This window comes from Pleuronectes platessa, chromosome 21, assembly GCF_947347685.1.
Source record: "Pleuronectes platessa chromosome 21, fPlePla1.1, whole genome shotgun sequence".
In the NCBI taxonomy this organism is placed as follows: domain Eukaryota; kingdom Metazoa; phylum Chordata; class Actinopteri; order Pleuronectiformes; family Pleuronectidae; genus Pleuronectes; species Pleuronectes platessa.
In genome coordinates this window covers 7,314,594-7,385,538 of record NC_070646.1, presented here as the reverse complement: position 1 = coordinate 7,385,538, position 70,945 = coordinate 7,314,594, and the positions used below count along the sequence as shown (strand labels likewise).

Sequence of the window (70,945 nt, the reverse complement as noted above, 5' to 3'; positions counted from 1 at the left end):
TTTACAATTGTAATCATTTAGAGGGTTAAAGGGGGTATTATCATCTCGGCACAGCCCATCTGAGCGGTGATGAGGTGAACACAAATAGCACGCGTCCCCTACAGAGGGAAGATGGGTGGCTGCAGCCGCTGGGGGTTGGAGACAATCCCACAGTGACCTGACCTTGACATGTCTGAGTGAAATGGTGGCGGAGGCTAATACCTCATCATATTGAGTTTGACTTTGAGCGCGCTGCGGTGGGCGCCATAAAACAAAGGATAACAGTGTGGACAAACAGTCGTAAACTAGGGACAATTAACACTACTATCAAATGAAGTATTTAGTTTACCTTGTTATCCGACTAATAAATCCTTTCTGCCTTTGTCCGTCTTCTCGTCCTTCGATTTTTTCTCGACAGCTGCTCGTCCAATCAACTTCAAACTTGGTGGATGCATTGCTAAGGACCACAGGAAGTGCAATGTGGACTGTGAGGGGTTTTGGATCAGCGGTTCTTAAGACCCCAACCCTGGACCTAACCACCCAATGTATTTTTTACTTCACTTGCTGTGATGTCACTGTCGGATAACGAACTAACCGACGACAACATCTGGTCAAGACTGACATTGATCCTATGAGCGGTTGTAGGACAGAGGTATCTGGATTTTTTTAGTAGAACATATAAAGAAAAACTCTTAAAATCCTTAACTTAAGAATAATAGAGGACAGAATAAAGGATATTCAGCAGAGAGGGTTTTCTATGCCAAAGCTAATAATGTGAATAGGACACTGTTCTTATCCGACAATAAAACCTTAAAGCCAATGGGATGGAATCGTACATGACCGCATCATAAAATGTCTACATTACAAATAAATGAAATGTCCACTCCTCTGAAATCGGGACATAACTCATCGTATCAAGTCAAGAGTGACGCGGCAGACATTATTCAGTCCAGGAGGACAAGTGGAGGCGAGGGAGACACCTCGTGTGAGCACAGCCCTTTATATATTACCTCCTGCTCCAAAGTAAGGACAAAGGGAATGAAGATGACTATCCCGTCACAGGGAGAAACAGATGAACCAGACAGACCTGACTGAACTGTTCACTAACCGCAGCCTGGGCCTCGCACAACCCAACGTACATGTTTTTAGATTTATTTTTTGATCAATGGCCGTTCTGGTGGAGCATGTTCCACCAAACCGTATCTCTGTTTATAAAATAGATTGTCAGTCTTTTGTTTTTTTTCCAGGTTGTTGACATAGTGTTGAATTCTTCTCTTGTATATGGGTTCTTTTTTTACTCATTTAAGACAATTTGGAGATCGTGCTTGGTTATGATGAATCCCTCATACAGGCCCTTTTCACAGAAAGTATTTTGAAATGAAACATAAGGACAAACATGTGTAAATAACAGAATATATGGTTTAATTCCATTTATCTGCTTTGGTTTCAGGGTCCTTGCATTGAACATGGTGGCGTACTGTGACTCTGTAATGGCTTAATGGGAACAATGGCTCTGTTGATGCTATTGACACCTGCATCTTTTTACAAGTCAAGCCCATGTGAGAAAACTGTAGAAAAACTGAATGTACTGTTATACTGACCAAATCTGTGTGGAGCATTTACGGTTGGTCCCAATTATTTGCTCAACTTAATCTTTATACATTCGCATGAAGCAAACAAACAACATCATCAGACATTATTTGTTGGACGATTAACCAGAGAGTGGATTGTTGTGTCCACATTTAAGCTCTTCAGGTCTATATTCTTGCATGTATATACTATATATGTGATCTGACAGGTAAAGTAAATAATCTATGACTTACACTGAGTTAATATTCACGTTTAATGGATATTAGATGAATGCATTATGTACTGCAGGTTTCTGCATTCCTCTAACAGTAACTAACACTCTTAATCTTCATGTCAACAATGAAGATGTGTGCGGTATCAACTAGTCAGAGTAATTAATAGGAATGTCAGTGACATTGTATTAATAGCATCACGCATTGCATCAATTTAGCGTAAATCGCCGTTTTGACAAGCGGCTTTAATTAAAACTATCACACAAGAATTAAAGGACCGTGGTCGTCATTTTGGGAGACGATCAAATAATGTTACCATCTGGTATTTTTTTGCACGTCTTATCCCGGCTAATTATAAGTGATACTCGAAAGGTTAGAGGCACTTTGGCACATGCACTCTGATCACCGCCATACTGTCCGTGCAATCACCCACAGGTCGTTACACTATGCATGGTGACGACATGATGGCCGGCCGTAATGAAACACAACAATAACAAATGACCAGAGAAGGCCATTTTACATTTTTCTATTTTTAACGTGATTTTCAAGATGATATTTCTGGTTCTGTTTCCTCACCCAACCTACAAGGTCACGTGATGCACAGGCTCGAACCACAGTGCACCTCAGTCTTCGGTGAGTGGTGATCCAGCCCGTGAATCAATCTTCCTGACCACTCTCAGAGCCCGGGAGTGAGCTCAATATGGGCTCAATTCCTGTGGGCTGCTGGGGGGGGATGAATTGAAATAGCACTCCCGAGTAGTCGTCTCGCAGACAGTCGTTACAGGAAGTGTTGCTTTTTATTCACCCGCACGCAGCGGCCGGGCTCCTCCAGAGAGGAGAGCTCTCTGTAGGTCGCCGGGTTTCACCGTCCTGCAGGAGTCCAACACGCGGCTGAAGAATATAAACCCCCGGTCGACATTAAGGTTCATTGAAAGCACTGTGCAGGTGTTAGATAGAGTGACTCCCTTCCATTCAATGATGCACTTGTCCTGGTGAGTGATGGAGCTTACTGTAACTCACCGACTAGTAACAAATACTGTAACATGGATATGTGTGTTGAATTCCCAGATATTTATCAGCAAACTGGCACAACTTAATTTTATGTACTGGGATATAATTCTAACATATTTGTAATATCCTCTGATGCTCTTCCTGGTGTTCTTCTGTTTTTTTCAATTAAAGCTAAAAGACTTTTTGGATAACTTTTGTCATATGTACAGATTGTTTAATTTATATCTTTAGGCAAATTTGAGATTTGTTTATCATATATTTATATATTGGGAAAAAGGAAACTGGCTAAACGTGACAATATTTCTGCAAAGATGATGTTAAGTGGTTTGATCTGGAAGGTTTAGAGCAACCATCAACTATTTTTCTTTAGCAGGCAATAGTCATGTATGAAGTTAATTAGTTTTAATGATGACTGAAGAAAAGTGAAGTTTGATTGGGTCCAGACAAAAATTGGAAAAAGAAGTAGCTAAAAAAATAAGATGTATGGTAAACGGATATAAACTTAAACAGATATAACCTTTCTTAGTGGAAATGTTCTAACTCCATCCACTGAAAAGGAGTGACAGCAGTTGTTTGATGTGAACTATTTAACTCTTTTATGGGGGATTCGTCAAATTGTCTAATGGAAATCAAAACCACTGAGTGAGCGAGCGAGCAGCTGATCAGTCAGGTGAGAGAGTGATGGAACGAGCAAATGAGCGAGTGCAGCGGGTGATTGCGGCAAATGAGAGAGTGAACAGCCTGACCTCTTTGCTGACTTGTGTTTTCAGTCAGTCCTCCTGGTTACTATGCGTCATGCTTTGTTTCATCTGACGTGCAATTATTTTTCTCATTAAATACACAACATGTATTTCCCCTTCGTTTTTCTGAATGAAATTTCAATCAGAGGCCATTACACTCTTCAGACAGAGAAAGTTTGGAAAAAATAACAAGACGCAACCGAAAAGAAAATAATGCTCTGTCAACGGAGATGGAAAACACAAAAATAATCATTTGCAAGAAGCAGGTGATGCATATGTTAAAGTGTCAAGAAGCAGAGGGGAAATTAATAGCTTTCTGCCATAAGCATTCTCTGATAAATATGATTACATTTGCATACTTCATTTTACTCTTGATCTGCTGTCTCTGTGATTCTTTTGCGGTTCTCGTGTGCCGGTTCCAAAAGGAAGCATAATTTCTATTACTGCTCGAACAATGAAACAAGTATTCCGGGGTCTCATTAGCTCCATTGACAAAGCAAAACGTCAGAATGCAACAAACATATGTCTACAAGACCATGTTGGGAAAAGTGTGGATCAACGGTAAAGGAAATGGTTACCTGCTCACGTGGATGTTGTTTAATTACCCGGAGTATTTCTGCAAAACAACAAGTGACCACTGCAGATCAACGGTTTGAGGAGATGTTTGTGGGGTGGGTGGTGAATGGGTCTACTCTACTGCATCATTAACTTATCAATAAGGCCATCTGACATTGTCTTCTATTCGCTCTGATGAGGAGCGTCGGCCATTCCAGTGCAGTGACCCTGTGTTTGTCCAACACCTTGACATGTGGCTAAAGCATCAAGTCCTGCAGGATTAAAAGATAAACTTGATAAATGGTCTTTGACATTAAGTAAGAGAAAAGGCGTTCACACAAATTATGGTTAAAGGGACAAGATCTCTATCGATCTCATGGCGCTTTGGTGTTTTTACCACCACTACTATACCTATTGTTGTTTTCATATGAAGAAAGAGCTTTTTTCCCCCATGTATTTAAAAAGTCAGAGAATTTCTTGGAGTTCAGTGACATTCAGTGTGTCTGGTATTATGTGATAATAATTAAAAGCCAAATTAAAAAAGCTCAAATATTAAGAAATTCATAAAAACATGATCAACCTTTCTACAAACCGCACGTCAATACAGTTAACATTTCATGTCTTTGTCGAGGATTGGAATCGACACACACACATATTCATCTGGCTGTTACGGCGAGTCTCTGGGCGACGATATTTGCACTTTTCCCCCCCCGCTGTTTTCCAGTTCAGGATTCCAATTAACCTGTGCAAAGCGTGACGCCAATCACAGGACGCCGTATCGACAACGGGCATGAAAAGAATAATGCTGTTAGGATGATGTAGCTTACTGTGGGGGACTCCTCCCTCACTGGTGACAGAGAAGTTGGCTCCAGTCATTTATCAAGTCCTCTCTGGCCACCGAGGGGCTGGCGAGTCCCAGGGCCGCCTGCTGCTTGGGGGGCCAGCATGCAATATGTGCATTTTAGGCCTCTAGTGGGCTGGCAAAAACTGCTGATGTGCTCACTGCTGCTAAGTTTGATGGATTTGTTGTTGTCATTTGCTTTGGTTCTGTTCCCCGCGACAAAACAAAGGGAATCATTAACTCTTTTGTGCTGCATGGGACTTTTATGGGTTCGGGATAATGCAAAACGAGATGGGGTACAGATGGGGTCAGCTGGAGCGTTCTGTCGCCGGAGCTCTCCAGAATGGGGCGTTGAACATGCATGGATGATCCTGCATAGAGAGCTGATTACAGAATGATTTAGTGACCACTGATATCCCCTTTTCTTCTCAAGCTCCCATCATCAGGCTCATTTCAGCCGCAAGAGTGCAACTGGCAGTGGTCGCCACTTATATTTATAGCCGGTCGCTGTTTAGCACCTCATGCGATGTTCTGGCCGGACTCAAGACCAGGCCATTACAGTGCATCACCGTTAGAGGCTTGCAGTGTTTACTGATGTGGGCTTGGCAGAGGGTTGCTCTCATTTAGGGCTGCTGATATGATTTGGATACGCTGGAAAGCAAAGTGCATTCAACTTGAAAAGTCAACACTGGTTTAACTGATATGGAAATAACCAGTTTCAGGAGAATTATTGAGAAAATATCTGCAAATATTTAGCTAATCGAATAATCTTTTCATGCAAAATGTCAAATATTGTGTCTTGCTCTGCCATATTATAAAATACACTGTGATAAGTTAGATTTCAAATCAAAACTTATTTATTTCTAGCTATGTATACATGAATTTCCTTATAAAACGTTCTGGGGAGGCTGTAGTGAAGACATGTATAAATAATGCATTTTGAATAATGTATACATTACAAAAATTGTACTGTAAGATAGGCAAATTATTAAGCTTAAATTTTTACGAAAATCTGTATAATCAAAGGAAATACTGTGTAAATTATAGATGGAAAAGTTTGAATTATACAGAGTGCAATCATCCCACTGTATTCCTGATGATTTTACTGGAAAACAGATATAAATAGTTGTGGATAACTGCGATAGTTCAGGCCGAATGCATTTTGTTTGTGAAATAACAGGGACCATGACAGATGAGGGCCCATGTCTGGTCGACAGCGGGCGGCCGTGCAGTTGCTAAACTTCAAGGTGAGGACTTACTTCCTCAAGGGAGAGTCGAAGATCAAGACAAATCCTCTTATTTCTCTCTGTCAAGTCATCACAGTCTGAGACGAAATACAAATTGAGATTGCAGCGACGGGGCGGCGGCGGTCCGCTGTTGACTGCAAGGGTTACAGGGGTGATTGAGTGTGTGTTTGACTGCCCGAGGCCGGGGGCTAACAGTACTGTTACACAGACAAGGTCGTCTCGGAGAGAGAGAGAGTAGCCTCAGCACATAATCCCAGTGTTCCTGACTGCTACGAACACAGGTCGACCACAAAATTGATTAAGCTGGAAGAACATTACTTGGGGAATAAGATCATCAAGACAGATTGAAGTTGGTTTGGGCCCGAGCAATGATCTACAGTTTTGTTCAGCCACCTCCTGCGTTCAAATGTTTTCACTTTAGATAATCGTGTTGATTGTCGCTGAAACCCGGCGTCGCACTTTGAACCGGTGTCGACTCGTGTCGCCTGTCGAGGGGTCAGCCGTCGGGAAAATAATACAATTAAGCTTAATGTCACATGAGCGTCCAAGAAAAACGGCTACAACATACAGTAGCCATATTTTATCGATATTGACCAGAGGCTCAAGCCAACCTTGATATGCCCCCCCCCCAGCCCCCCTCCCCCACACTCGCTTTCATCAATAACGCAAAAGAGGAAAAGTTATTTCCCACATAAACCTAATCTTTCCCTTTTATTGTATTTTAATGAAACAGACTTGGTACTAAGGCAGTAATTCATTCCATTTGTTATGTTTGGACAACTCATTAACATTGTCATCTATTTTCATTAGACGGAAAATTTTAAGCTTCTTCTCCCTTGAGATGCAGTGCGTTTCTCCTCTTCAGTTTGCATTAAAACAAATGTGGACCTGCTGATGCATTAGATTAATGTGCTCACTCACTGCCTGCTACCGAGCCCCGGTCCAGCTCAGAAAACTAGACCAAGTTTGTATCTCCGATCATCCACAAAGGAAACATGGATTGTGTGTGTTTATTAAAGATATTGCGATAATGCTTTTCCTTTTCCGATACCTGGACTTCGACTTATTGGCAGATATCGAGAATCGATGTGATATCAGTACATTTTGCAAAAGAAATTTCAACTTATATAATATTAACAATAATATGAAACAAACCTTGTATGTAAGTGATGCTTGCTATTATTGTTGTAGGGCCTGGCTCAGGTTAAACCCTTTGAAAAGCAAATACATACAGAGAAAGAATGTCCTATGACAGTCATAACTTAAAGGACACAAGCAAATAAATCTACTACCCTCCTTTGCCACTAACAATCTAGTAGCACTTAAATGGCACTTACTTATAGCACTTTGTAGTTTGGCTTTCTTGAAGAAATTATACTTTCTTGATTCTTGCTGTTCTGGGTTTGTACCCTCATGGTTGAATGCACTTATTGTAAGTCACTTTGGATAAAAACGTCAGCTAAATGAAATGTAATGTAATGTAAATCTGGGAATGCACAACAATGATTGCCTTTTAAATAGGAAAGTCTTTGCATAGAACTTTCCAGAGGGAAATATATCCAAACTACTGACATTTAAACTTGCTCTGGCCAATGCCAACCCCACCAGAAATCACTTCTTCAATGCCAATATAAAAAAATAGTACTTCTCTGTGCACTGAAGAAGAAGAAGTGATTTCCGAGAAAAGAAAACTGCAGTTTTATCCGGGGTAAACTACTTTAAAGATGTGGAATCAGATCGATACATGGATTTGCGTACTTAGTGATGCAAAAACACAGAAAACACAGAAATAAAGTACAAGTTTCTTTTGCATTGAGTGTAATGTCACCAAACTGGACCACAGGGGTGCAGTTTACTTGTGCTGCAGTAACGGCTGCATCTAAATAAAGATCTAAAAAATCTGCATCTGAAAAAGCAGTGTTCCGACATACCACACCATAGAATTATTAGTTTGTCTGTTCATTTAGTGGCTCATATAATCCTCCACGTGCTCCCGTCCTGCCTGACTTTATGTAAGTCCTACTGTATCATAATGCTAATGAGTTATTCAGATTCCCCAGATCACATTTTTCGGGCTCCTAATTCTCGCTGAGTGTGCTGCAACAAATCAAGACATTTGCTAATGACAAAGTTTGCTCCTTTTTCGGAATAAATAATGTTGATTAATTAGCGAGTCAAAAGAAGTGAAGATGATCTATGCAGTATACATCACTGTCACCAAACTTACTGAAACGTTTCATTTACATTGCCCGACTCACTAATTAGATGCATCCAAACTTTGCACATTTGATGGAGAATTAATAACGTGTAAGGTGAAAGGTTTGGTGGGAAACTTGCCATCTACGAATAATCAAGATGTTGGAGTAATTAAAGGATCCCAACAAAACGGTAAAGCCATTAAAGGTATTATTTATCGAAAAATGTCCACCTCATCTCTCAGGTAAGTCAACCGCTCTGAATATTTACACATCTGCATTCTGCGGATGAATAAATAAGGCCTCCAGTTAATGTTGGGATGTGTTAATATTAATGTCTGTGAAATAGTTTTCACCTCATGCAGGGAAAGTGTTTGCAAAGCAGGTAAACGTGACAGCGGGCGTAGGGTAGATAGATTGTATTCATAATTTAACACCATTACAAACTGATGGCCTCCCTCCACCTCTGCCACACTCTAAAACTGAATATTTTAATAAGCAACACAGAGGTAAGGTTTATAGCAGGGCCGCTGGAAAAAGGTCCTTGTCTGACAAACAAGTTCTGATATCATCCTCATCCGTCATATATCTAGTTTGTTGCTGTCTTTAAACTTCTTCTGGTCCTTTAGTTCATACCTGATGATTAAAAGTAAAGTACATTAACACTTTTCAAGTATTGTTAGTTTGCATACTATTTTCTGCTCCTTCTTTTACTTCACTGCAAAAGCAAATACTGTACTTTTTACCCCAGTACATTAATTCAGCCCAATACCAGCAGCCACTAGCTGATCTACAGACTCTGATTAATAATACACAATATAATGCAATGAGAAATAAACTGTGATGTAGTATTGCAGGTCAAGACTGTATTGATCCCTGGGAGAGTCATTAAATACCCAGCAGTATATAAAGCAATTATGATTCTTCTCACCTTCATAAGCTGTAACATTAGATTCACTAATGAATCAGTAATTTCATGGTAACAATTAAAATCCAGTAATGCAACATGCATCATTCTGAAATGAGTACTTTTACTTATTGTAGTTTATACATAATCTATGTATCCTGCACATTTTGTACAATGTAAATCACAAAAATGGATAAGTACACAATGACAAAAGCATAATCCCAATCTTCATATTGCACATTTTGAAATATTATATTATTCTACTTTATTGTATTTCAATTTGTATTCATAATTGTGTTCTTACTACTTGATGTGACTACTTTTCCTTCAGTAAACATTTGAATCCAAGACTGTTAACTAGAGCAGAGTAGTAACAATAACATGTCTGACTTGCTAACAGCACAATAATACAAACATTAAGCATTTTGTCATATTGGAGACTAATACTACTTCTATCGGTTTGCACCATTGTTATACTTATAAAGCAGCCTATAGCATAGCAAATTTATGCTAACCTTATCTTGTCTTACATTAACTAGTAATAACAGTCTATCGATATGTTATACTTCTGCTGTGACGTATAGATGTTGGTGAGTGGTGAGTTGTGGGAGACCAACAAAAATAGTAAATGATCATAATAACAATAATGTTAATAATAATAATCTTAATAATGATTTATATTTTAAAGCACTTTTAAAAAGAAAGCTAAAGATGAAATGATTAAAGCAATTTAAAGCAGTTGAAATGTCGAGCAGTCATTACTCAAGTAATAGAAAAGAAAAACGAAAGAGTGAAAGATTGACAGAAAGAAAGATAGAATATAAGTAGATAAAATGATGAAATAAACAAATAAATTCCAGGTTAGAATTTATACGCAAATACACAAATATATATATATATGTATATATAACATAATATGGGATGTACTGTGATGGTGCTCACCAGCCTAAATCCACAACAGATCTGTATATACTCATTTAATATTGATAATATAAATTGAATGATCTTCATTACACGATTGTCCTGATATATACACATCATACATCCACCTCTGATTCTACAATCCATGATGAATCATTTGGGGACGAACCCGGAGGAATGTAAATCTTCCAAATGTTTTAACATCAGAAAGGTGAGAGTGACACAGAGACAGCTCATTATCTTCACGTTGTACCCGTGGCTTACAATCACTACATCACCGTCAGTGACACCTCCTCCAAGACACCTTCTTCCTATTCAGCACCATTACATTGCAATTGATATTTGGGTAATTGATAATCCCTGAGTGAGTAATGTTGTCAATTTGGCACCTAAATCCTATTTTGGTGGCCATCTGGGCTCCTGGAATTGCTCCCTGGAGAGCAGAGGTTCTAGGTGGTAATTATTCAGAAGTCATTTACTTTTAGAGGTGTTTAGTACTTAAATGCCTCGCAGTTAAAACGCTGACATAAAGCCCAAAGACTGTGAGGTGTGTTCTTATTCCCCCCAAAATATAGTTTTGGCCCTGAAGCGTACAGCACAGAGAAGTCAAATTGATCCACTTTATTTGGATGTTTAAGTGTAATTTAATCGGAGGAACAACAGTGGGATCTTCTCTCCGCATTTAGTTTCATTTCCGAGATGAACAATCGCTGCGACGAATGGAAATCACAACTTTCCAGGCTCTTCCTCCACGCAGATTACATGTGTGATCCCAGTGACAAATGTTAGCCTCACACACAATGCTTATCCGCTGTCTGTGCATTTCACTCACTTATTGCCTAGGCACTCCGTCAAATTGATTATCCAGTCAACTAATTCCCAGTCTATGTTTAGCTAAAGTATGATAGAATCATTGGGTCCCGCGGGTGCAATTCTCATTTGTGTGTCTGTCTGTGTGAGTGAGAGTTTATGCGAAAGAGGCTAACTAAACCGGGCCAGAAGCTGAATATTGAGCAGTCGTGGTTGTATTCGCTTTCAGGCTCATCACGGCCAAAATCCTGGGATGTTGACGGACAATAGCTATAAAGCACAATGGTCATAGAGATGTTGTTTGGCTGTTTCGTCCAAATCTGACCATCACGTAATGTGGGACTTTCACACTACATGAAGACTGTGGAATAAAAGAACTTCCAGAGGGGTTCATGATAATGGAGCAAATTTTTATTTTATGCATTCATGACGTGTTTTAAACACTCCTCGCTCTATTTATGATTCAAAATGAGGTTTGTTATTCCCTCTTGTTGGATGTTACTGATACAATGACGTTATGTTTTAGGCCCCATTTGGTTCCTTTTCCTGTTTTTTGGCAGAATGTCTCAAAAACCACAAATGTTGGTTTTATTTTCTTCTCTTTTTTTGTTCATGATGCCTGAAACGTGGGAGGAGAGGCAAATATATCCTTCACTGGAAACTGAGGTTGAATTTTCCCACTGATTTATGTCAATCCTCATTAAATTTCATACATTCATTCATACATATTGACCCAGAAAGAAAATACTTTAATATCTCCAGGTCAGCTTTTCCACATTGACATAAATAAAAAATTATCAAAATTTTGACATAAAATCACATTTACGTGGTATCTACCAATTGTTAGTCTTTAAATTGTACAACAGGGTGAAAAAACACACAATATACGTGATTTACCTATTTCCAATTTGTGAGGAGAAGAGGAACAAGTCTGAAGAATGAAAAAACTAAGATTTTCTCTTTTACTTTTCCATATTTTTGTTACCATTTCCATTTAAACAGCTTACAGATTGTCATTGACTTTTAATGACTCTTGCTCATTAACTCTTGTACCAGAAAATCAAATAACATTCACAAATCTTTCCTTGTATCTGTAATATTGACTTTAAAGGAGATTTCAATGTTTGCACATCATACTGTACCTAACTAACCAGTCGTGCTGTAGCCTGTAGCGTGAACCACAGCTTCCTTGCAGGTCCACATAAGAGCACAGTTCAATACCGGCCGGTCACACAAGGACACCTTCTTTTATTTCCTATTGGAGCAGAAATATCTTTATTACATTTTCCCGGTGCGTCTGGCCGAGCCGAGTCCGTGGAGGGGAGAGCGCAGGGTGAGAGAGGTCAAGTAGAACCAGACAGAGACACTGGCATGACACTGTGACATGTTAAGATCCCCTCCACTGAGCTGTGCCGTGCACAACAACATGAAACAAGGAAATGAACCACAAACATTTTCCTGACCCCTCCTCTCCGCTCCCCTCCACTCCAGCCGCTCAAACACATGCACACACACACGTACACATGCACAGCCACCATGCAAACACACAAATGGGAACATGAAATAACTGTAAATATGAATTGTTTGTATTCTAAAAGTCTCAATATAAAGTCATTTGGATACTAGGTAAGAATATGATGCCATGTCTTCTGCAGAGTTGTTCAACGAGGCAGCAGCTCCACAGCCATGTGCTCATCTTGTTTAGTGCACAGAGCTGACAAGACGCCGCTGAAAGGGGAATTATATGTCCTCCACTGGGTCTTCTCTCTAAATGAGAGCCATTGCCCCTATTAGATAAAGGTTAATAGTCATTTGGTGGAGAAAACAGCAGATTTTTATGTCGGATCCGGCACACAAACACAACCAAGTAATGGCAACATTTGTCGTCCACCTCATGAGACCCATCTCGCTCTTGAAAAGGCCCTAAATATTTTAATTTTGACCATAGTGAAAAGATTTTATGTTCATTTGTCTTTGCCCCGCAGGCAGGAATCAATGACATTTGAAATAATTGTTGTTACAGGGGAAATCTCTGGAGGGGGAACGGGGCAAAACTGTAGAGAAGATTTGAGTAAATTACTGTGTCAGCTTCTATTTATTTGCGACCGGATTGCCAGAGGCAGCACTTCAAGATAGCCATTAGGAGTCGTGGGGCAATAAAGACAGAGCGTGTAGCCATTGTCGAAAAGTTAGCGTGTAATGCAGCAAGTTATCATCAAAGTGCTCCCCGTGGAGCGAGCAGGGCGCACACTGGGGAGACTACATGTGAGGAGAACCAATTATGGCTCCTCAAATCTCTCTTTCACAGAGGGAGAGGTCATAAATAGGTTGCTATAGTTGTGTACGCTGACTGTATATCACTCCATATGGGGATTTGTGGGTCTGTATCATTATAGGTAGCAGCGATCCTTGCACAGAGCACACATGCTGTACCGCAGGAGAGAACAGTAAAACACTACGAGCAAGAGAAAAACCATCAGAGTTCCGAACAGGGGGGGGGGCGATGCGATGGAAAAAACGTTCCCATGGATGCGTTTGAAAAGTATATCTGTGTCATGTGTGATGAAGAGATATCCTGAAATAATTATGAGAAGTGGAGTAAAGCTCAGGATGCGGATGTTTAAACTAACTTGAATGTATTTAAGCAATAATATGGTTTATAAATAGCCTGCATACGTGTGGGAAAGGTAGAGAAAGTAAAAGTACTCATCATGGAGATTGGCCCATTTTAGAAGAATACATATGATAGAATTGTCATTATTATTTCCTTAGTATGTACATTGCTTGAATGTAGAATAGTTGGTAAAGACGGATTTCATGTAGTTTATATAGTGATTGACAGTGTGTGAACCACCTTAAGAGATAAAAAGGTTTTTTCTTAACCTATACGAACAAATCATAGTTCAGATCGAAGTTACATCTTGATTACAGTTTGTAATATTATCTGAATCTACAGAGTAACTAGTAACTCAAGTTAAAAAGTACATCACCTCTTAAATGTAATGGACAGGATGTGTTTTGTGGCAGAAAAGTAAAGTGAGATGCAGTACTCGGATTCATTTGCCCTGCATCACTGTAATTAGTCTGCTTCTAATTGAACTGGATTTGAAGAAAAAACTAACAAACAAAACTCATCGTTCTTGTAACTATTTAGAAAAACAAGGAAGTAATTATTTATTTGTGTTAAATTGCTGTTTTTTTCAATGTGAACCTTGCTAAGTTAACACAGGACTGTTTCATAAACCATTTATATGCCACAGTGCGTAAAGGCTTTTCATAGATGATTTCTTCCTCCTCATGTTATTTACTTGCCTCACAACTTTTTATTTTTCATCCTAAGAAGAACCATATCGATACCTGGGTTTACGGCACATGAAGCTAACTGAGTTGGACTGTCTTGTAGGCCCTAAAACATAAATAATAGAAGTAGAAATATATATTCAATACAATAAATGACCATAGAAATGTTGAAAATTGAGAAAAACTAAAGTTGCAATCTCAAGACTCATGACCCCAAATCCTTGCTGCAGCCCCTTCCCTCTTAGAAACACTCTTCTTTTAATGTGTCTCTTTTTATTTGCTTATTCTTTTGGTGATCTGTCTGAATGTGTCATTATGTAACAGATATCTACTCTGTTTCAGGCACAACGTCTCAGAATATAACTGCGTCTCTTGGGACTTCCTAATTAAAATGCTAATGTCATGAACAATGTGAAAACACAAAATTAGCTGCAAATTAAATCACACGAAGCCGCTTCAAATAACAGACTGAACTGGTTAATCCTTTTCCAGCTCTGTTTAAAACGAGTCCCGGCCTCTTTAGCTGCATTTCTGGCGATATTAATGGAAGTAATGGTAAAACAATGAATATGTAAGAAAGTCATAATCCACAGACAAGACACCTTTTTAATCCTCAGCCACTCAAATGCTATGGTATCATAACCGGCGGGGGCATTGACTTTTAAATCTGGGACTTAAGAGAGGAGAGGAGGGGAGGGGAGGGGGGGGGGGATCAAACAATAAACAGGAAGTGGAGATGAAAAGGGAGGCTGCATTAATTAGATGACGACGACGGGCTACAGCGGCGGAGACAAGGCCGGGGAGAGGGAGAAAGGATTGAAACTGTTTGTAGGGTCTGCCAAACAAATGGTGCAGGTCCCTGCGGGAAAGAGATTATTATGGGCTCTGTGTCTGTCAAACATGTGAACACAATACAAAAAAGGGAAAGGGGGTGGGCGGGTGAGGGGCTGGAGGGGCTGGAGGGGGCCTGCTGCCCGAGGCTTGAGGGCCCGCAAAGGACCCGGGCTCTCCGCAGCAACACTGGCCCTGCCAAAGAATGTCTGTAATCCGCGGGCTGACTGAGGGTGATCCCGTGGCTCTCCCCGGCAGTGCAGCAGGCTTCCCTATTGTCAGCGGCGCTCAAAGAGGAGAGGGAGGAGGCCGGGGAGAGGGCCAGGGTGGGGGAGGCAGCGGTGGCGGGGGCGCTGGTGCTGGGGGGGAGTGCTGTCCTTTTCTCAGCCAGGCCTTATGAGAGCTCCACCGCCATTGTCCGAAAATTACAATTGCACTTTTCTGATCCTTTGTGCACTCCTGTTGACAGTGGTTATTGACTAAGCAGTTGGACATGGAAAGGATATGACCCCCCACCCTTACCCTTCCTCCATCCCTACCAGCCTCCTCCTGTGTTTTTTTTTTGCTTCTTTTGGGGGGCCTCCGTGAACAAGAGAGGAAGCAGGTCCGAGGTTTACATGTAGCATTAGACTTAAAAAGGGGTTTGGGGAGGCTTATGCGAAAAGGAGAGACAGAGAGGGGGCGGAGGCCTTTGGCTCGGACAAAGGCGGCGGAAGGCAGAATGAGCGAGAGAGAAGTTAGACGAAGAAGAGGAGGAGGAGGAAGAAGAAGAAGAAGAAGAAGAAGAAGAAGAAGAAGAAGAAGAAGAAGAAGAAGAAGAAGAAGAGCAGACTATTTCCCCTCAGTGGGAAGATTTCCCCCCCTGTCTCTCCTCTCAAACAGATGCCAAGGCAGATGGCGGTGAATTAGCAGAAAATGGGCAAAGAAGAAATGAGACAGTATATTAGAGGTCCGGGGAGGACGGACATGACGAAATAAAGATTAAATCGCCGCTGCAGAGGGGAGGAAATCTCACCCAGGGGTTGTGGGAGGTCCGAGGTGTCATCTCAGACACATAATGTATAACGGCTGCGGTGATGAGCGATATGCTCTGGGCCTCGCGTCGCAAAAGACTCATCATACAGTAGCAGCAGGACCCCGCGTCTCTCAGTGTGGGGCTCACAGGGTGAAAAACATCTTATTAATGTAATGATGGGGTTAAATTAGATTGGGTTCACGAGGGAGACACAGACTCAGCAGATGGATGTGGAAGGAAATTCTACTTTTAAGTGATAAAATTACTTTTTTTTTTATATAAAAGGTAAGAAATGATTGTTTTGCACTGAAAATGGAAAAAGACGAGAACCTTTAGTCAGTTTTAGAAAATGTAAGCACTTTAAACTTAATTTAGAAAAAAGTAACATTTTGTATTCACATTGATGAGGTACAGTGTATTTTTACACTGTTAAAAAAAACGTCCGTACAACCTGCTTTTAGTCTTACACTACATTATATAAATCTATAAATAGATATTTTGCCCCCTTCTATTCCTGCAGAGCGTCTATTAGTTTGAGAGACGGACAGAAATAGTGAAAGAGCCGACTAGGTTAAGACTACACAACATTACAACCAGTAATTCGTGCTGCCTATTAGATTTATCTGTTGCAGGCTGAGGGGAAAAACATGCACTTTGTCTTCTCACATGAAAACAGCATCTCAAGTGTTACGATTCCAGAGGGGGCAAAGTGGAATTGCTGTTTTTACATTTCTATATCATTTTTTTTATTTTGTTGCCCATAAGGAACAAATGAAATATTCAGCCCCAATGTCTGATTTATTTCTTTTATTATCTGCAAATATCACCCCGGCAATTTAGAGGATAGCTCGCTCCATTCTGGGCCTCTTCGCTGGGGGCCTGACAGCCTATCAACTTTATACTGCATAAACAGGTCAGGACTGTGTGAGTGTTCTTATGTGTTGTACTTTAAGGTTTGGAGCTCGCAGAATTCCTAAATAGAAATAGAAAAAAAAGGATCCTTGAGGGGATGCTACAGAGCCCCTTAGCCAAGAAATGATCAATTTGCACCACGTCCGTTTTTGAACCGGGGGAACAAAATGTTATTAATTTCAAACCAACTGGAGACCCTTCATATCACAGTTTCTCAGACTGTAAGTAATATAGGACTCTCCTGGAGAGGATGATTGACTGACAGCCGCTCCAGCTCGGCTCTTTGTGCGGGCTGAGTGTTCTGGAGCATCCCTGCACTCCAGTTTGTCTTGAAGCAGTCAAACGATATAATAAGCCTCGGTTCTTGTCCTCTGAAGGGCCACAGGAACTATTAGAGCTCCTTATCTGACCAGAGATGCACAATTAAGAGGCTCCATCCAGGCTGAGGAGCTCTGCATTCGAAGAAATGAAGGATGTCATTGGAAGGCCTGGGGAAACCAACCCGACATATTGGAATTGAAAGCTGGTTTGATGTCGATATTCAGCACAGTTGTTATTAAATGAATTGATTATGCAACAACTTCGGGGAATCATTGTCCGGCTGCTCATCTGTTGCTAAAAAATATTTGAACTATAGAGATTCATGAAAATGTATTATTATCTTTTTTAAATGTTGTCTGGAGCTTTAATCCCCAAATGTATAAAAACTATATACAGGACTTTGCGTCTCAGAGAAATCATATTTTCCCTTTAGTCAGATAGCATAATATCCACGAATGTCTTTTTGATACAAAGTGGTATTGAGTATACATTTGATGGATATGGATACATATACATATTGTGTTTTAATAAGTAAAAATAAAAGAAATGAAAAAACTAGAATAGCACTCAGTATAGAACATTCCTCAACCAAGGCCCAACAGTCCTCTTACATTGAACCAGGCTCCACCAAATTTCAGACACTCATTGATATCAGTTCTCTTAATGTGGAAGATAAAGATGCATCCTTCTACCAACTTTCATGATAATCCGTCCTATAATTTTTGCCTAATCTTACAAACAAACAAACCAACAAACAGACAGGGGAGATAACATAACCTTGGTGAAGGTAATTCGATTTTGCAGTTATTTGTATTTTTAAACTTACAACAGCAGGTAAAGCCGATACCAACTGCAACACAAGGGTTTCCCAAATTTGCCATATCTGTAGCCATGAAATGTTGTTTCAACAATAACTGAGTCAACAAATCTATGACCTGCGTCCTGACAAATACATAGAAGCTGTTCTGTGAAATATGTATCATAAACTTGGTTGAGCAGAGGCTGGCTTTGCCCTACGACCTTGAGAGAACGTCTCTGCTGCCTCTCTCTGCTCCTTCCAGGTATTCTCTGTCCCTCCTCTCTCTGCATTTCCAAACACGCTGCATGGCTAAAGATAGTTATTCCACCTTGAACCGATCTACATCACCTCCCCAGAGAGTACGAGCACGAGTCCCTCTTGTGAAACCTTATACAGCAGAGCATTTCTCAGCCTCCTAAAAGGGGGAATCGAGTGGCAGGAGGGAGAATATTCAGCAAGCCTCACTTTAAGTCAAGATAAAAGACTGAAATGGAAAATAATATGAGGAACAAACCCCTGGATGGCCCGGGGCCTCTAATGGAAACACATGGCTGACGGCTGAGGTGTCGTCAGCCGCTCACACTGGGACGTTCCCTTCTGATAATCTGGCCTGCCATGAAATTAGAATCGCAAATACCTCCTGACAAAGATGCATGTTCCCTCTCTATCGATGCATTATAAAAAAGAAAGACTCCAGTGGCGACTCCGAACACCGCAAACTTCAATTTAAATTTACAGCGCTGCGAAAAGAGAAGTGATATGCACTCAAACATTTTAATAACCTATTAAGTTATGACTTCAATTTCATTTTATGAATATTTTCCTTGGGGAGGACAGCCATCAGCAGAGAAAAGATAGAAATTTAAAAAAGATAAATAGTGCCATTAATCTACAACATTTCTCTTTCATTATCCCTGAAAATGAGGAGTTATTTTTGCTCAGATCCTCACATAATTAGCTCCTTACACTTGATTCACTAGCCAGAAAATGACCATGTTCAGAAAATTAAAAATTTGTCATTAAGTGGGATTTAACATAATATCATTTATCTTTATATATTCCTCGGCTGACAAGCGGCCGCGCTGGGTGTTGATCGGGCTTTTGTGTGCCAGGAGTTAGCGTTACGAGAGGAGAAGGACTGTTAACGTGCGCTGGGTTAGCAGGTGAACGCCGCCGCTCTCAGCACTCACAGTATTTATCCTACTAATGCTGCTGTCATTTGAAATAGGGAGTTGCCATTCGTGATGAAACGAGGACTCAAACAACACGTTACACTGTTACTCTCGGTTATAAAGACAGATGTAAACATCCAGTTATGTGTCTGCTTTGGTTTGATAAGGAACATTATGTTGTAGGGGATCTGTGCAATTCTTTCATTCACACTTTCTCAGAGTTTAATGGGAAACATTTCAGATTGAATATTGTACATGAAGTAAACAAATGGCAAATGCCAGGATTATTTTAGCTGTGATTTTAAATGCAGTATTAAGCTAGAAAATGCTAAATTAATTTGTGCCAAGACAAGATCCGGGAAACTAGATGAATCCGCGACATCATACTTATTTGTTATTGGCTCTCCTGATTGGTCGGGCCCTGCTCCGATTCACAACAAATGTCCATCCATCTGGAAATAGTTTGAGCCAATCGCAGCTGTTTATCTAAAAAGGGGGTGGGTTTGTTGTGATGACTGGCAGAGAAGCACCCAATGGGAGCGCTGCTAAACGTTCGCCTCAACAACTCCGATGGCTATTGCTAATGTGAAGAATCGTTACTGTGAAGACTGGATCCAGATACACAAGATGACAGAATTTGTATCATGGCGGTTTTGGCTCCTTTTACGGATATGGGCAGAATACACAGATTTAAAAATTAGACAAATCTCTTAAAATTTAGATAACAAGGCTAATCGGAATAAAAAAAATAAAAAAATCCTCGGCTGTGTGCGATATGGAAGCAGTAAGTACGATAGCTGAATGCCAGTTAACTGTTGCAATGGAAAACAGACACCAAGGGACGTCTCTTAGCAACATGCCTCCAAAAACTGGTTATCCATGGGAATCCAAAGATCTTGAGTTTCCTAAAAAAATCCAAAGACTAATATTTGAAATATAGAAAATTAGGCACAATAGCTGCAGCATCGTTATAGTAGAAATAAATCATTTGAAGTAAACAAATCTAATCCAATAACAATACGTTTAAAATGTTGTAATCAATGACTGAAACGCATGAGGACGGATCCGAATGGGAGGTTGAGTTCTGCTGCTGCCGGCTGCTGCGTGTGGTCCTGTCATTTAACAAGTTCAACACAAAAAAACATGTTGGTCATCATCTCAGCGCACAGCAGGCTACCCATTAACATCTAATTGATCATCAGAAGCAATGGAAGGAAGAAATGGAGTTGATAATGGTGAGGGAAACCATTTTGTCTCGCTCCCATTACAGAGTAACAACATTCTTGTTTAGTTATTATTCTCCTGTGAGTATGAAAACAAGAAGTGAGGAGACACACGCTGCCACAAAAAAACAAACTTTGTATAATAACCACGTGCATTATATTATATTACTATCCACGACAGAAGACATTATAGAATTGCATTGAAAGAATTGAAAGAATTCAAAGCGCTTATTGGGAACAAAACTGGTAATTATTCACGACTTCAGCTCATACAGTCGTGCACCACAGCTGAACTGTTTTGCATCGTGCATGATGTCACGGTGCTGAACCAAATTAGGGATACATGTCGTACAATGGAGCCCTCACGTCAAGTGGCTAATGCAGGCTCTCGTCACCCATGCCTGCTCCCCTAAAGCAAAAGCACATTACTGCGAGCTTTAAAACTAATAAACTCATTTCATAATAATATGTGCAGCTGGGCTGGTAATAAATCATTACGGGACTCCTTGTTCCCCTGATACAGTACCGAGGCACTGACCCCGATCAAGTGCCTGCTACAAATATTTGGAATTACAGAGTGGAGCTGATTCATTTTCACCAGATTCTTTGAGGAGATCAGTTAGAAATGCCTCTTCTTTTGGAGGGTATGGAAAGTATAAAAACAAATAGATGAGCACATTCATCACAGGTATGAAGTTGAATGGCACAACGTCTCTCTGGACTTCAACTTGCGTTTACAAAAGATGATTTTACAAACCGGTGAAAATATCAGTTTTACAAGATTCCCTATAACCCAATTGAGGTGTGTTTATAAATTGCAGTTCGGGCTTTGGGAGCCTAGTAGCATAAACTTTACTGCAGTGAAACAAATTATTAACTATTGCTGTTTATGTGGCACAGCTAAAATAGAGGCTCTTAAGGAACTATACAAGTGGACAACAGCCATTATCTCCACTGTTTCACTTGAGCTCTCAAGGGTTGAACTTCGGAAAACAGGAAATGAATTAATATAGTTACCTCAATCAAGGGAGTTATGAATTCACCCCTATGGGTTCATTCAACTTTGGTTTGGATCAAGATTAATGTGCGGATCATAGATAGATAGATAGATAGATAGATAGATAGATAGATAGATAGATAGATAGATAGATAGATAGATAGATAAATAGATAGATAGATAGATGATTTATTTTGTCAATTTTACTCAAAGTTAGGACAGTAAAGATGTAGAAGTGAAACAAGGGGAGAGATATGAGTATATGACATTTGTCTTCGGCTGGGATCGAACCACTATGATATTTTCCCATTATAATCTTCATATGCATGCTTCAGGTTATAAGGTGTAGAACTAAAGCCATTTGTTTCCGAGCAGATGTAAAGTTGTAAATATGAGCGCTGACTCCACGGAGTTAAAAAGCAGGACATCAGAGATGACATCTTAAGTGTGCGATGGGGGGGCTGGTTGACACACGTTGGGGAAAGTGGGAACATGGCAGTCAATCACCTGAAATGGCAAAGGGACAAAAGAGCTTCCCGACGATGTGGCCAACTCCAATACACATTTTTCACCAGCAGCCCCCCCCCCTTCCGAAAGGAAAAACCAAGCAACCTTACATGCGACTCACATCCATCCAGCTCCCAGGGGTTCAAACCAATCTCTCCCGTCTGCAGCCGGTCCCCCTGCTCCAACCTGCAGCAGCCATCAAACCCATTAATCCATCCGCCGAACATGACTATGACTGATTTAGCCGCCAAACAATCAATTTGTATCTCTCTCGCTCTCTCCTCTGGTGCGGATGTACCAAATATCATGAAAAAGCGTCAGTGGTAACAGCACCGGTGAAATAATAGAGTAATAAGGCAATCAGCGTTTGACCTTGGAGGACAGCTAATTCTTCTGCCCATCTGTCTTAATTATTTCCTCCTGAAATGGATACAAAAGGAAAACAACATTTCATTTTTTCCTCTCAGAAGACAATTTCATTTTTTATCTGTCGGTGAAGCCTCAGTTTTTCTTGACATGATGCATCATTTCTTTGTGGAGACTGGTCAACAAGCACACGTGCAGCATCTCAACACCTTAAAGGTTTCAGTTTACACTTATCTGTATAGTAAATGAGCAAATGGTCTTATAGGAGATGTATATCTTTTAATGTAAATGCAATTCCAAAATCCTGTCTATTTTATGCCTTTGTAATATTTCATGGAAGTTATTTCTTACCTTCCAAATGTTATGCAATAAATAGTCCAACTAAATAATCCTGGGTCAATTTTAGGCATCAACAAACTCTAGTTGTCCACATGTTAAACGAAAATCTAGTCTATAACATGATTATCTATATGTAGACATTATAAATTTGTGACTTATCCTTTAAGAAACCTCAAAGAAGTGTAATGCATTAGATTAGATGCTTCATGTTTTCATCCTGTCTGCAGCATTGGGGTAAGATGAAGCTTGAGTCTCCATTCTTGACAAAATTATAACAATATTAACGTAACTTTTAGTCACTCAGACTTGTTGCTTCCTCCCATATGGTTAACTCTTGAGATTTTCTATTATACTAGTTTTTTGCTTGTTTTTTGTGACTGGATTTTAGACCAAGAATCTTCTCAGTAGATCCATTCTGTTAACAAACATGTATCTTCATTGAGTAAATAATTCATTTCGATCCAGCTATCTTCCATCAAACATCTGAGCAGAATATTTATATTCATCAATATATAAGGACAGCAGCTTATAATGACTGCATTTAATGGCTAAATTAATTAGATTTTTGCGGTTTTATGGAGATTGCAGCAAATTTTGGGCCACAAATACAATGAGGAGGGACGATTTTATTTTTTTTAACTTATTTTTCAAGCTGATCATTTTTAGATAACTGAAGTGTCCGTCTTTGAGTTAACTGGGGCAATGACGGCTGTGACTCCGCCCGTCCTTCAGCACTGAGTCACTCAGGACTGAGTCTGTCTCCTGTCGCCTACAAAGAGCTGCTGGTGCTGAGCAGCAGTTGAAAGCAGTCGCAGCCTGTCGGTCTCACCCGGCCTCCGTCGGAGAGACTGTTTGAGAGTCGGACAGATGAGTCAACATGTGGGTGCGGCACAAGCTGTCGGTCAGTGAGTGCAGAGGCAGAGTGTGACTGCCCCGAATGATGTCAGAGAAAGAACAAAGCTTTTAGAAGACGACTGGTTTACTTTCATCTGTTCACCCACATCCTGTTATTTATCCCCTGATTTTCTCTCAGTTATGAGAAAGATGAGAAAGTTGTAATCACATTCTCTTCCTCCCTGTGTTGACTTGTCAGAGGTTTGTAAGATTGTTTTAATCTGTATATGCATTTTATAACTATAAGAGTATATATAATTTACTCTTTAGTGGTTATATATGCGTAGTCATGTTTATCTCAACTCAAAAATATTTCTACATTGGTGAAATAAAGCTAGCTCACCTGGTAGCACGGGCTCCACGTGTATGGAGGGTGTGTTGATATGTATAGCGACCGCGGGTTTGATTCCGATCCAGATAAAGACAACGGCCCTCCACAATATATTTATAAAAATAGAAATACAATTCAGCCAATGGGGAACAGGGATGATACACAATCAAAACCATTTCTTTAAAGAAAAAAAGTTTTTTCTAAGTATCAGTTGACTTAATGTGTGGTTTCCTTGTTTAACAAGTTATGATAACACAATAGCCAACTTTAATTTGAAAGAACTTAATTTATAGTTTGTTGTGTTTTTTTAATTGCTAATGCATTGTCTTTTTTCAGAGTTGCCAATCTAGACAACTCAAATGGATTAGTTTGCTTAATTCTTTGGTTTGACTTTAAATGTCTCAAGATAGATCAGCTTGAATTTACAATTATATAAGAAAGTTGACAGTAACCTCCCCACATCCACCCACATTCACTTTGCATTTAAAAAACCATGGGGCAAAGCCAATGGATATTAAACATTTTTACAGTATATTTTCTCTTCCTTTAATATTTTATATGCTTGGTGACTTCACTGCAAACGTAAAGAGAAGCATCCTCCATTGGTGCCATTTGTAGAAAGTATTTTATTGTTCTAATGGAGGAAACAGTGCACAGGGTTTGTATAACAATCCCAGTTCAAAGCCAGAAAGGGAGAAAAGGCATTTAGAAGTTTGGAATCATCCCATAAGAACAGTGAGTGGGATATAACCCTGTGTGGTGCTGGGCTCCCAGCAGCCGCGGAGATAAAGCAGCTCGTGGCGAGGCCATGCGAGAATGCAAAGCAGGCCATCTGATAGCACGGAGCAGAAGGTAGGAAGGAGGCATGTGTCTGGGAGAGGCAGCCGAGGAGCATTTGTCAGGAGACGGTGACAAAAGGGGGTTGAAGGGGCCTTGCTCGACGCTATTCACAGACAATTTGTAAGCCCGGCTGTTGAAGCCAGGCCAAAGACTCGCGAACAGCTGGAGCCTCGGCATGATTGATAAACGCGGGCCTCCAAGAACTTCATTTTGATATGAATGAAGACAAAGGCGCGACAACATTCTGTGAGTGTTTAATATTACCGTCATTAAGTGGCGACAGTGGACAAACGCCCCGTCCTCAGCTGGGGATACACAATGCCAAAAGGGAGGTCACTACCCCCTGGTAATTAACATTTTTATGACAAAATACCCCTTTTTGAGGGGGCAGATTTGTAATTAATTCAGTTTTGGAGCAGAGCGATTAAAAGAGCATTTAATCTGGATTTAAAGGTTTGGATTACACAGGGGAATAATCCACAAATACTCACTTTTAACCTTTTGATGATGGAATTATTTCGTTTGTCTTTTATAAATATATTTATATAAATATATCCAAATAAACAATATAAACATCTTGCTATATTACATTTTTTTAAATAGTTGGATTTTCTTTCTACACGTGCACAAATAGTGTTTGTATAGTGGCAGCACAACAAACTTAAGAGAAAGGCAAGTCTTCTATCACTGTGACATGTGGGAACGTTAATCTAATTACACTGCAGGCAGTTTGTCATGCTAATCATGCAATAACCAAATCTCAGCACTTATTGACAGCGCGCCGCGACAAGAGTTTCTCAGTCACAGGCCTTTGCAGATGTTTTGACCCATGCTCACATGGGTCAGTGAGAGCCACGCTGACCAGCTATGATCCTTTCACTTAACGGGTTCACTGACTTTTAAACCTGCGGGAAAACGTCTTTATCAGCAGCTTGTTTGTATTTCACCGGGTTATTGATCAAACTTTGCATCCGGAGTCAAGTTTTTAAATAAAAAGAAACGCTACAACGAACCAGGCAAGCACATGAGACTAAATCCTTCTTTTTTTTTTTATTATTGATAATGCTGTTGCCTAAATAAGCAGCTTTATCAACATAACAGGATTTCCCATCTCTTTCATAGAATTGAGAGTAAACTATGCACATTCATCCCTGACCTATTTAATGGCTGGATAGTGCCACAGACCTACACGGGAAAATTGAAAAGTTTTCCATCATTAAGTGATATATATGGCTGTGACCGGAGTCCATAAAAATTGGGAATTGTTCTATACTAATTTAAAATTCTATTTCAGACGCTGCTCGCGGTGACAAAGGGGGAACATCCATCCAGTAATACAGTTGAGAATTTGCTGCCAGGATTCACGATGAATGAGTGAATATTGATGAAGTTGAAAAACTCCACTGGGTCCCCTTTTTCTTTTTTTTTATCTCCTCCACATCACTCCAGTGGAGGATGGAACGCGGGGGGGGGGGGGGGGGGGCTCGTACACTGGGTTTCCATGGCGAGAGGCACCTTTCTCAATATTCAGAATCCCAGTGTTCTGTGCCGAGTCTCAGAAAAAGCAGATCAATCTCACTTTGAAGCGCGGGGGGGGCTTCATTTGTTTGTGAAGGATGTGAGGTGCTGCCTAAAAGACTACGACGATTCTTCAAAAAGACACTTGCAGCTGACACCCGGTGCCTCGGCGCTCATTGTTTTTGGGGCTCGAGTTCACAGACACATGATTGAGCCCGGCCCAGTTTTGCTGGGGATAAAGATTTAGAGGCCCGGCAGTCATATTTGTTACTCAAGCAGAGACCCGATATTTTAAAGATCAGCAATGTGAACCATAAAAGACCCTGAACAGAGTAAGAAAAGGAAGATTTGGTGAAGTGGAGAGAATGAAATGAATCTGTGCTGTTTTAAAAATCTGCAGACGACAGCATCAGTGGAGTTCAGAGAATCTTTTTTTTTTTGTTGAATGAGACAAAGGAAATAACTACAATCAAACAAGTATATAGACTTGAATAGGAGGCAGGAGGTTTGCATGTGTTTTTCCACTGGGTTCATCAGGGAGAGTTTCCTCAAATGGGAAATGAAGAAGAACACGTTCCTCCTTCATTTCTTATGATTAAATGTATATCACCACATTTGGAGATGCATGGTTTTAGCTGGAGAGTGACAGTTGTGAATAACTTTCAATTTGAAAAGTTCTCACTGTGAAGAACAGTCCACAGAATATATTTAACTGTGTCTGAGTTGATATGCTCCTCAATAGCCAGGTTTTTGTTTCACTGATGACATTTTATTTATATTTTAAATGTTGTTATCCCAACACTTACAAAATGTGATCTGTTGTCTCCAATTTAATTTGATAGAGAATGTATTTGGAGTTTATGTCCTATGCACTAAAATGAACTTAAATATATAAAATGTTGTTTTAGTAAATGCTTTTTTTTCACAGAGAAAAACCAGAGAAACCCAAGAAAAACCATCAAGATAGGCTTACTGCATTTATTGTGATTTTCTGAAATCTAGGTTTTATTTTGTTTTAATCTGTTGTGTCCTTGTTTGAAAATGGTCTCTCATAATAAAAGAAACCCTAACCCAAATGGAAAAGTGGTCTGGAAGGTTTACAAGTGAGTCTCAACTCCATCCCCTGCTTAATTACTTGCCACATTTGCAGCACCAATCCAAAAATTTTGCTTCAAGACTGATCACATCCATTACACAACATCATAACGAATCTTCTTTCATTCACGTTTGAGGAAGTGCAAAACCTCCAGGTGCAGAAAAGACAAGGGATATGGGGGGAAAGACTATACCAGGGACAACTACACTGTTAAAAAAAATAATTACTTATACTCCATGTACTCCTAAACTGTTGATGAGATCATGTTTTCTTCCTTTCTGCTTTATTAAAAAAATAAACACATCTAATCACTTATAAGAGGAATGAATTCATCTTTTACATTTTTATTATTTTTCTTCCAGTGGGATGAATCTATCTCATGTGGGGCTTTTTTGTTGGAGTAAAACAAAACCACAGTGTGAGTGTGCCAGTGGAGCCCAACATAAATAAGTCCTCCCCTCAGTCACCGGTGCTTAAGTAGCAGCACGTCAAGCCATTCTTCTCCCAGTTTTAGCAGTGCAATGGCCCATGCGGTTCCCCTCACAGTGTGTTTAGAAGAGGACCCTCCATGTCTGCTCGGCTGTGCCTGGTTTACCAACACTATTGATTGCAGGTGATGTCCTGGATAGAGTCCATCTGACCTCTGGAGGGGCTTAAATACATCATTGTCCGGGCGAGAGACCTCCTGAGACTGTGGTGGTTCTGTGTGTGCAGCCCCGCGCCTCCCTCACTCCCAGACACGCTGATAAAGTGGCGACAAAAACAGTCAACAGGACACATGGATAAGCACTTCTCACCCGTTTTCTGCACTCTGCAAAAAATCTAAAAATACGACTGGAGAACAGATAACCCGTCCTCGATGAAGCACTGAACTCGTCTTCGGTGTTTCAACCTTCGGACGCTGCGATTCCCCCCTCGTCGTAATCACGCTGCTCCTCTCAGTTGCCTCGCCGTGAATTCTAATTGGCGTTATTAATCAGCAATCATGTTAACACTCTCTCTAATCGGTGCGGCGAGCTTTTTTGTTCCATACACACCTCAGAGCCATTGATGGAAATCCAATGAGACATAGGTTTACCTGCCATGAAAGTGCCCCGGCAGCCGCCGTCGACACATTGTGGGGAGTGAGGGGGGGGGGGAAGTACACTTTAGATTAATTAACATCAGACCTCTTGTAGCACTTCATTTCTGTAAACAAACATTCTAATATGGCGGTAATTAATTCAATATGCCAAGGTTCCGTCCTCTTCCTCCTGTGCATCCTTCTTCCTGTGTAGCTCGCTGTTTTTTTCGTTTATCTCTGGTCGGGATGGGAACCTCCAAAGCGTGTCATCCTCAGACAGGTGAGGCAGGACGTGTGCTTGATCTCACTGTTTTAATTTCCAGTTTAACTAATACAGTTTTGACATGATGTTCATTAAAATAATCCACCACATGTCATTTTTAGGAAAATATTTGCAAAAAAAGCTGTAGTTGTTGGTTTTCTTCAAATAATGTAGATGTTGAAGCATTAAGAGAAGATTGTTCTGAAATGTGGAAATTAACATTATTGAATTATTTCAAATCAAACGATAAGGTTGAAATGTTAATATTTAAAATAGATGATTAAAGTTTAGAGACAATACATTTTCTATAAATAAAGTAAACCAGCATCAGGATATACGTTTTTATAAGGTAAAGTGTAAAATCATCAGTAAACAATAATTACCTATAACCTATTACATAGTACAATACAAACTATCAGTGATTAAAGGTTTACAGTAATGGCAGCGTCATGAACTTTGACCCCGTGGCGACCAATTCAGCTTTTCGTTTCTTTGGCCCGACACTTGTTTGTGACTGTCACCCGGTCCCGAAACAGGGCGCGCCATGACTCTGCTTTCCAGATTTCCATTTTCATATCTGCAACACTCACGCGCCCCGGCTCTGCATGAGAGCCGCTCATGGCTGATGATTCTGAATCGATTTGCGATTCTCACAAACGAAGGCCACAAAAGGCTGAGCAATCAGTCCAAGGCTGGCTGCTCTCTGGCCCAGAGAGAGGAGGGATGCTCTGCGTGTGGAGGGCAAGCATGGCTGATCTGAATCATGAAGAATAATGTTTAGCCTGGCAGATGATTAGGGGGATGTTAATTTTTTTTTTCTTAGAGAAGGGGGCTAGGGGGGCGAAAAGGGGGCTGGCACTCCGTGATGTCACTTTGGCTGCCCGAGCGAGCTGGCACGGCCCATCCTGGCAAAAACGCTGCTCAATTTGCCGGGGCTCCTGCTCCATTTGCCTGTTAATGAGCACTGTTGTTGGAGGTACCCATGTGTGCCATGTCACGAGGCGAGCAGGCAGCACCTTCACCTGACGCTCTGACCACAGAGGGAAAATGGCAGCCGCTCTGACAGATGTTTTCACAGTCCTGGGGAGGAAGCCACGGGAGAGCCGGGCAGTCAGAGGGCCCGGGAAATATCGCCGGCAACAACTGCTACAACATGTGTCTGCAGCAGCGTATACGTATGGCGTGCCACGGAGAACAAGGAGTCAGCTCTTTGCTTTCAAACGATATGGAAATTACATGATTGGGTCCATCGGAGACAAACAAAAGCTTTTGTTTTCTCAACAAAATCTTATTCCGACTATGACAGTAACGAGGACAGTATTCTCGCACGTGTAATATATATAAATGTTTCCTGTCTGTGATTAAGGAGATAAAGTGCTGTTTCCTGGTGCGTGGTTCAGTGGGCGGAGCTCTCGGTGTCACAGGATGGATGGTCGGAGTCAACTCATTACGTCACAGCATGACAACAGCGCTTAATTACCAGGGAGGGGGGGGAGCTCTCCACAGTCCACTTTGGTTGTTCAATTAATCCAGGATTAAAGGTCCAAACCTGTTTATTTTTCCATTCTTCTACAAATTACAGTTTAAATCACGGCTGATTACGGAGCTGTAATATTTCACACTTTTTTCCCCCTTTTCGGAATTTGTCATTTTTTAGACAATGTATCTAAAAAGAAAGTAAAGATGGACTCGACATAAATGAGATGACATATAGGTCACTGGCAGAGACTGGGGCTCTTTTAAGTGCTAGATTATAAAAGCACTGATCTGAGATAAGTACAACAATTGGTGTAGTTCAGGTTTTTTCAGCTAAAAGGTCTTAAATAAACAATTTAAATTAATATATTTTATTTTTGTTGAGCATCTCAAGGTTAACTTATCTGTTTTCCTGTTAGTTTTGCGGTGGCCCCTCGTAGGGCCCTGACCCTCAGGTTGAGAACCACAGCAGCCGCTGGTTTCCAGTCATTTCTTGCTTGAGTTGAGAAAATCATCACACGTTTGAACCTTTGCCAAGTCAAATCAAACATTAAGCACTGAAGGGTTCAAATAAAAACCTGCTGATTGAGTTTCATATCATTTGGACATGAATGGAAATCAAATTTAATCTGAAAGGAAGAAGGAAAAAAAGCATTTGGAAGTTTACATTTTGTGATCAGGACAAATCTCTTAATTAAGAGATTTTATAAACAACAAGTGAACATTTTGATAATAATATAAGCATATGACCATTCTGTGTGACTAATTTAACCTTTGATAATATTAATACAGCTTTGCTTATAATCTGACTGCATCTTCACACATTTTAAATTTGGAACATTTAAAGGAAAGAAGAAACGACTGTATTGTATAGAATACAATAGAATACAATACAAAGAAAGCCTCTATTGTCATTGTACAAGAGAAAGTAGTACGATGAAACTGAGGTTCTAATTTTTGTAAAATTTGATAAATGCGTGTCTAATCAATACTTTAAAATAGAGGGGATGTATTTGTTAATGTTGCGTTGACAAGAAATTTAAACATTTCCTATGTATGAATAGTTATAGAGTTTAAAGTTCTGGTGGCCCATGCAAGGAAACTGTTCTTGAATCTGAGAGTTTCAAACTTCGCTCGATCTGTTGGCGGGAAGCTGAAACTCGCGAACACGGGGTCGCCACGTGCTTGAGGCCAACAGACAAAACCAAGAGGATTGTGGGAGAAGAGGAAGCCTCGGGGCTGAGATGAAAGCCGACGGCGGTTTATTTATCGACGCCACTGAGTGAAACGTGCCAATAGCAGGCCCATACATTGCAGCACTATAACACAGTGCATCATTAAACAGATCCATAAAACAGACAAGCAACCAGACTAAATTTTAATGACAAAAGCGCTGATCTGAGATAAGTATAAATACGATGTAATTCAGCGAGGTTTTATGCCTGGTTAAGCATGTACATCTTTCGGCGGCCCGCTAACTGATCCTGCTTGGGTGCAATATTTCAGAGTGCATCAACATCCCGGTGAAATTAACTGTGATGTGCGAGCGGTTCCCGGGTCCAGCTCTCCGAACTGTCTCGTGATTATATCGAGATAGATCGAGCAAGTCGTGCACCAAAAAACTCCTCAAACTGTCCTGACAAATTTAAACGCTCCCCGGGAGAAAGATTGGAGAATCGCTCTCTCTAATGTTTTTCCGCCTCTGTAAAATAGGAAATAGATGCAATGCATCAAGAGTGTGTTTGGATTTTCACTCTGTGTGATTACTAAATCTAGGGTTGATCATATACAGATGTAAATATGCTGCTTAGATGCCCCCTCCGCCTCCACTCCCCTTCCCTTCCCTCCCTCCCTCCCTGCTCTCTTCCATCTGCCAGACAATAGTTTAAAATTCTTAATCCATGAGCAACCATTGAACATTAGTGAATTGCAAATTACAGATGTTTTACTGTCTCTCCCTCTTCTTTTCCCCCCTGTTTTGATCCGTGCATCCCACTGTCACTCAGTGTCGCGCACGCATCCCTCGCTCCCCTGCATTCATTAGACGCCCCGTGCCATCATGGCACCATATGACACTGTCATCATTTGGTAATTAAACCTTTGCTCGTTTAAATATGAAAAGCTGGCAAGGGTGTGATCATAAACAATGTCGCGCAAACCAGATTTTCCAGACTAAATGAGAATTCAAGCAGCATCATGCCAGAGATGAATCTCCCCCCCCCCCCCCCCCCCCCCCCCATCCCCTCTCTCTATCTTCTCTTGCAGCAAAAACAAAACTGGAAAACAAACAGTGGAAAAAAGTTGCTCTGGTGCCAAACACAACACACATTGAAATTCATGTAAACAGATACTTTATTTAAAAGACAAAACAGTAGTTAAGAGAGAAATCCCATCTTTTTGTCTCCGAGAAGATAAGATGAGGTGATGAGAGGAGAGGAGAGAAAATGAGATGAACTGATACCACGGAGATTCACTTCAAATGAGGTCGGCAAGGGAACACGTGAAAGTATCAAATAAAATACAGAGATTATGAATATTATATACACCTTTCCCTACAGATGGAAAATTATGACAAAATGAAGATGTATACTGTATTTCTAAATTATAATTATATATTCAAAATAAACATATGCATACATAGAACTGTTTTGAGTATATATGCAGGTATGGTATACAAAGTAATGCAAGAATAAAATAGTGTCTGTTTTATATATATATATATATGTGTGTGTAATTTCACACTACTATACAGTAGTATAATTATATTAAAAAAATGGTATGTAAATATGTATATAAATAGGTAAATTCCTCAAAAACAAGAGGCATACGTTTGGAATAACACTATTGGTTTGTGTATATATGTCTTATAGTCACATATAGCATCCCTCCTCCTTCAGTCCAGAAGTAAACAATGACAATAGACCAATAGATGAGAGTTTCACACACCAATATGAGCACACGTGATAAGGTGGTGATGGCAGAGGGATTTCTGAATTCTACCCTTAAATGATATAAGCACAGGACATATCATCAGTGTTGCACTCTTCTCTCCCCTGAACACAGTTATGTGCTTGATCTTGTCGGACCACCAGACGATAAAATCTTCCCCCCCGGTGCCTGAGGACAGGCGTCAACATCACCCAGACTCTCATCTATATTCACACAGGCCTCCATCACTGAAGATTTAGCCAAATGGCTGTGGAGAGGAGGCATGCCCGAACCATTACAAGCCAAACTCGTGGCTTTTTTTTTTTATGACCACTAAACAATCTTCCTCAGAGCCGTCCTTTAGCGCACCTCGGAGCCGGGAGCCGGCGAGGAGAGTGCGTGGGAGGAGGCCATTCAGTCACATTATGGCTTTCCATAGATCAAGGTCACAATTTTCATGATCATTACACCACTGAAGGTGACAGGGAGCATTTACAGAAGTGATCAGGAGCTTATGTGGGAGCTGCTCATCCGTAGATTTCCAGGGAGAGGAATATACGTGTGTACACAGCCTCACACACACACACACACATACACACCCACCCACACAGACTCACCCAGACACACAAACTAATCAGCAAATCACACTGTGCAGCTGACGTCCCACATCATCATTACAGTGAGGAGAACTCACAAAGACAAAGAGGGAAAAATGAGAGAAAACAACAAGACAAAGGGGGAAAATTAAAAGAAATCAGCTGATCTGGGGAAACAAAAAACCTTAACATTTGTGGGTTGAAAGGCTGCCACCAGGAGGTGACTGCTACATTATGCATTCACACTGAGGCTAACACATGTCAGCGGCCCACCGGACAGCAGCTCTGTTTCCCATATTGCTGACATGTGAGTGGAAGCTGTTGGCTGTCTGGTTGGGACAGAGGCAGCTGGCGGGACACCACCGGGCCGCCTCAGGCTGATCTCTGCTGCACACACACACACACACACATCCACACACACTAACACACACACAAACACCCACCCAGCTTCTCCCACAGTGATGAGCCCAGGGCCTTATGGGAGGACTGGCTGGTGCCTGGTGCCTGCTGCCTTCACTTCACTGGACGAGGAGCTTCTGTGCAGATCTGGTGGTGGTTGCAAGGGAAAGTGGAGTTGATGATGGTGTTTGTTTCATTTGTAGTTTGTTGACTTGCATAAAATAGTCCCAAACATCAATTAGGGGAATGTCATTAGTTGGATATCAGTGACAATGAGGATGAACATTTGCAGAAAAGCTGCAGAGATACTCCCACAGTATCCTTGACTTTACTTTCCAGTGCCCTCATAATTCCACTGCTCTGTTAAAAAAAAAAAACTGTCTCCAGTCTTTGTTGAGCTCCAACCAGAGGGGCACACATTTAACTATTCATGTGGAAAGTTTGATGGGGAAGAGAAGGGATTTAACCCTCGTTCCCAGTACAATACATGCAACATGGAGAATACTTTTTTTTTGTGAAAATGACAAGATACAGTCCTATTTTTAATCGAGCACTGCGGGGCATATTTAACAATTACTTGCAAATCTGCATAATGAATGAGGAGCGAGAGAGTTTATTTTAAGACTTTGGTGCTTTGGTCCCCAAACTTAACAGTGTGTTAATGCAGGGGAGAGAAAAACGTGTTGGAAAGATCTGGGAGATGGAAATGCTTTTATATGAAACATTTTACATTTAGATATTAATAAGAATAACGTTGTGTTCTTTTTTTGTAATATAGGGTATTTCCTCTTCACGTTTTTATGCAAATGAGATGTTAATTTGTCTTAATGATTTGTTGTACCTGAGGCGTGGAAAAGCTCAGCAACTCAACTGTCTTGGCTGCTTTTGTGCTCAGGGTATGAAAAGTAATTTAACAAAGTGTTTTCTAATCAGAGTAATGTAACCTGATCCCACTTGCATTTTGGATCTTTTAATATAATACAAAAACCCACTGGAACCCACTCAGTGGCTGTGTGTGTGGTGAGATGCTGGTGTGTGTGTGTGTCTGTGTGTTTGTGTGTGTATGTGTGTGTGGAGGGCTAATGAAGGGACACATCACCAGCTGAACAGTCAACCTGAAAACACTGCACATATAAGCAGACTTTAATTGGAGTTTACACCAAACTGGATGAAGCTGCTTCTTTTATTTTCGTGGTGTAGATCTTTTTCTTTTCACAGTAAAAAAGACTCACATGCAGCAGACCAGTGTCCTTCCTGTGTTAGTGTGTGTGTGTGTGTGTGTGTGTGTGTGTGTGTGTGTGTGTGTGTGTGTGACTGCTTTATCATCTGATATATGACTCTGACAGCAGTAAACTTTCGCATTGACTTTTACGCCTATTCTTAATTTTTGATGATTCCCCATCAAAGACAGCAAACGGTTAAATTGTCTGCGTTAAAGTGACGTGTTCATACTTTTCTCAGCTCACTTTGACGTGGATATAAATATTAATATATATTAAAAAATTTATATTAAAAAATGTATATATATAAAAAGATATATTCTAAAAAAATCTAACGAGGAGCTACATTTTATATAAATGCACTGATATATCCTAACTAAATGTAAAACGACCCTTTTTTTGCATTTATTTATTTATATCAACTTATTGATATTGTGCAACATTGACAGTTTGGGTTGTGCATGTTTTTGTATAGATTTATTTATTAATTGAATATCAGGCATAAAGTGTTTGTTTTTTACGTTTTGTTTGGGTGCATTTACAGGAGCCTTACAGCTGACTATTTACAAATTAATAATATTAGAATAAAGCCTATAATAAGCCTGTCATGTATTTCGAAATATAAAATGCAGATACTGTAAATGCAAAAGTACATCAAAGGATTACAAAATATTCAGAATCACAATGTCAATGTGACAAAATACAATTTTATTTTAAGGGGATTTTTCGTTAAGATAATATGAAGAGGATGAGTGTGTGTATTCAAATGAAAAGGCCACAATCCGATTGTTATAATGACTCTTAAAACTCTGCAATATAACAATACAGTTGTATTTTAACAGCATCGAACAGGAAGCAGACGTTCAAATAAGTCTATTTAACAATATTCGATTATAAAACATATTATCGTTGCTCCAAATCGTAAATAAAGGATAAATGCAAACGAGAGGAAGCGTAGATCACGTCCTAATTCAACTTTAGTTTTACATCTAAACGACGGGATCGATGCAAAACCCGCTGTAATGATCCAATTAATTATGGGCAAAATTAAAAGCAAGTGCAAAATCAATCTTTCACGGTGTCGAGGATGGAATCAAATTGATGCTCCATCTGTTCACGCCAGCAGGATTTGTAGCCCGGAGTGGGAGCGTGCGTGGTGGCCTCGATCGCTGCAGGAGCACGCGGGACACTCTGGAAATCCAATGTACAGTATTTTACCAGAGCTTCAGAGTCTGGGAGGTATTTTAGTTTGTGATCGAGCATTGTTTAAAGCGGAGAAAAACTCCTCCTGGTACATACAAACAAACAAAAAGACAAAACTGCATGTTTAAAATTCATTTGAGCCATAAAATTAAGATTATTTATTCATTATTAACCATGCACACAATCTAACACTCTTATTCTCCTGAGTTATTCTCAGGTTAGCAAAAAAGTCCCCAAATCCCACCCCCAAATCCACCTATAAACCTCCACACATGCAGACCCCTCCCTTAAATCAAAAAGGATTAATATTCAACTTACAACCAGTAGTGTCAGCCCCCCCTCCCTCCCTCCTTCCCTCCTTCTCACATCGATTGGTGACGTCGGAGTAACAAGGAGACGAAGCAGCAGAGAGGAAATGACACATCTCCTCCACCATCACCACCATCACAAGCGCCCCGGTTATCCTCCCCACTTGCCCCAAAAGTGTGAGCTGATGTTCGGGCGCGCACGGAGCTGCTGGACCCTCGGTGCTCCCTCCTCCTCCTCCTCCTCCTCCTCCTCCTCCTCCTCCTCCTCCTCCTCCTCCACCTCCTCCTCCTCCTGCTCCTCCTGCTCCATGCCACCTCTCTCCTCTCTCCCCTGCACAGGCCATTAGGAAGCGGGGCAAAAGATGAATTGCTCTCTGTCAATACATTACACCTCTCTTAATGGGTGCACGGAGGCTCCAAAAACATTTTGCAAACTCCTGACATGCAGCTGCGCGTCATCTTAACCACTGCAGGTGCGCGTCAGGAGGGGGGGGGGGGGGGGGAGGAACAATCACTAATCCTGATTTAAATTCATGCATTTTGTTTTTATTATGGGCTCAAATATCACATGCATGGTTTTAATGATTGTCAGAAGTCATATATCCTTCATCCATCCCATCGTTTGATTAGTCCTGAATGGCCTTTTAGGAGCTGTCTGACCCCATGTTGTAGCAGCTGAATAGAGCGGGCCCCTCCCCTGTAAAGGGAGAGGGTGAGAGGGGTCTTAAGGCCCAATGTGAGCACACACAGCACGTGCTGCTCAAACAAAGTGAAAACGGTGCATTCATTTGGATATGTGTTTAACAGAATAAAAAAACAAACAATTTTAAGCATCCTCCCACCCTCTCCCCAACCACATACTGCTTAATTTCTGCATTGGGGAGCAGGAGAGGAAGACAGGGGAGAGGGGGAGAGAACTGGGGAAGGGGTTGATGCTGGTGATGGTGGTGGGGGTCTTATAGGGTGAAAGGGAAAAAAAAGAAATGTAGCTTTAAGGGAAATGTGCAGCCGGCTGTGAAATTACAGCCTATAGTGCTACATATTGTACCAGAAGCTCGCTCCAAAAACAGTAAGAGAAAGAGAAATCATCCCCTAACCTGACCAGGAGGCACACCGCGAGATGTGGCCCTCTGCCCCCGAGAGGTGGCCCCCGCCTCCCCCACACAGCCCACCTGACAAACCCCCAACTCACCAAATGTTTGACAGCGTGCAGGGAAAAAAAACACAAGGAAAGCCACCAAATGCTTTGTATTTTATTTTGAAATTATTTTTATTATAATGCGTTTTTTTTAATTATTATTATTGTTGGTGTTATTATTGTTATGATTGGTGTATTCCTTTTGTATTTATTTTTTATTGTATCAATATTGTTGCATTTTATGTCACTTCAGATATATGGAAATAAACAACTTATTGGGAAATCTCCAGACGTATTTTTTTAAATAATTTCTATTCAATTTGTATTGTTTCTCAAATACACATATACATGTATACACATCTTAGTTATACATATATATGAGTAGGCTATAGAAACAAATAATCGAAAGACAACATTTAGTGTGAAAAAAAGGATGAGAAAAATAAGAAAATAAAAAATATACATGTTTTCCATATTTACATATATGTTTAAAAATGTAATACAGGTAATTTTTACAAACATATATATCACTTATACTTATTTATTCATTTATACCGGTCTATCGTTATTTTTAGATTTTCTTTGAATTCTTTTTTAAATTTTATTAGTATACTGATGAATCCAAGACATATGACTCTATCTTCTTCATTCTATAATATAATTGTTTTATACTGCAGGTGTAGATCATCAGCTGTTTGGTTCTTACACTTCACATGGATCTATAGTTCGTCCATAATTTGCTCCTGACAAATATTATTACTTCCCAGTTTGACCACAGGCTCTCAAGTGCACCCCAACTTTTACTTTTTTGGGGGACTTTAGCAGCACCTTCAAATCTGAGAAACTATACAGCGCCATCTACAGAAGCTCGGCGGCACTGCTACGTGCAGAAGCAGTTTCACCACTGTACTCCCGGTATGGACCATGCACTGCAATCATCACACCATCAGGAGAAGGTAAAAAAAAAGGTCAATACATCTACGTGATATACACACGAGGAACCAGTCAAACACCTTATTCTTAAAGTTAAAGGAATAAATAAAGGAATACAAAATATTCATATGCCTACTTGTAATCCAGTGTGAATATAAAGGCAGGAAAAAAAGAGTAAAAAAGAAGGATTGAGCTCAATCCAGGTGCAGACCTGACCACACTGAGATGTCCTGAATATTCCCAGGGACAGGATGGTCCGAGTAATCAAAGGAGGATCAAAGGAACACAAATTTAAAAAATACTCTCTCTCTCATTGATTCAAAACTTCCAGTAAACGAGAATATAATTCACAGCGGTTATAATGTCTAATAAATTCACAGATTCCTTTCCTTATTTATCTCCCTCCTCTTCCTTCCTGCCGCTGTGGCAGATACCCACAGACCTCCTCATTTGGACCCACGTTTCTTTTTTTTCCTCTCTTTTTTTGGCGTTGGCGAATCACAAAGTGTTGGCATCTATTGCCTTTGTCTGACAAGTCATCCATATAAGCAAAAAAGGGGGGTCTGCAGAGGGGAGGGGGGGGGGGGGGTTGTGAGAGAGAGAGAGGAGGAGAGAGAGGAGGGGAGGGTTGCAGCTTTTAGAAACCACAGACACAGAGCAAGAGGCTTCATTCCCAACCCTAAAGACCCAGCATCACGCATCCAGCGCGCAAGAGAGAGAAACCCCCGAGAGGTGTGTGTGTGTGTGTGTGTCTGTGCGTGCAGTTTTCTTCGCCGGTTTGCACGCGTGAATCGAGGCCACCAGGATTGAGGAGATACCCGGGCCCCCCCCACTGCACACTGGACCTGCACGTTTCCTTCCGCGGTGTGCTCCTCTGTTCGCTGCTGAGAATTACCTCTGGTCACCCCGGGCTTTGCACAGAACACACCGACGAACTGCGGGTCGAATTTCGGTCATGCTGCGCACCTGCCAAGCCTCCGCTCCTCGACCGGACTGTTGAAGAAGACAGGCAACTTTTGTGGGGGAAGAAGTTGCCATCACATCGCAAATCGTTGGGGGGGCAAACCGAGTCCCTCCATCTAGCAGAATCGCCTCTTTTTCTTCTTCACCTTTTCATCCTCGATAGGAAGGCGAAACGGCGACTTCAGTTGATTATCGGTCTTTCCTTTGCTATCCAATGGATATTCACTGCAAAGCAGACCCCTTCACGGCGATGCACTGTAAGTAGCCTAACCTGAGTTTGTCTCCCACTGCAGCTCTCACATGCACGCGGATGAAAAATAGGAATAAGCAGAAGAAACGTGTCGTTTCTTCATAAAAAAAAATACAAAGGCCCGCCGCAGCGGTTCCTGTGCGCAAAACGCGTCTTTGCGCATTAACAGAACGACAAGTTACGAGCTGTAATAAACTGACACGAGGAAAACAGAGAGAAACGTGGAAACATAAAGCTGCTGCTGGAATAATCGTCCACTGATCATTTCACACTTCTTCCTCTGTGCGAGAATTGAAGCCAAAATGGTGCGTAAATGTCTTTAAGAAATACCACAACACTTGAACACAGGGCAGAGCTGTGCAGAAATTAAACTTGTGATAGTAAACAAAGAACATGCGTTGGCAGGTGCTCAGTCATTTACACGTGCATCAGCCTGCAGCTTCCCGCGCACTCTGTGTGTTTAGGCCTAATAAGTCAGGACTCACATTAGTTACACATCTATTATTCACCTTATCCAAATAACAACCAGCCCCAAAAGTCCATTTCAGGTCCACGTGTTCGTGTGGTTTACTTGTAATTCGTTGGATGTGCGTGAATAATTCATGACCTCTTCATTCACCAAAATAATACGTAATATGAGTAATCAAAGCTCGTTCAATTATTTAAAATGACCGTGCGAGGAAAATGAGGGCTCGTAACTTAATACCAAACATGAGGTGCAACATGGGAAAATATGAAGTGTCTGGGTTTTGACTGTGAGGAACCTTCAAGTACTGAAGACTGAATTAAATTCATGTTAACATTTTTATTTATTTAGCAATTAAATATGAGTTTTGTGTCACATGTTCATCACTGGATTTATGGTGCTTATTGTTAAAAATGCATAATAAATAACAATGGACATTTTGAAAATATAAATGCTGCTTAGGTGTTCAGTGTAATGTGTGTTAATATCATTTAATAATATATCTTGACAATTATTTAAATATTCCAACTGTAATAATTATTTGGAAATTTCAAGTTGAAGATAAATGCCAATTGTAGTTTTTTTTAAAACAGGACAAATGTATGGATAAAAATGTGCAAATATATATTTTGACTATAAGCTGGAGTGTCAATTGCATTTATTTAAATAACAATACAAATATTTGCAATAGATATTAATCAATAAAGTAGTTTTGCTGTGATGTTATCATCTGTGGTTTACATTTTCGTAAATTAAATGACATCCTCCTGTATCTATTAATTATTTAGAATAAGTACTAATGACAGATCAAATATGATAACTTGGTCAGTGAAACACAGAAAAGTGACACCTCACAAATATGACAGTAAACATTCACATAGAATAACAAGAAGAAATTAAATATTTCAATAAAAAACATAATTTTTTTAATAATATTTTCAATGTAGCATCATTCGTGCATTTAAAATAATAAATAAATATAAATCCACCTGCTCCATTAGACTAAGTAGGAAAGTGACCTGTGTTTAATATGATATAATAAAATACTATACTCCACATTAAAAACACAGCCTCCACTCACCTGCACCTTCTCCGTTACGACCTTATGTAATGTTACGGTCGCGCGTGTGCTGCTGTTGTGTCCCACGTAGGGCATGGAGGTGTGAACCAGCTCGGCGGGGTGTTTGTGAACGGCAGACCCCTCCCGGACGTGGTGCGACAGCGGATAGTGGAGCTGGCCCACCAAGGGGTTCGGCCCTGCGACATCTCCCGGCAGCTGCGGGTCAGCCACGGCTGCGTCAGCAAGATCCTGGGCAGGTAATGGCGCAAACTCTGCGGCCGAAGCATTACGCACAGATGAGGGTGTAGAGACTGATGGAAAGGGGGAGCTTGAATCTCCAAAACTCAGCTTTTATCTATCGAATAGATTAAAGTCTTTTTAGAATATATGTCTAGTGCAAGCGGATTTATTGTGGATATTTGTCTTTTGGGAAGAAAAAAAAGAAGCAGAGCAGGTTTTAGAGTTAGATGTGTCTTAACGGATGCATGGATGCGTTTACCTTGAATTTTAATTGCTCTTTAAGCATGTTTGTGTTTGTTTTTAACGTTTAAAGTGACGATTCTACTTATAAAACATCCATAATTCATGTTTTGCTAAAGAAAAGTTTGACTTGTGTAGACTCTTTTGTTTAAACACCTCACAAGCTTATCACCCATTTGCGTAATATTGAGTTTGCAAAAATATTTAAGGCATGTGTTGTGGGGAGCTCTCCAAAACATTGTGCGTTAAATATTTCAAACAATTGCAGTCTGGTTGGATATTGCAGATACTATGAGACTGGCAGCATCAAACCAGGGGTGATCGGTGGCTCCAAACCTAAAGTGGCCACGCCGAAGGTGGTGGACAAAATCGCAGACTACAAGAGACAGAATCCCACCATGTTCGCCTGGGAGATCAGAGACCGGCTGCTGGCAGAGGGCGTCTGCGACAACGACACCGTTCCCAGCGTCTCGTCAATTAACAGGTAGGAAATAAAACGTGAAAAATATTTATGCAGAATGTGGATATTCCGATTTCGGTTTCATTTGCAAATGGTGCAGGGTTTTAACGGTCTAATACGGAGCGCGCACTGGTAACCGTGCATCCCAGTGTCACTGTGCAGGGCGCACCACGCACGCCCACCATGCGCACAGCAGAATATTGTTGTTTGACCAACTTTGTGCTGCCCGGCACGTCGAGGCTTCAGCCCCGCTGGTCTCTGAGGTGCAATTCAATCTCTCACACCAAACTCCCTCAACAATCAGCAGTACATCCAGGACTGAGTGAATCTGTCGAGATGAAAACCGATCAATATTCGGTGACCAGATCCCGTGGCGCTATAAAGCAGGCCAGTTTTCTTTAGCACATCTAATGTGTTGGAGAAGGCTGCTGAACACACACACACACACACACACACACACACACACACATAGAAAGATAGAGAGGAGAGAGAAATACATGGCTTTTGTGCAAGATGTAATTTAGAAGAAATGGAGTGAGGAGGATAACTGGAGGGAGATGCCATTTGTTAAATGTTGCATCGTGTGAAAATAAGGTCACGAAGAAGAAAATGTATATTTTCTAATGAGGCCAAAATTGAGCCTTAAAAATCACTTTCTTTCCAAGATGCTAATTTGAAATCCTTGCATTAAAATTGTAAGTGCTGCAGCCTAATTAATACTGATACAACATCATTAAGATGCATGGAGGTGCGATTGCAATTTTGCATTAAGCGTGCCATTAAAACAGTAAAAAAATAATGAAACTAAATCATCTCAGACTAACATCTTTCAGCTTTCTTAAAGAAAGTCCTTGTGGTTTGAGAGTGGATGCTGCAGGAGGACCCAGGACACCCCCTCGCTCACCCTCACCACCACCTCACCCTCCACCCCACCAGCAACCCCCCCCCCCCCCCCCCCACCAGAGATCCCTGGTGATGAACTTTGGTTAAGAGGCACTGTTCCATAGAGCCAGCATCAGCATTACATTTTAATGAGCTGATGGGAGAGAGCGCGGACAGCTCCGCACAAGACATCTTTTAAATAGAGAAAGGCTGAAGAAAATTCATTTCATGCTTCGTGGCTGCTTAAAAAGCCCCATTTAAGGAGGCTCAGACACATGTATGTGATAAATTCAAAATGTACATTAATATCATTAAAAGGGGCCTTAAGATTTTTTTTTTTTTCTTCGATTCCAATTAAAGCTTTCTATTTTGGAGCAGGGAGGGAGGGAGGGCATGGGGGGTGAGAATAAGAAGCCTTGTGTGTCTTTGTTTATGTGGCAAATTAAATTGTGAACACAAAGAGCTGTAATTCTATCAGCCACGTATGAAAGCTACTTTGAATTTCTATTATGGCTTAATGCTGAATTATTTTTCTATTTTTTTTTGAGCAGAGGAAATGTTAATACTTCAATGTGGTGCTGTGCAGTCTGGTGACACACACACACACACACACAGTCAGTGACACATGCACACAAATGAGACGACACAAGCGTTTGTTTTGATTTAGCTGCAGCTAAATATTTCAATGCATGATGGAATTCCTAAAGGAGCAGTCGGTGAAAAATCAATGAAAACATCACAGTGGCAGATTTTGCTCCACATGATCTGAAGTAAAGAGAAAAAGTCATGTTTTGTTTGTGTCCTAAAAATAAACGAGAAGGTTCAGTGGGGCTTTCCAGCTTAAGACAATTCAGAAAAAAGAAAAGAAAGAACCACTGGAGCCAGTCTTTTCCAGTTGGGTGGCTGCGACTGGGGCCAGCCATGGGTTTCTGTGGCAGACGGTCTGACCTCGGGTCTGTTGACAAAAGAGGACGCTCCATTTAAACACCTTTCCCCCTGCATGCATTATTAAATGCTACCGAGATAGTGTTGTACTACATGTCAGGGCCACCACCAACAACCAACAAGTAACGCTACCCTGCTGCCAGAGATGAAAAAAAAAAAAAAAGGTCCTCAATGGTGCTTGATATTATTGATTCAGAAGTAAAGCAATTTTAATATTTCTTCAGGGGATTTTCAGCAAGAGCCAGGCCATTAATTCATTCTCCCAAATTGCTTATTCAATATCACGAACATGGATACCAAATAAAGTCTTTGGATTTATGTAGCACGCACGAGTCAAGGGGTCGAATAACTGTTATGGGGAGAAGTGAAAAAAATTAAAACATCAATATGCGCTCTGTGGAAGAGCTTGATGTTAGGTAGCTCTGCCTCCAAGGGGAGTTCTCTCTTTTTTTCCATTTGTGACAGTGTTGGATTTATTCCTCTGCAGCCTCCTGGCACCAGAAACATCAATATCCAAATCATGGGTGTATTTTGTGGTTTAAAAATCGTAATTTGGCTGCTAAATATTGCCTGAGCGAGAAAATCCTTCCATTCCGCTGAAGTAAAATCAGCAGAAAATTTAGAACAACTGATCTGAATCTGAATCAGCTTTAAAAGGTGCTATAGTCCTCACCCGGCCTCTTCCCCCCCATGCTCTCTAAAATAGCCCCTGTGGCGTACATGATGAATAGTTTTAAAGTTTACAAATTATTGTGACAGCTCCCTTTCTCCCCAAGTGCCATTCAGATTAAAGGAATCTAATGCTGGCGTAAGCTAGTGCAAGGCAATAAGGAACTATTGCTTTCCTGTCACATATAATTTATAGCTTTCTATTTGCATCTGTTTGCCCGTGTGACTAATCCCCAACTTTTTCTCCCCGAGCCCCGATCAATACAACCTCATCCACGCTGGCACACAGGGGCCGCTGGTTTCCTACAGAGATGTTTGATCTGGGGGAAGCAAAAAGGGCTATTGCAAACGCCCCCCCCCCCCCTGTGAAACCCCCTTCCACAGAGGGGAAGAGAGGGAGGGCGAGGAGTGGGTGTGTGGGGAGGGGGCTGATTAGTGTGGGCCAGGTAGAGGCAGTGAAGCCGATCATTGAGGTGAATTGATGTGATTTCATGCTTTGTTTGCGAGATCACTCAGACCAAAAGTGCAATGAAGACTTTTCTCCACATCTCACCTTTAAGGTAGAGCCGCTGACCAGATTCCCTTTTCCCTCCGCGTATGAGTTGTGCCGGATATCTTCATCACACAGGATCTCCATAGTGGCCGAAACAGTTTGCAGGATGAGAAACGGGCCGTAGCAAAGCAGTAGTGACAGTTGTGTTTTCTTTGTGTTTCCTCTGCAGGATCATCCGAACAAAAGTCCAGCAGCCTTTCCATCCATCTCCTGACGGCTCGTCCCTGTCAGCGCCGGGCCACACTATAGGTAAATATATATATGAGCATGTATACAAGCATGCAGGTTGCAAGGAGGGTTGTGTTTTTGTGCGTTTTTTTGTTAGTCTGAAGGATTACGCAAAAAGTAGAGGATGCATTCCTAGGAAACTTGGCAGAAGGATGTGCTATGAGTCATGAAAAGTAATTTAATGTTGGTGGAATTATTTTTCCCTTGCTTTAACATTGTGCGATACAGCGTTTTAGGCGTTTTCAGCATTTTCCCGGATTTCTCAGAGAATAATTCCTGGATCTTGATGGGAAATAATCTGTCATGTTTGAGGACTATTTATGAGTTTATGCAATTTGGTGCAGATCCAATACAAATCTGGATTTAGTGAATTTAAATGGGGTTTGATAAGGGGACTGTTGGGCCTTGGCAGAGACACTGTACTTATTTTTTTATTTTTTTCTCCTCAGTACCAAACACAATCTCACCGCCTGTAACCAGCGTCTCCAATGACCCTGCAGGATCCTACTCCATCAATGGCATTCTGGGTATCCCACGATCCAACGGTGAAAAGAGGAAAAGAGATGAAGGTAAGAAAGTTTCTTGTCATAAGGCGTGAGAGAGAGAAAAAAAAATAAAAAACACTGCTTAAGTTTAGGACTAGCAGACAGAATAAATCTAAAAAATAAAAAACAAAAGGAAGCGTTATGCTGCAAAAACCCACTTTGCTGAGTTTGCAATAACAAGCATTAAAGAACCTGCTTCAGTTCCAGAAGATGACCCTTATAAAACACCTGCGTCTGAACTCTGTTACACCGCTGTGTCAATCTGCCAAGGAGTCTTTTGATTTGAAGACACGACCTCCGCTGTTGTCTCCTGCAATTAATCTTTATGGAAGTGATTAAAGGGCTTTAGATAATTACATGTCAAGATGATGTAGCCAACCACCCAGGTCAGTCAAGAGAGCCGCTATCAAGCTCTGTGGAGGGCTTCTCTTCTTCTTCCCCGCACCCCCCCCTCCCCTACAAAAGTGGTTCCACTTGTGCTGCTGCAGAAGTAGCAGGTTAGTGGATATAAGGGGGCCTGAGGCGATGTAGATTATTGGTTCTGTAAGCAATAGGCTTCCTTAATGTCACTACATAAGCAGCTGATGAGAATAGCTAAACAGATGCACTCGTGTTACGAGGCGTGCGCGGGTGTGGAGGGATGATGGGGCTGCTGGAGAAGGGGCAGTTATCTCAAACAGGGCCGGGGAACGAGTGCCTTATTTCGGCAGTGCTCGGGAATGAGAGCTAATCAGAGCACGGCGGCAGTTTGCATAGCGTTCTCTTTGTTCTGGCGTCGGCTGAGAAGCGCAGGGGTTTGCTGGGATATTGAGTGGAATTGATGTTTTATGTGCGTGCGGGGAGGGAGGGGATGACTAATGGCCTGTCAGAGGTAGATTTCCTGGCAAAGATATAAAAACCAGCATGACGTGGACATGGCAAATGACATAATCAAGTCTTTCCCCCTGAAAGATATGCAGTCGCGGCGGCATAATGCAAACGTCTGGTATTTTCAAGGGTTCATTTTCAGTCGTTGGAGGACCTCTCATATTAGCCAGGGTGTAATGTCTAGTCACCGAATGATAGAATGCACACATTTCTATGCAGATTGCTGGTGAAGGGCAAAGAGGTATTAAAGGGCATGGAGAGGACTAAGGTGTGTGTGTGTGTGTGTGTGAGGAGGAGAGCTGGCCCAGTTTGTGGAGGTCTTCCAGGTGACAGCGCCATGTTTCTATGGCTATTCAGTCTCAAATGATTCCCCTGATGTGCTGCCATTTATGTGATTTAGGTGCTCGGCCGGTATTACGATGAAAGAGAAGAAAGCTCTGTGTGCGTGTGTGTGTGTGTGCGGATGGAGGTGTGTGTTCACCTGTGTGTTTATGTCAGGGTAGGACATGTACTCGTGGTGGAGGGGGTGGGGTGGTTCTTATATACTCTCTCAACAGCCAGCTGGTGCCTACCTGCAGAACCACGGGGTCGGGGATACTTTATCTTTCCAAAACATAAACCGCAGGCATTGACCACACACACACACACACACACAAACACAAGCACACGCACACATATACATCCACACACACACACACACACACGGCTGCAAAAGCAATGTCTCGCCTCTAGCCACAGTTTGTAAGAATAGTATATTATGAACAAAGTTACCCTGTGGACACTGTTGTCCTGTTGCTGTCTTCTCAAGTGAACCTCGCCAAAATAAAACGCCCGGATTCCAACATTTGGTAACTGTTGGGGCAGAATGTCCTCTGAAACTGAACCGTAACATTGTGTGCTATGATCTTAGTGTTTTGAGACAGTTGAGATGTTTGTAATCTTTGCAACCATTTAGTTTTGGTGGAAATGGAGTACTCTTGTTTTGAAAGGTTTCAGCGCCACAGTTTTTTGTATGTGGGCCTATATTACAATGTAGGGTTATTCTTGTGGGTGAAGCGTTGAAGGAAAATAATCACATATAATTGGACTGTTTAATCAAATTAATTCATGAGTACAAAATTGAAGTCTTTAACCACGTTTGAGGAATGTGTGTGGAAGCATCAACCGGGGCCGTAGCATTTAAAACACAGGTAGGGACTTATTAGGTGGAAATTAAGTGTCATCAGAAATTAATACTTTTATTTTGAAATGTAGGCCATTGCTTCAGTATGTCATAACCTGTGGCAAGTATGGCCCCAAATAACCATGTGTTGATGTAATTGGGTATTACTGACAGAAAATCATTACAGATAACGTATTTGTCACCAATTGTTTTAATGAGGCTGGCTTTCTTTGGTTCTATTCATGAATTTGTCAACATTAACATATTTTTGTATGTTATAATCATTAGCTTACTGGTAAGACTTTTTCATTCACCGAAACAAAGAGATATAAATTCTCAAATTAAATCGTCGAGCAGTCAGAAGCACGTCTTCGCTGCTATCTCACTGCTTCATGGTCTCTTTGTCTTCTTTTTTTTGTTGTAGCCTTGTTTGCGTGTTTTGCGTCACTCAGTAGGAAGAAGTCTACAGTCAGTTAATGCTCGGATTAAATTTCCTCCCAGCGCCGCGGCTCGCCTGAGTCCTACTTAACTTGGTAAGCCTCATGATGATTATGGCACAAGCAGTCATTACCAAGGCCCCGAAAAACAGGAACAAAAATGAGCGAAGGCAAGGGTAGAGGAATGGAGGGGAAGGGTTAGGGAGGGGAGTGGGGGGGGGGGGGGGTAGCTCGCTGTGCAACACAAGCTGCGCCGGTGAAATGGATTGGCTGCGTCGCCCGGAGTATTTGTTTTTAGGCAGTGGCGGTGGCTCGCTGCCAAGCCGGGGCCGACAGCTCCTGAGTTTCCAAGTCAGCAGTGCCCTTAAAAAGAAAGGTCCCCCCCCCCCATTACAGGAGGGATGTAGAGATAATGTGGTGTGACACACGTTATGTACACTGGGTCTCGGCGAGAGGGGCTGCGGGGACACAGGTGTCATAAGAGCCATTAATTTGCTACTGTCACGTGTTACTGCAAATTAAAAGTAGCATGTTACACTTGGCAGCCATTGTTGCGGCGGGGCAGAGAGGGAGAGAGAGAGAGAGAGACCCCTGGAGATGGTGTCTTCGGTGACCACAGCTGTCCGCGCGCTTTACAACCTGACGTACAGTATATTAGAATTTGCAATCCTGCAGAGAAAAGCTATTACCTGACAGATTAACATCCAAGCGCCCCGACACCCGCCTCACCTCTGCGTCCCAGCCCCCCCCACCACACACCCACCACTGACACGGCGGGCTCCCGGAAAAGACAAAGGAGAATCTCAAGCTTCTTCTCCGAGGGCGAGCCGAGCATCTTCCATTGAGGCGTCTCGTGTTTAAGCACAAATCTGCTTTCAAGGGTGTTTCTGTTCACCTCCTTGTTATCGGAGAATGTGCGAGAGAGCTGAATTGACCTGCTTGGAGGTCTGTAGAGAACTATGCAGTGTCCATGAAGTGTGTCCGGCCTTTTCAAAGTCACGTCCCACGTCTTTTCAGAGTGGCCCCGCAAAACCGCACAATCGGGGCCGGTAGCCGACTCTTAATTTTTGGCGATTCTGAATCCGAAACGCTTTGTGTCGACCTTTCTTCTTGATTTATGGGCGAAACACCGAGAGAGAAATTTCGTGTTAAGACGATCATCATATATTTCGCGAGCCAACAACAATAGCTGGTGGCAGTCAGAATGGATGTGATTCTGTGCTTCAGTAGCTGTTGAATTAATTATTTCTCGTCTCTGAGCGTCATGAGGGCTGAGCGCGCGCACGGATGGAGATGAGTGATGGAGCGAGCCGCCGTCACACCCCGCTCTGTGTATCAGCATCTGTTTGGGGGCGAGAGGGAGAATCAACAGAGGAGCTGAGGGGTGCATTGAAATGTCAGCACCTCATCGCAGCGTCCAAATTAGATTAATAAAGCTTTTAAAAGCTTTGAGACATCGCAGCCTAAACTGTCCCTCTCTGACTCCTAATTGCTTCGTTTATAAAGTGTAAGTTTATTTTAAAAAAGAAACAGTTTCTCAAAACCAAAGGTGACGTCTTCACGTTTCCAAATCCTCTAATTCATTAATTGATTACACATTTTTTGATCAATGACTCTTTTTTCCCCTTTACCCTATAATCCCTTCCAGCGCTAATCACGGCTCCTCTGTGATGCTGATTTCATTTATGTTTACATAATCAAAACATTCAATTAGAAAAGCAAAATGCAGCTGAGTTCATCCAATTTGATGCAAATGAGTTTTAATTTGATTTCATTTAGCCAGGAATTGAACCAGGCGGGAAATGATGGAGGTGTATTATTGTGAAATGCATAACAATGTGTTGAGGGAACGAGAGCGTATGTATGTCGACATGTTATTTAAACAAGGAGCAGACTTTTGGGAAGGGAGGCCGGGGGAGTGGGGGGGACTTTTCTGTGACCTTAAGGCGCCAGCTGAGCTCCTCGTGCTTCTAACAAGTACTTAGACAATCAGTTTTAATTTGCTCGAAAGCGTTTAGACTTTTACTTTGAAATCCTCCTCCTCAGACTTCTCAGAGAGCAAAACGACTACTCCTCTTCAGTCTGCGCTTCGTTTGTGACGATTCTTCTGTTTCTGTTTGGCGCGTAGTCGATCAGACTCCCAGACCCCGGAGTTGTGTCGGCTAAAGGCCTCCCGCCGGGGGTCGTGACCCCAGGGTGCCGAACCCGCAGAGAGGAGTCGGCTTCTTAGAGCTGGTTATCTGATCTGATAGACGCTGCTCCCTCGTTACCGGAGTGTTAATACCTACCGATGTCAGGATGAATACGCTCGACTCCCTTGATGATCGATAAACAACCACAGAGCAGGACAAGCATGTAACGCACCAACAAAAGCCACTGTGGTCAAAGATTAGTATCACTGCTGCATAATGGGCACGTTTGGAAATGTCCAAATATTGAATCTGACTTGAATTGACGCTAATAGACACTTAAAAGCACATGAAGACGAGTGTTTCTCTTTAACAATACATATTTGTGAGCATTATCAAAATCGGATTAATACATTTAAATAATAATAACTAAGTTTGTGGGCGCATCAACTGGTGTGCATTCAAACACCTAACCTCATGTTTTTCATGTGTCAAACCATCTTTGTTACCTCCAGACACAAATGATCATATCTATTGGTTGGCTTTAGAGAAAGATTCTGGTTTGACTTATTATGGTGGTTAAAGTCAGGGAATGACAGAAGTCATGATAGGAACAATAGAACGCCAGCTGTCGACAGGAAACAGTTAATTCACAACCCCCTGTGTTACCCGATGGACAGCAGTGATAATTTATACAACTGCTAGAGGACGTTGTCACTTATGTCTTGGGAACAACAACTAGAAAATGGTCAAAACAAATACGTTAAATTGATCCACGCCCCTTGATTCTGCATAATTAGGCTGCACGGATATATAATTGTCTCCAGAATCATCTTCATCCACATCCACTGATTTGTCAGGTGGGACTCATTGACTGGGAGGGCAACTGGGACTGCCGTCGCTCTGAGTGGGAGGACGAGTGCGTAGGTTGACCCGGGACGGTTTGTCTTGTGCGTGGGAAGTGTATTCCTCACTGGTGAAAGAGAAATATGGCGAGGGTGGGTATTGATCAGATGTTGTGGCTCCGGCCGGCTGATGGAGAGTAATTAATGGCTCTATTTGCTTTGGTAGCAAAGAGAACAATCGAGTTTGATAAAGTGACAAGCGGCGGCTAAAGGAGGTGAGGGCCATAAAACAAGCTGAATATTCAAGCTGAGGTGTAAACATGAGGAACTGATCTGGTGTCAGTTTACAGCTGTGCAGCAGAAATATGGGGGAAAATACACTTAGTTTGTTTAAAGTTCAAATGAATGAAGGCAACAGAAACTGTGATTTGGAAGTTTAACACGTGGTGTCAAAAAGTGACACAATGTTAACGTGAGACAGTTTAAAACAAAAAGAACACGTCTATGATACAAATGTGACAAGAAAGGGAGATTCCCCTTTTTAAATCCTGTGCTCCTACCAGTGGAACATTTTCAAGTTTCCAGTGAATTTGTCTAAATTTTGGGGAAATTTGTACAGAATGAGGCACAAAACATCTGGAATATGTTCGTCCTGATGTAAAGGTGCAGCTACTTTCACATTGTGTTTGATTACATCACTCAGTATCCTGGACCTTCATAGAAAGGTTGTGACTCGGATACTGAAAATCATGTATCTCCACAATATCTTCTTTCAATAAACTATGAATACATCCTTGGATTTTAAAGCTTTAATCCAGTGAATGTTGAAGTGGTTTTATGTTCATGTAGAAAGTCGGATCATTTTTTCTGGCTCCACCAAAACGTCACAAAATGTATAGACTGGATTTAAGGAAGTTGAGGAAGAAACTTAAAAGGTAAATCTAGAGTTTACTGGGACAAATTATGTAACGTTTGGGGGGGTAAAGCGACAGTGATCTCTTTCAACATAAAACCAAAACTTATAATCCATACACAACACCGTGTGAAACACTGGAATAAGTTTTATATGAGGTAACACAAGGACAAGTTTCACTGCTCCAGTAAAAATGGATTCATTGACCGGCCCTTACTGAAAGAATGCAAATGGAAAAACAGAAACCTTTGATTTTTCATTATGACGTAGACAAAGGAACTCGTGACCGATTCCCGATCCACTTAATGGGATCATTATCGGCACCGATAACGATTCGGTTTATCGGATCGTGCATCGCTTGTAAATAAGTCCTGACGCGGTCGTCCGTGCAGTGGGTACAGAAAAAAAATGTTAACAAGATATTGTTGGCAAACTCATAACTTGTTTATTACTATAACTATCAGCACAATTTGAGGTTACACACGGCTGCAAGCGCTCCGATACACACTCATACACACTCTCACACACACACACACACAATCTCTCTTTTATAGCTCCTCCGGCTCTCCCAAAGAGAGTCGGGTTCATTCTCTGGCCTCAGCCTGTGAAAAAAGGTCAAGCAGCAGAATAGGATGGCAATAACCCTTCCAAATGGTACTATCACACAGACATGATTGATCAATTGAATTCCATGGCAGAGAAAAATGTGGGATTAAGTAGAGTATTATACGCACAATGAGTTGAGGCATGATGTTCATTTCAAGTTCATTTCAGCTCCCTCTTGCCACCAGATCAGGCAATCAATAGGGGCCTTGCATATCATATATCACCACTCTCCCACTGAGGGGAGAACATAATCTGCAGCAAATTTAGAATGACAGATTTGTAAGGGAGCTGAAGCTTTGTGGGATCTGGGGAGGAGACCAAGCAGACACGGCCGCTGCAGCCAAGGAGAGGCTGAGGGGGGGTGATGGGAGGATAAAAAAAAAAGAAAAAAAGGGAGGGATGGATGGAGGTATGGTAGGACGGTCTGTAAGAGGGCTTCAAAGCGTCGCACACGAGCGATACCCGGGTAAAGCTAAGGCATCCTTCTCTCCCAGCAGTTGGGTAATCAGGTCAGGAGACGGGAGGAAATTCCCGTGTTTGGAGAGCAGGATGATTGAACTAGCCTGTGCGGTTTTATTCAGGCTCTTGTCCTCCGCCGCTGTTTCCAAATGGAACCGCACACTCGCCGGGAATGAAAGCGGTATTGAATTGTAAAAGGGAAATTGTGCCTTTAAAAAAAAAACCTGCTCTTGATTTCACCGAGCACCAGGAGAAGAGGGAGAAAAAAAGAATAGGCCCTAAAACGGAATAGCTGCTGTTTTCATCAGTATACATGGACGCCACGACATGAATATATCCGCACGCGATCGTAATCCATCAATTACCAGAGGGCTTTCAGATCATGGTGGTGTTAATACTGTGGGGTGGTGCAGGTAAAAGTCTGTATGATGTAGCCAGTGGCTCACGACAGCCATTAAAAGGTGAAAAAAAAAGAAAAACCTGCACTCCATTCTTTTCTGTCCTCCTCGGGTCCCCCGCAGAGGTGGTAACAGAAAAAAAACATGAGGAGAATATAAAGTGCATAGCTTGAAGTCAAGGCCAGCTTCCCCGGGGTCAGTGTCTCGACTGTTGCTCTCTCTTCTTGTAGATGGTTCAGATGGTTCTGGCCCAAACAGTGATTCTCAGGGTAGTGTGGAGAGTTTACGGAAACACCTGAGGGCCGATGCCTTCACCCAGCAGCAGCTGGAAGCGTTGGACCGGGTCTTTGAGCGTCCTCCGTACCCTGACGTCTTCCCCACGCCGGAGCACGTCAAGCCGGAACAGGTTAGTAACTCTGAAGCTCGCCATTTTTTTTTTTATTCTCATGAACAAAAACATCAAAATAAGACTCGTACCTCTGCCAAGGCCCAACAGTTCCCTAATGCAACCACATTGAAATTCACTAGACTGCACCAAATCGCACCCACTGACAAATATCAGTCCCATAAAAATGCCTGATTCTTTGCATCAAGATCCATTAATCCATTAATAAAAATCTTGCAATGTTAAAGTGGGAAAAAAGAATCAGATCTGTACCATATTTGAAAGGCTTCTTCCCTGATTCATAACGAATCCGGCCACCAAGTTTCACGTTCATCCATTGGGTCGTTTTTGCGTAATCCTGCAAAACAGACAAACCTACGCAGATGAAAACATAACCTCCTTCACAGAGGTTAAACTGTGCATGTGATGCTGAAATCGAGCATTTAAAAAAAAAAAACACCTTTGTCAGAAATATTCCCAAACCGAGAGCTAATTAAACGAATGCCTGAGATGGCCGAGCTCTGGATTAGACGCCGGCGTGTGTGTGTAATGCTGTCGGGATCAAAAGGGAAAAACTCCCACACACCGTATTGATTTTGTGATGAAAAACACATTCCTGGTATCCCCTATAATTGAGAATAACAGTAAGGCAACACGAAATTAATCGATACCTAGATTTTTCTTCATCCTTGCTGTGTTATTCAACTGCTGCTTCTCTTTGTTGTTTAGTCTACGGCTGTCGAAAGGCGATTTTTGGGAAGAAAATAGATGCATTCAACATTTGCAAACACCCTTTGATATTAAAAGCACAGTCGCCATCCATCCTCATTTAAAAAAAAAATTTGGAAGCATTGGGGGAACAGCCATCCAACCCCCCCACACAAAACGACATCCAGAAACCCCTGCTTGTTAAAAACTCCAGCCTTATTACAATGGATAACCTTTATTTACTTTCATTATACTATTAAACAACAAGAGACTATTAATTTCTCCCACCAAACTACGAGTCGGACCCATAAAGCAAAAAGCAGTCGCCCTAATTGAGTTCATTTTAATTTCTCTCCAATCGGGGCGAATTACGCAGGTGATAAATCAGTGGGACAGGCCTCACCTCCAGAAGAGGGCCTAATTTGCAGCTAATTACAAAACTGATTTCTACTGGAAGATCAATACCAAAACGAATTGGAAATGACTTGCAATCACAAAGAACGTCAGGGGGAGTATTAAAAGGCATGGGGAAAAGGGTGAGACTAGAAAAAAAAAAAAGGGGGCCAGCAAGGAGGGGGGGGGGGGATTGGGGGGGAAGAGGCCAAGAACAGTCCAGAAAAATCAGCTTTAATTTAATGCAATATTAATCAGAGCACTTTCCCCCCCGTCATGGGTGCCTCGCGTTCTTTTTTTTCTTCTTTTCCTTCCTCCACTGGAAAATGTGGCCCTATTAGCCAGTGTCTGGGTTCTGTAGCGGGGCATTAAAAACCCATTCTGGAGATGCAAAACTCAATGGAGTCACCCCTCCCACACTTCTGCTAGCCATTTGGTCATCCCATTCAGACCTATCTTTTCAGTCCCCCCCCCCCCACACACACCCCCCTGCCCTTTATCTGCATGATAAAACGTCTGTTTGGCGTCTGAAGCCTCCCAGAATAGAGGAAAACATCCGACATTCTGCCAGCGAACAGTTGTAGCGGACAATTAGAGTTTATCGGCGATAGCGGCAGACAAGAGCGGGGTCACGGGCGCCCCCCCCCCCGGTGGGAGCTCGGCCCACTGAAACCACTCAGGCTCACTCTGGGCTTTTGGACAAACATTGTCAACACTCAGACTCCGGAAGTCTCATCTCATTAAAAAAAAAAACTGCTAACATCTGCCGTGAGTGTCTCTGAGTGGATTCACAAAGGGAAACATGATGATGAAAGGGAAGCTGGGAAGGGATTAGTTCTTAAATGAGTGGATCTCTGTGTTTTTAATTCAATGATCGGTTCACCCACGTTACAAAAAGACGTTTTGGTTTTTATCTGCTGAGGCTTTCGGAGATGATTTCTGCCTCCACCACAACGCAGTGGAGTTGGATGGGTTTTTATTTTGTGGAACTCAAACCATTGGAATTTTAAGTAAAGGTAAAACAATGGGATTTTGTTAAGAATCTGCTAGTTAGGATAATCCACCTGCTTTGCTGTCAAACGAAATATTCCATATGATAACAGTAGCCTGCATTTGGATTATTCAGTGTATGAAATTGTTTCTGCTGTTAAATTGACTGCACATCAAGCTTTGCTTTAATAAAGCACCAAATAAACAAATGTTTACTGGTGTCATCAAATATCTGGATAGATCCATAGTTTTTAATCACAGATACAGATATTTAGACATTTGAATCATAATCATATTAAGTTTTAGGTTTTAGATTTACAACTGAGTTATACAAAAGAAGGGTTTTGTAGAAAAACAGTAACAAATCTTGAAATGGGATTTGGTCACTTGGGTTTTCAAGTCAACCTGCAAGCTACCATTTAATTAAAGTAGCTCTCATCCATAAATGTTACCGAACCCCATTTAAAGTTGGGTTAAGATTGATGTTTCAAAAGGAAAATATCAGAGAGCTTTGGCTCACAACCCACAAAATGATCTGCATTGCTTGGATACAGCTTTTCTGTGAGTTTTCTTTTTGTGATTAGGGTGAACTGGTCCTTTAATACGACGTCTGAACGCACACAAGAAGCAAAACCTCAAAGAGTTCAACACTCACAAAAAGCCCTAGTTGTACGAGTGCTAAGAAGTTTATAAAGAAATTAAAAAAAAGGTGGTTTTAGACTTAAAAACATCCCAAAATGAGAAAGGTGAATGGCGTCTCTCTAACAGGACCACATGGTGTGCCTGTAACAAAGCACAACTGCTTTCTCCCTTGGCTGATCAGGGGTAGGACTGCAGTCAAGCACAAAGGGCCAGCTGACGCCTTGGCTTTTCACTCATCTCAAAATCCCACTTCCTCTCAGACAATACCAAAATACATTCATGATATGCTTGAACTGCCACCCTGCAGCTTGAACACACACACACACACACACACACACACACACACATACACACACACACACACGCACAATGCCCTCATACAAATTTATACTCGCACAGGCCTGTGTGTGCAGCGCTTAATGGAGGAGGAGAAGGGAGGATTTCCATCTAGGTATTGTTTGGTTGTGTAATGATTCAACTGTCCTTTTCCCAGGCTAATGAGTACTCGCTCCCTGCCCTGAATTCCAGCCTGGACGAAGTCAAGCCCAGTTTATCCTCTAGCGCCAACCCAGACCTGGGCCCCAGTGTGTCGCAAAGCTACCCTGTAGGTAAGATCCAGTGCCGCACAGTATACGCCTTTACGCTGCGCGGGCCACAGCTTCAGCTGAGGGGATTTTTGAAGAATAATGTAAAGGCACAAAACATGCTTGTGCAATTGACGAAAAAACGAGAAAAAAGAAGGAAAAATGTGTGACAAAATAAAGGCAAACCCAAAAAGTTAAGTGTGAGGACTTTTTTAATAAACCATTTCACTCTGAGCTGAAAAGGTGGAACGACGCTGCGATAAAAGCTTAGCAGCTGTCGTCCGTCTGCTGGTTTCTGCTGAGCAAGCAGGGCGATGACAAAGATTGGGGGGGGGGGGGGTGGGGGCGAGCTGTTCAGTCACCGCTGGACAAGGACCTTTGGGTGTAAGCACATCAGAACTATGACTGTGTATCAGAGCAAGGTCTCACACTCACACACGCACACACACACACACACACACACTCTCACACACACACACACGCACAAAAAGGCCACCATGCAGCACTGACTGCTCGTTGGCTGCTGCTGTGTTGCTCCTGTGATTTGTTCGCCGCGAGACAGTTTGTGTGTCTCAAAGCGCGAGTAATGTGCCTCGGTAAATACACTCTGGCATTTCTGCCGCCTAACTCTAACACCATGATCATTTATTTCACCCTCCTCTCTCCCTCCCTCCCTCCCCCCCCCCTCCCTCCCTCCGTCTCCTCTCCTTGTCACAGTTAATGACTGCCTGGCTAATTGAAATATTGTTTCGCTGCTGCCGTATTACCAAGAAGAAGGTTAAGTTTACTGAAAGTTTACGATGACTGTCGGAGGCCCCCCGAGATTAATATACAGGGCTTTTATTAAAATTCATATAATTATGCAGCAGCCATCAAAGGCAACGAGTTCTGCACGGGGGAGGACGGCGTGATTGAAAATTGCAGCAGCCCCCCTCCTCAGACGATGGCCAAGCAGCCTTACGAGCAAATACAGAGGCCCTTCTCTCATTAATATGTGGGAGGTAGATTTCCCCTGTAAGGCAGGCCTCCCTGAGAAGAAAGGTGTGTGTTTGTCCTTTGTGCACCGGTGACCCCGTAGAGAAGGCAGGCCGGGCTTTGTTTGCACCTGGGATATGTTCGAGGGTCTCCGCCGAGAGGGTCTCCTTACTGCTTTACAGGTGCAAAGAGACGTGTAGAAGAAGAAAGATGGGATTGTATGCATATCAGTGTGTTGCCTTGTGTGTGTGTGTGTGGGTATGTGTGAATAGCAGAAGACTTGCTCCTGTATTAGTAAATACGTAAATTCCGCGCCCCCTCCTCTGTTGCTAGATCTCACTAGAGGCAGAGAAATAAAGCATGTAGAGGTCAAACTAACGGAACAAACATCGCTCCGACTTCCACTTGGTAATTAGTATTTGGTTAGTGGCTCCTCTGCTTGTCCCCCCCCCCCACCCAGTGCCTCCCTCCCTGTCTGGGTAATATTCAGGTGTGTGGTCTCTCTAATGGCTGAGTATTACAGTTTACTTGCCAGCGATAAGCCTACCAGAGGAATTTTAAGCCAGGCGGAAAAAAAAAAAAGTAGTAAATTATCTGCAGTATTTAGGCTGAGATCCAATTTAAAATTAATTGTGTCTTTACGGGGGAAAGAACTGGAGATTATGTTCATCCTTAAAATGTTTTCGAACACCAATTAAAACGCCCGAAGTTATTGATCTTGTTGATTTTATGTCCCGGAATTTGCATAATCTATTAAAAATGAATGATTCATGAAGTGCACTTTGCCAGAGATTGGGATTCTCAATGAAGTGAAAGAGACTTGAGAGATAGAAATCTATTGTGTCCTCTGCTTATCCTATTAAGGCTCAAGAGTACCTGCAAAGCAGCCTCAAATAAGAAAGGGATTTAAGGGCATTGTGCACATCATCGAAATTCAGCGGCAAGAAGCCACTTCCATTAAAACCGTTTTTTTTCTCTCTCCCTCTCCTCCACATTAATGCTGTATTACCTGCTAAATAGTCCCTCTTACCCCATAAAAACACCAAAGGGTTCCATGAATATGTGGATAGGACAATTGCATATTGTGAGGTAATTTCTATTGTTGATATGGGAAGTAATTTCTTTGATGAATTCCCTTCGAGAGATGGATTTCATCTCAGGTGCTTCTTATTCTTGTTCATCTGAACTGCTTAAAATTCAAATAGTGTGGGCCGAGGGTGAATTAATGAATAGCAGAAGGAGGAGTTCAGAACTTTTTTGTGTATTTTGAGAAATAAATGGAGAGATGGCCTTGATACGGCCGATTGTCCACTATTTCTATAGCGAGCGTCTCTGTATTTCCTGAAATTAGTCGGAGCCCACCTGTTTTCTTGATGGTACTTCAGACTTCAAGCACCGGGTGTATTCCCTTGAGCATTCAGTGGGAGTTTTACACATCTCCACTCATTGACTGCATACTGGAGACTCTTTAAACGTATTCCCTGCTGGGCCTGTTAATGGAGGTCTCCACAGGCTTAAAGCCCGGCGTGTCAATGACACCTCTCCTCCTCAAGCATCTGCCTTTGTACGCTCCTTTATCTCCTTCTGTTATTCTCCTAAACAAAAGTTCTCCCAGAAATAACAAATACTCACACTTAAACTTCAATTACGGTGAGTGAGAGCTCTCGGGGTGAGGTAGACAGGGAGTGCAGAGACCCGCCGTTGTCCAGTGAGCAGCGAGCAACGACCAGACAGCAGACCTGCCGTCGGTGACGTGCGGCCTCCAACCGCTCGCTCGCCTCCCCACAGGGCGGAGAACGCAGACTGCTGAAATTGATGCTTATTTCGTCTTCACAAAAGCAAACTAACCTTTGAGCACACATTTGGTAATGAATGACTTTCAGCCGGCGTTTGGGGAATTAAAGCAATTTGGCTCTCCAAACATTCTTTACTTAGTTGTAATTAATTAGGGCGCTGAGATTTTTTGGCTGGTGATAAATTGCCCCATTCTGCGTATAGCCTGGAAAATGGAGGTCAAAGATTTTTTGGTTGTTGTTGAAGCAAACATGAAGGTGTCCCTGTCATGCTAAATTTAATACTCTTGCAAGCAAAAAGAGTCGTTCACAAACGACTTTGTTCCCGTGCCAGATAAAGAGAAGGTCACCCCGCTTCTCTGTTTGGGTTTTGAGAAACAGGCTTGATGGAAATCCAAAAGCTTCACATCCAATTCTCGTCACGTTGTCGGGCTGAGATAAAAACCCATGAATCTCTGTCTGCAGTGTAATCAAGTGTTGACGAAATAAGTTTCTAGTAGTAGTTAAACTTCTATGATGTTACCAGGAGTATTTACACACCCGCTCAAGGCTGTGTGTGAAATAAGACTCAGCGGTTACGAGCCACTTTTCAAATGAAGGCTGAAATCAACAGGCTTTCGTAACAGCGAACCTCATGGAAATCTTTGAATTGATTTTCACAGGGAGCGAAAAAGAGGGCAGGGGAAAAATAAACAGCTCGCTTTGCTGGCGTTGAATCTGAGGGGACTGTCAAGGGAGGCAGACAATATAAAGAGTCCCATCTTTTAATGAGAATCTGGACACACATCGCTGTTGTAAAAACAACAAAGACTAGGAAGCAGCTAATGAGGCTATCATCGCTGTACAGAGAGTTCTCCGAACCGGCGCCTCTCTGAAAGACGGCTTTTAAGGGGACATAAAGCAACAGTCACAGAGCTGCTGGCGGTCACTGCCAACTGTACCCTGGAACATACAAGACCAGGGCCCAACAGAGGCAGTTATTATCATCCCCAGAGTCAACATGTGAGGGGGAAAGACCCGTGGTAGCTTCGGTTGATGGAAAAACACTGTGTGTACATAGACTGGCGTTCACATTTATGAACTAATTTAATATTGGGTCATTAAAACTCTGAATAACATATTAAAACAGTTACTTTGTATCAAAATAATAACCAGAATTGTGATTGTGTCCCTCAAATGAACAAAAAACACAAAGTTCTGTTGTCGCATTGTTGCTTCTTGAGGTTAAAATGAAGGTTGAAGTCTCCAATAACTGTTCAGTTGAAAGTATTGATGTCCTGATCTGATGCAGTGGATCAGTACCAGGGCTAATATTGATCAGGTATTGGCTAGAGGGGATTGACCCATAGTAAAACGAGTTTCTTGAGCGAACCCTCTGGAACAGTATCATTTAAATCTGTACAAATATGAATGAAATTTGTTGTATGAGTTTCTCCACTGAAAGTTGAGAAGTAAAAGGTAGTTACAGCCTCAGAATCGATTAACCAGTAAAACCTGGAGATTATAAACTGAAAAAATCTAGAAAAGGTGAGGTTCATCCCTGTTTTGTCCAAAGTTTAGAAATTTCAGACATTTGGCATATTTTGAAATTAGACCATAGATCTTAAAGTGATTCTGTGCAGAAAATACATAGATCCTTTGCCCGTGATGTATTTCATTTCTTCGAGGCAAGTTAATGAAGAGATACGAGTTTACTTTTATTAAACATGTACAACTGCTGTAGCTGCTGCAATAATAATGGAGAAAAGATCGGGCCGGTATTTGCTGAGACAGTCAGACAATAGTTACATACACACACAATGGCCTCACCCCTGCTGGACCCCCCACCTACGTTAGTCCCACGGCTCCCTTTGACTTATGTGCACTGGCTTGTGGCTAACTAATTCTTATTATAAATGAAAGGTCCGGCATGACCTCACTCTTCTCTGTAAAGCTCTTTAACTCTGCAGCCCTCCAGCCTCAGGGCTTTAGCCAAAAAGACACATCTCACCAGGTTCTTGTACAATACAGCGATCAGTGCTGAGATTTAGAAAATAATAGAGAACAGTTGTTAAACGTCGACTGGGTTTTTCTCTTTAATGTTCAATTTAAGAAGAAAAGCGAAAATGATCCATTTTATGTGTTTGTTTTTCATTTTTTGTGACATATTGTAGCTGACTGACAAACTCTATGTCACACAGAGACAAATCTGGGAGCTGCTCCACAGGCTTCTAATGGAAGGGTGATTTTACTGAGTATTGTCTGATGCATCTCTGCAGTGAAAGAGGCCTTTCTAGATAGAATTCCCAATGGAGGAACTAGAGGTCAAATATATTCAAGTAAAAAAAGAGAAACATATCGAAATATACAAGTCCTGCACTAGAAATGTAAGTATAAAAGCAGCAAAATGTTCGTTAGTATCCAAACTCATTCATTATATGAATAGAACCCTTTTTTTTAAAGTGACTATAGAAGCTGTTTAATGCAGTAAAATTCAATTTCTGCAAAATTCAGTATTTCTAACAAAGCCTGTTTCTGATTCTCCTATATCTTCGAGAAGTGATTGTGATTTCGTCTCATTTCATTTTCGTGTGTGAATGTGTTGAGAGTCCAAAGAGCACATTAATAATTATCCTATTGGAGAGGATGTTCCTTATATATCATATATTTCTGTAAAGTATGTATATATGGAAAGACACATCAGTTTCTCTCTCTCTCTCTCTCTCTCTCTCTCTCTCTCTCTCTCTCTCTCTCTCTCTCTCTCTCTCTCTCTCTCTCTCTCTCTCTCTCTCTCTCTCTCTCATTACATCTGTACACATCTCTCATCTATTTCCCAAAAATAAGTTTTCCTTCATCAACAAACCTAATTTAGAAAGACCCGTACTCTTCTGTAGCTCCACTCAGCCCCATCACCTCCTCCTCTTCCTCCCCTGGCAGGCCTGGGTCTTGTGGACCTCCAGGCTCGCCACCCTGCCTCTTTACCAGATTTAGCAGCTGTTTCACTTCCCGTGCGGGGCCCCCCCGTGGCCCCCTCTGCAGTCAGCATGCCTGGCAGCAGGTACTTCATTACCCGGAGGGCTCAATCGCTCACCCTTAAATAAATAAGTTGTTCAAAATATTCCACGTGTAGAAAATAGAATTGCCTGTTCTCTATGCTTTCATAACTGGCAGCAAAGTAGCACAATAGAGTTGTTTTCTCAGGATGAAGCATTTTCTAACATATTTTTGCTAAATGTATTTGTTCTATAATGTAATTAATTTGTATAACCCAGATTTTAGATAAAGTGCAGTCTGTTAAACCATAAAGTGTTTAAGAATGAAAAAACTTTGTTTTAGTGCTTTTCTATCTGTCGTATAAATGCATATTCTGGTATTTTCGTTTATTTAATCAGGTAAAAGAAATTAAAATGACAATAAAAAAACAAAAATTTGATCGACAAAATCATCAACATCAAAAGAAACCCCCTCATTCTTAGTTTTATATGTACGTAGAAAAAATAAATCTTTAACATGATATAAAAGTTCTTTAGGTTTATGATAGTTGGTTTGTTTCCCTGCGCTTTATTCTTTAACATGGACAACTGCTGCCTTGTGATGATGTTATGATGCATTTTGTTCCTCATTAAAGCTCCAGTGGGACATGGTTTTCCCTTTGAGTCCAAGTGGCCCTCCTGGCTGACAATGTAGCTGGGGCCTCTCCTACCCCGGCCCCTGCTCACAGATTGGGGTTACGTAGTCCAAATGTCCCCGCGGCCAGCGAGGACAGCCCAACTGTCACTCTCAATTACAGTGCTGAATATCTGCAAGTGGGCGACGCTCAGCAGAGGGGCCTGCATGCTCGGCCTTTGCAGCCCCGGCAGAGAAGAGAGGAGCCTTATGGGATTCAGCAAAAGCCTTTTATTGCCCGAATAGTCTTCTACTATTCTACCTCCTGCAAAACACCAGCTGCTTTCTTGTTTGAGTTCACCTGTTCACCAGCGGACGGAGGCTCTGTGGTGCTAAGTAGCAGATTTAAAAGACAACGTGGTCTTTGGAATGTTTGGGGTCGGGCAGATCAAGTGATAAATGGTTGTGCAGACTGACTTGTGGTGGTGTTGATGAGTCGTGACGTCTCTGTGAAATCTGGCATGATGAAGACTGTGTGGTTAAAGGAGATCTTTAGCATTTTGGAACTGAACAGTAGAAGCAGACTTTCAAAAGTAACTAGGTTTATATAGTTATTCATTTTTCAGAGGAAAGTACTTTATGAAATGATCTAGGTTACATACAAAACACAAAACCGGCCATGATATATGGTACTATCCATAGATTGGGTTAAAGAACTTTATATAAACTCGGTAAAATTAGTTTCATGTGTCAGAAACAATCAATGATGTAATATATACAAGTATATATACATATAATACCCCAAAAAATGATTGTACTTTGTAAACTATGAAATATAGGTGTATTTTTCTGATGTTTCATTGTATTCCATTCAAATATTTAAATTTAATGCAATTTCTAGCTCTGACTTAAGAAAAAAGGACGAAATAAAATGCGAAGGCTTTCCAAGTTCTAAACTAGTATTCAGTCGCATGACGATGTGTTTTTTGTTTGCTTTGTTTTGTGTTCACAGGTCGGGATATGGCCAACACAACCCTCCCTGGGTATCCCCCTCACGTCCCCCCCACAGGCCAGGGCAGCTACCCGACCTCCACGCTCGCCGGAATGGTTCCTGGTGAGTGAAAGTCGACCTCAGTGCTTTGCATCGTCATTAGCATCCATTTAACAGGCGGCGCCGCCCTCAAAACGAACAGGTGTAGAAACCAAGAAGCACAGTGAGGACACTTAGGCGCCGAATTACACAGCACAGGCGATGAATATTGACCTGCAGAGTTGAAGGCGAACACATCCTTATATTAGCCGTGTGCGTATGATTGGATCAGACAGGTTGAATAAGTGATCAGAGACAGGGGAGAGGACGCTCGCTCTCCCTTTCCTTCCCACTTTCCTCTCGGCCTTATTGGGTCATTATCTCCCCCCACGTGGCAGTTCTCACCGGCCATCGATATAGAGCATCAGCAGCCATCCCCAGCCTCTGCGCTCTGGAGCATATCCCTTCCCCCTGCTCTACTTAACCTGCAGTTCAGGTTCACAGCAAACAGTTAAGGGTCAAAAGGCAGAGGCATGGGAGCCCGGTAAATATTCAAATCGCCGTCTCTCCGAGGAGGTCAGGCTTTGTGTTTCACTGCCAGGCTACATGGCAGGGATGCGGTTTTGGTGCCGGGCTTCACCACAACACAGCCAACGTTTTGTTTTGATGCGATTAAACCACATGGATGGGGGAAACCAGTGGAGTGTGTGCCGTGTTAGCATATCGTTTACCAATTACCCAACCCAATCGCAGGCTTGGTTTGTTCCCCTTCTCTCCTGTGTCAAGCGCTGCCATGACACATGTCGTTATCTCCTCGGCCAGGAAGGTCAGATTTTTACGGTCACATTGTTTTTTGTTTGGAAGTTTTGCAGGTGATCTCAAAACAATAAAAACAAATACTTCAAATGTTTTTTATGGAAACCGGAAAACTAGGTCAAGGACAGAAACAAGTGTATTTGTAAGAGATTTTTAAAAAGGATTGCTTTCAAAGGATCCATTTATCAAAATAATCCATTTTATCCTATTTCTACTTTACTTTACTTACTTGTTCTTATTTGACCTGACAGTTAGTAAATGAGATTAACTGAATTGAGTTTGAGCTGCCCACTGTTCGTGTGTAATTGTGAAGTTACCCTTCGAATGACAAAATAATAATTTGAGCTTTATTTAAAAATCATAAACCACTGAACCCCATGGTGACCACAGCTGTGTGTATTGTGATGCAAATACAAGCCAAAATAGCCATTTTCATTTTAATTATTTAAATGGAAAGTTTAGAGAAGCCTTTCAGTCTAAAATGCATTCTGAAAACTATACTTCAAATACAGAAGCTTTACCTGTTTGACCTACTTCTTGAGCTGAGTCACTGTAGCAGCTACCAGTCAAAACAGAAGACATGGCAGCATCCTGATGGCAGCGCAGTTTGGATGTAGTTTTCAGATTTGGGATTTTGACCAATAAACCTGTGAACTCATGCGGGTGGAAAAGCGTCAAGTCAAACACACTTTTACCTTCCATTTGTTCTTATGTGGCGCAAAGCAAAAGATCAGGGCCTTAATCCCATGGCTTGTGGTTTTGTGTTACAAGCCATTCATCCTATACACAACCTCTAAGATTTAGTGACAGGCGCAAAACACTGTTAAAGCAAAGCCATTTCTCACCAGCTTCGTAAAAAATCTCGCCTTTATTGTCTCGTAAAAACAGAAAGAAACGTGTTGAACCAACAGCAGTGCTCACTGACATGCTCCAAGTTACTTCCCCTGCAATGAAATGCTGTTGCAAGGAACCCCCGAAGCTCAGACTTGAGGCGGTTCACATTGGAGATGTTAAAATTCCTACCAAGAAAGACCGCGGGATTTATTGCCGCATATCAAAAATGTATGCATGAAACTGTTTATTACCACTCTGTATTTATTAGGCCAGTTTGGAATATACTGGAGGAAGAAGAATGGGTAGATATCCATAAATGGGACAGGGAAAGCCGCCTTCAGTGTCACATCCTGTATTGTTCAGTGTTGCATAACTTAAGTGAAATGAAAAAGAAATAAATTACTTGCTTGACTGGTCGCACACCGATGACTATCACTTTCCCCCCTCAAATTGCATCCTGTTTTGAATGACGAGAAATGGCGGCATGTGACGGGGTAATGGCTTGACGCATTGAAATGCTAATTGATTTGTTGTTTTGTTTTGCAGGGAGCGAGTTTTCGGGGAACCCCTACAGTCATCCACAGTACACAACCTACAACGAGGCCTGGCGATTCAGCAACCCAGCGTTACTAAGTGAGTAGAGCGAAGAACTGGACGAGAACAATCAATTGACCGTTTGCTAAGCCCCTCCCCTCAACACGTATTGTCCAATTCTTGTCCCAGCCACCTGAACTAGGCTTAGGGTCTCTATCAAGCTTTTGATTTCTCTCTACACAGCACCATGTAAGACGCTGTGCAATGAGCAATGCTTTACCTTTTAATTATATACACATGAGCAAAAGTGCAAGAAATGGGTTGGCCTCTTGACACTTAGCAGTAATTCTACACCCAATTAGCTAACTACATAATGTTGTGGCATTACAGTTCATGATTTTCAAACCTATTGTATAGTGCCCTGGATGCTAAGGTACCCGAGGGGGCAAACATTAGCAGCTCTGTGCTTTTCTTTAGTCTATGTGGGTTTGCACTGCAGCAACCACAGCCGAACCAAATATGGGTTAGTCATTACATTAAAGACATGATTAACATGAACATGTTCCTCTATTGTTTGGAATATTAATATTGATATAGCACATGATACATACATTATCATGAATGTAGCCCATTTTAAAGGATTCCCGTCTTAAAGCTTATCAGGAAGAAACATAAAAAAGTTAATTGTAGACTGTTTTATGTCAACTCATGATGATGTTAGCTTAATATTATTTTAAGCCATTGGTTAAAAATAAGAAATCAGTTTTTTTGTATGTCTGTAACTGGTAAACTTGTTATCAAGGCAACATTTTTAACCTATTATATTGGATCCATAAATTATAAAAAAAATGTTGAGTCTTGATTAGCCACCATCCCCATCGTAAAAAGCTTCACTGCAGCGATTGTTCCATGTAAATTATCCATACATTTTTTAAATCACAATTGAATTCTACTACTAACAGGAATGATTTCCTTGTTAAAAGGCAGTTGAACATGTGTGTGTGTTGTTTCAAACAGTGTGTTCTTCTGTTAACTTTCAGGTTCCCCTTATTATTATAGTGCCGCATCGAGAGGCTCCGCCCCTCCCACTGCTGCCACTGCCTATGACCGTCACTAGTTACCATGGAAACCAAATCAACCTGCAGGACCATGGCCTCAGCCTCCATGTTGCCCCCGTGTGAGCGGCATGGTCCACTGGACACTGAGCAACTGCGCATTAAAATGTTCCTGGCTCACACAAAGAGACACTCAACGTTTTTTTTTTTTGGGGGGGGGGGGGGGGGGGGGGGATTCCGGATGACTCCTCTCCTCTCTACTTGGAGCTTTTTTGGACATTTAAAAGCCAAAAAAACCCTATAAGGCGTCATCGGAGACACTTAAAGACAGTGTGGAAGAGGAACATTGTGGCTACTTGGAGTGGTGTAAAAAAAAATGACACAAAAAAAAGAGAAAAAAGACTGTAAACTAAAATATCCCCTCCTCCACTGTAGAACTGTCACAGTTTCACCCCATCACGGATCAATACTGTACATTCCTTTTCTTGGCGGCTCTCAGCGGGGACGCCGTCCAGAGCGTATAATGTAGCAGCAGCCTTTCTCCCTTTGGTTTCCCATTCATCTCCCACTCGATTCAAATGGCAGCGCAGTGAGATCAGAGGAGATTAGCAGCAGCACACGCAGACTGGGACAGGCCAACGTCGGTTTTTCATCCATCTGAAGAGTCACCGAGCGAACATCCCGCATGACGAAAATCGATCACTTTTGATGCCATGAGAAGATTAGGACATATTCTCTGTGATACACAATCAAGATGTAAAAAAAAAATGAAAATGAACTAAATAAAGAAACATCCGTCTGAAAGTAGGGGGAAGCCGTGACAATATATCACCATGGCCCCCCCGCTATTTGCAAGATTTCAAGAAACTAGTAAATATATTCTTAAAATAAGTTTTTTATTTCCTTTTTTTTATAATTCGTAAAACTGCAGACTGCTCGGCTAGGGTTTGACTATTTCTTATTTGTCAGGATACGAGAGGTGGTCAGGCAAAAACCTTTCTGTGTTTTCTGTTCATTTTTTGCACTATTTTCGGAGGGTTTGCAACACTGGAGCGTTATTATGCAGAAAAATGATGATGCATATTTGCTTTATTTCATGACTGTATGTCTAACGAGTCTCATACTGAAAAGGCACTTACAGTTTCACAGTTCTCCCCCCCCCCCCTCCCCACTGTACTTCCAAACCCATTATGTCACTGCCTTGACGTGCACTATACTATGTTCTCACATCTTACATTTTTGTTTAAATTGATTAAGTCTTTGGCATTCAACCACAGATAAATAGGATATAACAGCCATCCCGAGTCACACCAGTGTCATCGTTTGTCTAGTTTGGTGCCAGAAGCCTCCGGATTCACTCTGATTGGATGATTCTCACGACGATTTTCAGCTAAATGCCTTAAACATGTCCCCCCCTGACTTCAGCTCCGTCACATGTTTCAGGCCGAGTCCTTTTTCGTTAACTCAAGCTGGAGCGACGGTTTTCTTCATCTGTCAAGTGAATGTATTCGCATTTGCCAAAGACTTAGTTCTTGTTAATGTTTATTTACAGGCCGCCAATATGCATCATGAGAGCAGTATTATTATTATTATTGTTATTATTATTATTATTATTGTTGTTAGGAAAAACCCACTTTGTTCATGAGGAAAGTCTATGTATACATTCTATGCAGTGCAGAGATGGTCATCATATGCATATTCAGCTGTAAACCTAAAGGTAGGTGGAGTTTATTTAATTATGTTATTTGCAAATGGTTCCTTTTTGTAGAAGGTTTTTTGTGTGTGATGTGAAGACACTTCTCTGTAAATACAGTAAGAAAAAATGTCTTTCATGTTTCATGGGTATCATCACTTTCATTACACTGGTCTCACTTGTACAATAATAAAAGTGTCTGAAATCTTTTACGCAAAAAAAAAGGGCTGCATGGTGTTTCTGTACATTAACGCCGATTCTGATTATTGTTTATTCGTTAAATGTATCTATTGCAAAGAAAAAAATAATGGTTTCAGCCTCTCAAAGGTGAAACTTTTTGATCAGACAAATACAAAACAATAACTTCCCAGATTAATATTTAACATAAAACACGTGTTTTTCTATAAAATGTACTATTTTTCGAATAAGTAGCCCCACACAATATTTAGGAGATAAAAATAGATCCAAACTGGCGAACTATAAAATCACAATTCTATTTTCACAACAAAAAAAAAATAATAAATCAAAAATGTAAGTGCCCTATTCTTGAGTCTCCTTTTACTCCAACGTGTGAGCTAAATCTGTTCTCTCTTATTTTTTGTTGCCCCTCAAAAAC

The 70,945-nt window shown here is 41.5% G+C and overlaps 1 protein-coding gene across 2 annotated transcripts; it reads left to right on the top strand.

Moving 5' to 3' along the window:
• Positions 1 to 40,166: 40,166 nt before the first annotated feature.
• Positions 40,167 to 68,762, top strand: pax2b (paired box 2b). Of its 2 annotated transcripts, none has more exons than XM_053413851.1 (10): positions 40,167 to 40,215; positions 41,826 to 41,991; positions 42,501 to 42,698; positions 45,893 to 45,972; positions 46,401 to 46,520; positions 54,543 to 54,718; positions 57,924 to 58,038; positions 65,374 to 65,481; positions 67,594 to 67,680; positions 68,622 to 68,698. In XM_053413851.1, the coding sequence occupies exons 1-10, from the start codon at positions 40,173 to 40,175 to the stop codon at positions 68,696 to 68,698; spliced, it is 1,170 nt and encodes a 389-aa protein (XP_053269826.1). In that variant the 5' UTR covers positions 40,167 to 40,172. The 2 variants fall into 2 exon arrangements, with proteins under 2 accessions (XP_053269826.1, XP_053269825.1); XM_053413850.1 differs by having other exon boundaries at positions 40,173 to 40,215; positions 68,641 to 68,762.
• The last annotated feature ends 2,183 nt before the right edge of the window (positions 68,763 to 70,945 follow it).

Excerpts from the sequence above, each read along its gene's own strand:
- pax2b (XM_053413850.1), top strand. The coding sequence starts at position 40,173 with ATGGATATTCACTGCAAAGCAGACCCCTTCACGGCGATGCACT. Across the intron at positions 41,992-42,500 it reads GTCAGCAAGATCCTGGGCAG|ATACTATGAGACTGGCAGCA; the intron begins GTAATGGCGCAA and ends TGGATATTGCAG. Across the intron at positions 65,482-67,593 it reads GCTCGCCGGAATGGTTCCTG|GGAGCGAGTTTTCGGGGAAC; the intron begins GTGAGTGAAAGT and ends TTTGTTTTGCAG.